The sequence below is a fragment of the Rhinolophus ferrumequinum genome, chromosome 24 (genome assembly GCF_004115265.2).
Source record: "Rhinolophus ferrumequinum isolate MPI-CBG mRhiFer1 chromosome 24, mRhiFer1_v1.p, whole genome shotgun sequence".
Lineage (NCBI taxonomy): Eukaryota > Metazoa > Chordata > Mammalia > Chiroptera > Rhinolophidae > Rhinolophus > Rhinolophus ferrumequinum.
The window spans coordinates 41,219,073-41,285,052 of NC_046307.1; the positions used below are offsets into that span (position 1 = coordinate 41,219,073).

Below are 65,980 nucleotides of genomic sequence, written 5' to 3' on the forward strand. Positions count from 1 at the left end.
GATATAAAAAGAAATGAACTATGGATCCACACAACATGGATGAACCTCAAGAGCATCATGCTAAGTGAAAGAAGCCAGTAACAAAAGACTCTATGATACCATGTACATTAAGTTCTATAACATGCAAACAGATCTATAGTGTCAGAAAGCAGATCACTGATGTCTGGTGCCGAGGTGGAGGGAAGGGTGAATTGCAGAAAGGCATGAGAAAACTTCTGGGGATGATGGAAATGGTCTGTATTTTGATTGTGGTGGTAATTTTCCAGGGATATATACATGTCACAATTTACTGATTTGTACATTTAAGTGTACGCAGTTTACCAGTATAAATTATATCTCGATAAAGTTGATTTTTAAAACTTGAATTACTTGAGGGGTACACTCCAAAACTCTGTAACTTAAAGAGGATGGGGAAAGAACGCACACTGAACCAGACCTGATCATGTGCCAGGTAACTGTCATTTGATTGTCACAAGTCTCCCAACGAAGTCACACAAGCTCATGAATGGCTGAGATGGTGTTTGACCATCTCTGCCCTCCTTTCTCTAAGCTCTCAGAGGACTCCAAGTTCTGGAGTCTAGAACTCACCACAGAAGAACACGTCTCTGGAAAGTAAGCCTGGATCCTTTTTCCATGTTCCATGTTCCATTCTTAAGGCTTTGCCCAGGCTGTCCCAATAGACTCTCGACATGTGTCGGGGGAACTTCCCACAAGTCCCACAAGGTTGAGCCAACCAAGCCCTTAGGACATGAGCAGGTGGGGGTAGGAGCCAGGCCCAGGTTTCCAGGGGTTTCCTGGGGGTATTCGCAGGAATGGAAAGGAGAACCCCTGGAGACTCGTGGGCGGCTGCTGCTCTGAAGGACAGGCATCCTTGACCCCTTTTTCAATCGTACACCCCAAAGTCAAACACCAACAGAGCTTAAGGACTCTGCCATCGACTTTCAAATCCTAATCAGAACTCACCAGCTTCTCTGCACTCCCACTCTCCGGAACCGCTTACTAAGCCTCCTCGCTGGTCTTTCCTTGCCCCCTGCAGCCTATTGTCAACATGGCAGCCAGAATGATGCATCTGTTAAAAGGGAAGACACACCATGTCACTCTTCTGCTCAGAAACCCTCCCCACTGCTTACGTCCTCCTCACGAGAGCCTGCAGGACCCTCCTGGGTAGGCCCCTTGCATCTCTCTGACTTCCCCCCTTGCTCACTCCCTCCGTGCACAGGCAGCCATGTTCCCACCTCAGGGCCTTCGCACTAGCTCTTCCCTCTGCCTAGACTGCTTTCCTCCAGGGGCCTGCATGTGCTCCTCGTGCCCCTTACAATACGTTCCGCTGTCTCTTGCTCCGTGAGCCCTCTCCTAGCACTCCTCCACGCCCTTCTCCACAGCACTTCTCACCGTCTGACATGCCATGTAACTTACTGATTTCTCTCTTTTACTGTCTGTCTCCACCATCAGAATACAAGCCCCGGGAGGGCAGTGATGTCCATGTTTTGTTCATTGTGGTACCTGTAGCACCTAGGACAGTGCTTGGCTCACAGTGGGTACTCAATAAATATTTGTCAAATGAGTGAATGTGCCAATAAACCCTGAGACGCCCTCCCTCTCATAGAAGGAAGTGCATTCTCCCTGCGAGGCTGCCCCACGGAATGGGAAGGGAATCTCCAGGATGGCCCCAGTGGCACAGATAGCACTGTTTTGTCATTAGTGTTATATTCACTTATCATTATGTTCTTCCGACAATTCAACTGTATTCCCAAAAGTTACAAACCATTTTTTTAATAAAATAAGCTTTTAATTTTAGAGTAATTTTGGATTCACAGAAAATTTTCAATGATAGTAGTTTCCATATCCAGCACCCCATATCCAATGTCCCCTATGGCTGACATCTTACATTACTATGGTACATTTGTCAGTTAATGGACTAGTATTGACCCATTATTAACTATATTTCTGTACCTATTAGTAATTCTAATTCAGTGTCTTAGTTGTTACCTAATATCCTTTCTTTGTCCCAGGGTCCCATCCAGGATGGCACATTTAGTTGTCATGTCTCCTTAGGCTCCTCCAATCTGGCAATTTCCTTGGTTGTGATTATCTTGACAGATTTTCTGTGTCTTTTTAAATAGCTCATAATAGATTTATTAAATGTTCTTTAGTATTCCTCTTCCCGTTCCCCGTCCCCTCCCTCTTCCTCATTTCTTTTTATTTTTGCATATCATTCCATTATATGCATGGACCACAATTTCTTTATCCATTTACCTATTGAAGGACATCCTTGTTCCTTCCAGTTTTTGGGCGATTAGGAATAAATCTCCTGTAGATATTCATATACGGTCTTTTGTGTAGACATCACTTTCAATCAGTTGGGTTAACTGTCTAGGCATATGATTGCTGTCTCACGTGGTAAGACACGAGTTAGTTTTGTCAAACCGTCAACCTGTCTCCAAAGTGGTGGCACCTCTGCACGCACACCAGCCGTGACTGAGATTCTGCTGCTCCATGTCCTTGGAGGCAACTGGCAGAAAGGCTGTTTTGGATTCTAGCCCTAAAAGAGCTGATATTTAAAGTTACTTTTTCCTAATGCTAAACGATGTTGAGTATCTTTCCATAAGCTTATCTGTCATCCACATATCGTCTCTTTTTTGAAGATCTAATTGGCTTTATTAAGCGATTCATGATTCGTGAATTGGGCAGCACCCCATCTAGCAACTAGAAGGGAGCACCCCGTGTATCTTCTTTGGTGAGGTGTCTGTCCAGATATTTTGACTATTACATTTTATTTTGTAATTGTTGACTTTTAAGAGATTTTAAACAGTATTTTGGACACAAGTCCTTTATCTGATATATGATTTACAAATATTTTCTCCCGGTGGGTAACTTGTATTTTCATTCTCTTAGCAGTGTTACTCACAAAGTATTTAATTTCAATAAAGTCCAGTTTGTTAAATTTGGGGGCATTACGCTTTTGACATTGTATCTAGAAACTCAAACCCAAGGTTGTGTAGATTTTTTCCCCAACTTTTTCTTCTCGCCAACTCTGAAAAACATGCTGCCCCACCATGGTGCCCTGTCCAGAGCATGTTGTAGGTGTTCCAACTCCTCCATCAGAAGAGGCTTTTCCCCCCTTAAATAATTCACAGAAATATGACTGAAGACCACAAAATGGAGCCTGCTTGCTACGGGCTGAATTGTTTTCTTCAAGTTCATATGTTGAATTCCCAACTCCCCTACCTCAGAATGTGACTGGATTTGGAGATGGGGCCTCTAAAGAGGTGATTAAGTCAAAATGAGGTCCTCAGAGTGGGCCCTGATCCAACATGGCTGGTGTCCTTATAAGAAGAGGAAATTAGGATACATAGAGACACCAGGTGCTTGTACACACAGAAGAAAGACCATGTGAGGACACAGAGAGAAGGTGGCCGTCTGTAAGCCAAGGAGAGAGGCTTCGGGAGAAGCCAACCCTGCAGATACCAGGATCCCAGATTTCCAGCCTCCAGAACTGGGAGAAAACAAACGTATATTGTTTAAGCCACCCCGTCTGTGGTGTTTTCATATGACAGCCCAAGAAAACTAATGCACTACCATAGTAAAATTTTATCTGAATACAGCAAAAAAGACTCTTCATTCAGGATGTGAGAGCTGGGTAAGTGGCTTTGGCCATGGAGAGCAAACGACGGCAGACGGGGTGATTGGGAAAACCCAGACATCAGTTTAAAATTGACTGGCGTCTTCTTCTCTCCATGCCAAGTCTACACTGGCACATCTAGCCACTCTGGACAGAGAAGAGTCCAAACTGGGCATTACTATCTTGTAGTCATGTTGTCTACTCCTACCCAAAGCCTCCTAATATATCTGTACTATGTCCTGAAGATCAAAGGCAGGGGAGTAGGTGACCACCTGCTGGAGGAATGGAGTGGGTGGTCCAGATGATTGTTCATCCCCATGACATGAGAGCTGAAGTTGACCAATGACATAATGGCATTTTCAGAGCAGGTTTGATGATTGGACATGCTATGGCTTTCACCAACAACTCAGATCGTGTATTAGTCAGGGTGATTAATGCTAGCTGCTGTAACAAATGTCTCCGATCTCAGTGGTTTAACATAATAATTTTATTTAGCACCTAATCATGTCTGGTGTGGGTTGCGTGGCTTTCCTGGGCCGGGGGAAGAGCTACCTAGGCAGCTATGTGCCATTTCTGAAGAGATGCTGTTCTGGTGGCTCGCTGGTCCAGAGGAGCCATCAGAACCTGGGAGGCTAGTCCACTGTCATTACTGAGCCGGGACGGGGCTCCTCTCTTCCCAAGGACATGGGATGGATTCTGTGGGACACTGACTCCAGACTCCTCCCACTGCCTCCCGTTGGAGCCTCCCTGGAGAGGCTTCCATGGCTGCACTCTTTCCTGGTTCTCAAGTCAGGGTGACTCCCTCAACTTGGCCTTCTTGCCAGTTCCTCTTTTTCTGCCAGCCTCGTGTCGTTGGGCAGCCTCTGCCTCTTCTCTCTTTACACCTTATTGCTCTTCCTAAGAAATCACATCCATTCTGGGTGACCTTGGAGAATTGTGCTACTGCAGCTTTGTGGCTAAAATTTCCGCCTCTGTCCTTTGAATATACATTTCCTTGAACCTACACCAGGATACAGCTGCCAGGAAGGAATTTTATTAATAGATTTGCCTTTGAGTCTGGGAAAAGAAGGACATCCATCACACAAGTTCCTGCCATGCCCCAAGCACCCCATGTTTTCACTGCTGCACCTTCCTTCATTCTGGGCTTAATCTTAATTTGAGACACACTTGTGACAAATTCCTCCCATCATTCCAGATATAACGACTTATTGATTGCCACGCAGCATTCATGTTCCTTTCTACTATTAATCAGGTCTCCGTCTGGAATTCCTCTCCCCTGAGCATCTTATGTGATTTGGGAGAAATTGATCCCCACCCCTGCAGCTTCAGTACAGGGCCTAGTTGAACTCACACCCTGGCCCCATCATTGGTTCAGGGGTGAGCCGATGACTCAAGCTGGCCAGAGTGAATCTCAGCACTCCCACTTGGAACGCCAGGGTAAACCTCACCTATCTCCCCTCATTCAAAGTGAATGTGGAAGCATGAAGCCCCAACTGTGGCTGGCAGCCATCCCATCACCAGGAGGAAAGCTGGCCTGGGGATAAAGCTGATACTGGGTGGCAGAGTAAGGGACAAAAAGAACCTCTGTCCTTCATGATGCCATTGAGCTGCTGATTCAAACCATTCCTGAAGCCCACCCCATCTCTGGACATTCCAGTGGCAGGAGCCAACAAGTCTCCCTTGTTGTTTAATCCAGTTTGAGTTGGACTTACTATTACTTGCAACATAAAGAACCCTGATGCCCAAAACCTCTTGCACCAGAAATATTTCCCACTTTATTCTTCCGTATTGATCACATTTGTTAACTCTGAGGATCGCATCTATGATTTTAGTGGTCAATATTGATTTTTTAAAAAAAAGATTTTATTGGGGAAGGGGAACAGGACTTTATTGGGGAACAGTGTGTACTTCCAGGACTTTTTTCCAAGTCAAGTTGTTGTCCTTTCAATCTTAGTTGTGGAGGGTGCCATTCAGCTTCAAGTTGTTGTCCTTTCAGTCTTAGTTGTGGAGGGCGCAGCTCAGCTCCAGGTCCAGCTGCCGTTTTCTAGTTGCAGGGGGCGCAGCCCATCATCCCTTGTGGGAGTCGAACCAGCAACCTTGTGGTTGAGAGGATGCACTCCAACCAACTGAGCCACCCGGGAGCTCAGCGGCAGCTCAGCTCAAGGTGCCGTGTTCAATCTTAGTTGCAGGGGCGCTGCCCACCATCCCTTGTGGGAGTTGAACTGGCAGCCTTGTGGTTGAGAGCCCACTGGCCCATGTGGGAATCGAACTGGCAGCCTTCAGAGTTAGGAGCATGGAGCTCCTACCGCCTAAGCCACAGGGCTGGCCCCTGGTCAATATTGATTTAACGTGCTTTACATACATTATCTCATTTAATCCTCACAACAAGCCTTTGAGGTAGATTTTGTTATCCTAACTTTACAGATGAGGAAACCGAGACTCAGAGAGGTTAAGTAACTGGCCTAAAACCATACAACTAGACAAGAGGGATCCTGGACCGGAACCCAGGAAGCCTGATTCCTAAGCTCATATTCTTAACCCCTACATGATTTCCCAAGCAATATTTTCATTCTAAATTCCTTCCTGAAATTACATTCATGTCTGCTCTTCACAGAGCTCAGCATCGGTCCTGATTCACTTGGTGTTGAGAGCGTTAATAAGAAAGTCATGGCTCTGGCACACTAACCAAACAGGGCCATTCATTTCGTCCCCACAACTCTGAGACAGCACTCACAATGCCGTCCCTTGTCTTTCTCTAGCCTCTATCTGTGTACCGTACAAATAGAACAAGTGGAACACAAACTCTATACTTTATATGAAACGGGGGACCATCTTCTGTCCACCAACCCTAATTTCTTCCTGGTCTGCCTTTACTGCAGGTTGTCAGGTGGCTTCTCTTTTCTGAAAAAACGTCTCGGAAGCCATTGTGAGACAGCTCAGCCTGAACCCAATGTCCAGGACTGGATGCTCCTTCTGCTCAGCACTATGAGCCAAAGACGACCAGATTCCGATGGCAAGACTCATTCCTGGTCCCAATTAGGGTAGAAAACTAGAATCTCTGTTGAGAGGCATTAAGATGGTGGCTGGAAATAGGATCTCAAGATTCAGCAAATCAAAATACAAAATGCCCAGGTAAATTTGAATTTCAGATAAAGAGTGTTTAATTTTTAAGTGTAGTATACTTGTACACTCATTTGAGAGCTACCACAGCTGAGGGTGAAGTGCAGAACTGGTCGCCAGAATAACAGAGCATGTGGGCTGAGACAAGCTGAGCAGTGCACCGACTTAAGATCCTTTGAGAAGTGATCAGAAAATGGAAATTCTGCCCTGATAATCCCCCTTTGACCTGGAGGCTTTAAGGAGCAGCAATCAAGGTAGCAAGGTAGCAAGTGGAAATTCAGAATTGTAAGTTGGCCACACCTACATTCTCCTCCAAGCTGGCTAATGGTGACACACTGCGGCCCCACCTACTGGCCAGAGGAATTTGTTTTGGTGATATCCATGATACAGATTTCATTTGGGTATATAATTCATCCTTTTCCTTTCGTTCATTCAACACATTTTTATTGAGCATCTACTATGAGCTAGTCATTAAAATAGTTGCTGCTGCTAAGTAAGCAAACACAGACCCAATCCTTGCCTTCCAACAAAAATACTTTTGTTGCATTTCTTTTTAAAATTTTTGTTTTCTCCACCGTAAAATTTCTCCTGACAAACAAATCACTGATTTTAAACAAGTATCATGTGCTATTTGCCTGTTGCAAGGGGAGCCATGAAGTCCTGTATCCCATTACCAAGTACTGCCTCAGTCATTCCCTTGGGGACAAGAGATCGTGGTATAAAAGCGGGTTAATCCTGTCAACCGACCTGCAGCAGGTAAAAAACTGATACCACAGGTCCAGTTTCAGGGGCTGACAGGAGTGCGTGGGGATGCTCCAAAGAGGGAGTCTTTGCTCCATGTTTCACAGGTGACACAATTCTGTCCATCAAGCTTGAAATAAATTTTTGGTTTTAGGCTTAAACAGTGTGTTTTCTCCTATGCTACATATTTATAAAATACAAACGTCGAGGTTCATGCTTGGAGGTTTTGAAGAAAGAGGGAAACAATAAAATGCCGGAAACAAATGAGTTTCAGGAACCGGTCAACCACTGAGAGATTTATCCTGAGAAAATACTTCCACTGGAAAAAATAAAAGCTATGAATATGTTACTTGCAAAACTATCTATAATATTAAAAAATAGGAAATAATACAAATGTCTAACAATAAGATAATATTAAGTTCATTACATCATAACTGAATAACAACTAAAACTATCTAGAGGAAAATCACTTATGATAAACTAAATAAAAGCAAAATTCAAAAATTATCTATATATTAGGTTCATGTAAATGTAATTGCAGTTTTTGCAATTATTTTTAACCTTTTAAACTGCAATTAGTTTTGCACCAACCTAATGCTATGATTACAAACGTTACAAACCTTTTAAATATAAAATTCACATTTTTCATGTTTATATAAATGTATAATAAAGTAGCAGTTAAGATAGTAAAATATAGTCTTTTTCTCAGCTGTTATTTACATTTTCTATAAAATTAAAAAATGAGTTTAAAAAGAAAAATATGAGGTGGAAGAAGAGCTAAGTGACTATATGTTTCTGTTAAGATTAGGATGTCTTTAGTTACAGAAAATGTAACTCAAAATGGTTTAAAACAGTAAAGGGGCCCTTTGGCTCATCTAACTGTGAAGTCCAGGATTGGGTCAGCTTCAGGCACCGTTTGCTCCAGGCTCTGACTTCTCTGGGCCTTTCCTGGGTCTGTCCTCTCCAGTGTGCAGGCTTCATCCTCAAGCTGGCTTTCCTCACAGCCCCAAGATAAGGGAAGTAAAGCTACAGGCTTCCTCTTTAATATCATTATTCAATAGAGGGGAGAGAAGGCACCTATACTGAATGAACAGGAATCCTAGCTTCACTCCAATTGATTCACTCATGTTCCAGACACTGGCCAAACATTACAGAGGTTGGCTTTGTTTTGAAAAAGTATTGTGATAAGGATACGATTATCCCGATTGGCTGAGACCAATTAACACCCACCCCTAGATCTGGGGGTAGTTCAATCCTACCCAAAGAGCATATAGGGAGGTGGGTGGCTTCCATGTTGGGTAGGGAACCTCAGTGTCCACTGTACTCTGCATGTGCAGGAGACTGTCAAGAAAAGCAGGCATGTGAGTCGGAAGGCAGTGAAAATTTAATAGATACATAGTGCCTTGGCTACTCACTTTAAGTGACTCCTTTCCCTTCTGAAATCATCTCAGCCATCATGGGAAGACATTCCAGATGAATTAGAGATAAAAATATTAATCACCTAGAAGAAAACATTGGAGAAAATATTTGTGTGTATATATTTTTTTTGGTTTGTGTAATGTTGGGGTAAAGAAAACCTTGTTAAATAAGATATGAGAACAAAAGCCACAAAAGAAAAGGCTGATAAATTTGAGTACTTCAGAATTTAAAACCTCTGTTGACAGGAACCATAAAGTTAACAGATGTGTGACATGTAGGAGAAAAATATATGACATTTATAGCAGAGACAAAGGATTAATATTCAGAATATGAGAGAATAATTTCCATTTCTTCCTTTTAGTAATAACTTTCCAAGTGTTAGTTGAACACAAAGCAGCACCGCCAGAGACTACAATTCCCAGCGCCCCCTGTAGCCAGGCATGGCCATGTGACTAAGGTCAGGCCAATGGGATCTGAGCAGGAAAGGCTAAGTACAATTGTCAAGTTCCATTCTTAAAAGCAAGCAGCTTTCATTTCCTCCTCGGCCATTTCTCAGGCGCTGGAAGGAGGTGACCTTGGGATAAGGACAACATCCTAGTGCTGTGGCTCCAAACTGCACAAAGTGCCCTGAGGTGCCACAGCGATCTTATAGGGGTGTTGTGGATATCTTAAAATTTGAGGAAACAAAGCAACATCTGCATTGTACATGAAATGCTGGCTTGAGCTAGTTCACGCTTTCAACATTAGATTGCTAAATTCCTGATGTTGCATCTTTATGAAGATGGACTGAGAAAGCAAGTACCTCTGGAATATTTAGGTGGAGCAGAAAACGAGAATGGTGGTTTCCAATCTGATTTTAAAGTTTGATAAATTATGCAGTATGCAAGGGACACTACACTGGTAGGATATAAATACTTAGGAACTTGTTTACAGCTAATTATTTAGTCGATGGACTTATTAGATACTTCTTTTGGCCTAGGAGCTCTGTGAAAAAATTTCTAAGTCACTTAAGGGTGCTGTGAACAGAAAGTTTGGGAAGCTCTGCTCAAACTAGTAGTGGGGTAATAAGACAGGAAGAATCTGGGTCCCTGTGCCAGCTTGTGGATCTCCTGGAGCAGAACTGCCTGCTGCTCCTGTACTGTCCACCTACCTCTGGACTATTGCACATGGAAGAAATAAGCTCTTTCTTATTAAAGCCATAGTGCTTCGGGGTCTCTCTGTTGTAACAATACAGCAGACATTGTAGGTGCCCTGCTCAGAACCCCACAGCCCTCGGGGGAGGATACTGGAGGACAGTTCCTGGACATGCCGATGGCTTCCTGAGTCTCTGCCTGAGGACGCTCTCTGTCACTGGGGCCGAGCGGATCTACGTGCGGGCAGGCTGGAAGGACGAGAAATCAGAGCTCTGAGTGATTGGGTGAATACCCCATCAGCTTTGCCAGTCAGACAAACAACTTGCAGGCATGTTTTATGGAGCCTCTCAGAGGGTCCCCCCATACCCATCTCTGCTCATAAACATGTTTTCTTGGCTTTCCACTCTTCTCTCACTCCTCCAATCAATCCCTCACCAGGTTTCCTGGGAACGCCTCCAAAAAATAAACTCCTTGTTCCAAATCCCTGTCTTGGGGTTTGCTTTTGGGGGAACCTAAACTAAGAGATACAGCTTAACCTGTACCCTAACAAATACACAAAATACATAAATAAGTACTGCAAAGCAACAAGAAAATGGTAAACAACTCAAACAAAAATGGCAAAGGGTAATTCTAAGCAATTCACAACAGAGGAAAGATAATTGGCCAATAAACACATAAAATGTTTTACATCACTAGAAACAGTCGTTATAATTCAGATGGTCCAGCACAGTAATTAAGAACACTAGTCTGAGTTTGAATGTGGCTCTAATACTTTATAGCTCTGTGACCCTCAAGTAATTATTTAACTTCTCTATGCCTCCGTGTCCTCAGCTACTAAAGTGGTGTAACAATATTTATCTCAAAGAGTTACTATAAAGATTAAATGATAGTTAAATTGTTTTTTTTTTAGGTTTCATACATTTATTCAAAAGGTGATTTAACGACAGAGTGAAGCATTTTTAGCATTACAAAATACAGTAATGAAATCTTTTCTTGAAATCTTTTTTCCCTGCATTTCTGTTTATTACAATTTTTATAATCCTGAAGAGAGTCTCTTTTCTGAGGTTTTTCATGCATTCAGGTATTTTGCATGATGTCTGATGTGATCAGTAATAAAGGTTGCAATGAAGTAGTAGCTATGATCATAACCCTCTTGTAATCTAAAAACAACAGGGGTTTTTTTTTCTGTGCAGGCAGCTATGAAGTTATCAGGTAGTAACTGTCCATCTGAAAGAAACTGGTCATCTTTTCCTTGATCAATTAGTATGTCCAGTTGAGAACCTGAGTAGGACTTCACAAGATGAGTAGCATCATAAGCCTTCCATTTACTTTGATCTGTTCCCAAATATCCACTAAAGGCCTTTTTGCCCCAAGGACAGAGCACTGGATTGCAAATTGGAGCAAATGCTGAGACAGATTTGTATTTTCCAGGATTCTTTAAAGCACAAATCAGAGCTCCATGGCCTCCCATGGAGTGGCCAAAAATAGACATCCTTTGGGGGTCCACTGGAAAATTGGCATTTATGAGTTGGAGAAGCTCCTCCGTTACGTAAGAGTACATTCTGTAGTTAGTTTTCCAAGGTTCTTCAGTGGCATTCACATAAAACCCAGCACCAGTGCCGAAGTCCCAGCTCTCATCTTCTCCTTTAATGTTGCAGCCACGAGGACTTGTATCTGGAGCAATGACAACAAGGCCGTGTTCTGAGGCAGCCTGATGATAACCAGATTTTGATATAAAATTCTGTTCTGTGCAAGTTAAACCAGACAGCCAATATAGTGCAGGGCATTTTCCAGTTTCTGCCTTTGGTGGTAAGTAGATAGCAAATTTCATTTTGCATTTCAGTTCAACGCTGTCATGTTCAAAAACTTTCTGCAATCCCCCAAAGCACTTGTTGCTGGAAATCTGTTTCAACGCCATTTTTTTCCTGTCCAATTGCTGCTTTTTTGTCTGTACCAAAAGGTAGATAATCCTGGTGTGGCTGCGGAGGCGGAGAGAAGAGAAGAAGCCGATAGTTAAAATTTTTAAAGTACTTAGAACAGCACATGGAACACAGTAAGTGATATAGTAATATGTAAGTGTTGACTGAGTAAATAAACAAAAATGCCATTTCACCCATCAGAATGGTAAATATTAAAGGAATAGATCTAGCAAATGTTGGCAAGGGTTTGGAGAAACAGGCTCTCTCAGCCATTTATAGGTGACAATTTAGTAGTATTTGTTAAAATTTAAAAAATGCCTATATTTAATTAGGCATTAAATTCTTTAGCCCAAAAATTCTACTTCTACTAGCAGCCCTAGAAAAATACACCTACTTGTGTGTAATGAAACTCATGCAGGTATTTCCACTGCAGCATTTTCTATAATAACAAAAACTGGAACTAACCTAAATGTCTAGTAATAGAACAGTTACATTAGAGGTTGTAAACTGGTGGCCCTCGGGCTAAATTTGTCCTGCCAGTGTGCTGGGCTTAGTCTGAACAATGTTTTAAAATTTTCAATTAGTTGCCAACATCAAAAAATTAGGATTTTTTTAAAATTAAAAAACCCCACATTTTCAGATACTCTTAAAACACTGGAATTCAAGTTAACAATCCCTTGGTCAATGTAAATAGCTACTTCTGCTTAGAACAAAACACAGCTTCTCTTTGTCACTTTACGGATGTTACCTGCATAGCCCCTGTAGGCACTAAAGCTTGGGACCCTGGCAGATGAGTTATGGCTCAGCTAAGTAATGAAATGCATGCAATGAGGTAAACACAACATAGTAACTATATATGTAGTGATATGGAAAGACCACCAACACATATTGTTGAGTGGGAAAAAAAAAGCAAGATGGAGAACTCTTATGTATAAAATGCCATTTCTGTAAGCAAGTTATAATATATATTTGTACATACACACTAGAATGTAAACTATAAAGTTCAGGGATTTTTCTGTTTTATTGCTGTGCTCCTAGTGTCTAGAATAGTGCCTGACATATATTGGGCACTCAATACATATTTGTTGAATAAATACATATATATAATTACATAAGTTTGAGAGGATACACACTAAATAAGTGATTAATGCTGTTAAGAGACTGGGATTTGGGAGAGGTGGCGATCAACGGAGATTTTTGTTCTGTACAGTTTAACTCTTACAAGGGGAACATAATATTGCATTACTTTCAAATTTTAAAAAGGCAACTCACCACAATATAAAATAGGTGATCAAACCAAGATTCATTTAGTCTCCACTGAAACCATCCAGAAAAAAATGAATGGGGATAAAAATAAAGTTCTGCATTTATGAGCGAATTCAAAACCACCCCCAGCTCAGAATTACCCAGCAGGGCGATGCGTCGGCTCGAGATACCGACGACTCCACCCACTCTGGACGCGAGGAGGCTCCACCTGTAACCAGTCTTCCCTGGTGATGTCACATCTTGATTTTATTTGTTTTCAGTTCTGTGTCAGGTTCATAAAGGCCTTGCATCCAACATATCAGAGGGTGCCCAGCTTGGTTAAGTTTTGTAAAAAGGAAAAAGCTTTTCCTTTTGGGGTAGGCAGCACAGAGAGACAGGAAGAGAGCCCTAAGGCCAGTGTTTGGAGATCAGACATTTCCCCTCAAAGGGAGGACCAGCCTGGCTCAGTTAGACAGGTTTGCAGAGGTACCAAGAATAGACTGGTCTCAGTGGATGCAGGGGCGTTCAGAGCAGAGGAACACCCCACAGGGCACTGACTTCTCAGTGCTATGTTTGAAAGCAGCTCTTTTCACCCCAGGTTCAACTATCATTAAACAGCTTTCCTTCTTATCCTCTTAAGTTTAGCATCAAGCAATTGTCACTGCTCCTGTTACCTAGGGGGCAAAAGTCCCCTTTTCGAGGACCCCAAGCAGGATTCTTTTCTCAATGGGTGTTATGAAGCCAATTATGAGACTAAAAGTGAGCGTTAACAGTGTAAGCTTTATTCAATGGCCAGAGAATGGAGAAGCGGGAGCCTAGCTCTCAAATCTGCTTCTTGTGGCTCTGGATCAAGAAGCTGCCCATACTGGGTGGAGCTGGGTCTAGGCAGATGAGGGGGAGAAACCTTCGTGGTTTTCCGGGAAGGAGGCGCCACCTTCTTGGAATTAGAGTTCCATCTTTTATTCTGTCCTTTTATGGTTTCTTCCAGTCATTGTCACGGTGATTGGCAACTGTTATGGCACTGGCAGGTGTGTCATTTAGTATGGAGATTAGATCATAATGAAGCTTGAGGTCTTCTGGAGGTCACCTCAGGGGTCCTCTTAGTCGTAGCTGGTTTTAACTGGTCCTTTCTTGAGAAGGAACTATTAATTGTAGGCCTTTCTGTTCTCAAAGATATGTATAGTTAGGGTAGGGTAGAAACTTACCCACGGACAGGAGCTTAGCTAGGTGACACAGGCCCACTTGTGGGGTAACAAATTCTCCCTTTTCTTATTTTCACTCCTCATTGCTGAGGGGTGCTGAGGACGAAGGTCCACCTTCTGCAACTTCTTTCAGTTGCATTTGGGCGCCCGTTAGAGATCCCATTAGAAGAGTGAAATTTTTCCCGTGCTAACCCTAACTAGGTTTGACTGTCCCCTGGCTTTACTCCCAGGTGTTCATATCCCTGTGTGACCACCATTTGGAGCTTGATTGATTCAAGTCTTTTAGAGACAAAAGAAAGTAGACAATTTAGGAGGCAGGGCCCAAGGATGAGTAGTAGAAGGATAGTGGCAAGAGGCCCTAAGAGAGGAAAGAATCAAGTGAGGTTAGGACAAGATTTTTGGCAGCATCCCAGATATGTTTGGAGTTGGTACGGGTTTTCCCATTTGGCTTGGTTAGATATTTCACAGATACCAACTTCTGCTTGGCCAATAGTGCTTATCCATGTATCCACGTACAGCAGGAGGAATTGATAACCATGCATACTCCTCCTTGTTCAGACAAAATATATCCTAGGGCTCACCTGTTATCAAGTGCTACGTTAGCCAGTGACTGTACTGTCTTTACCCAAAAATAAGACCTAGTGAGAAAATAAGCCCTAGCATGATTTTTCAGGATGATATCCCCTGAATGTAAGCCCTAATGCGTCTTTCGGAGCAAAAATTAATATAAGCCCCGTAGGCCACTTAGCATGTCTGTGGTCTTCCAAGCTATGGCTTCTAGGCTTCTATAAAGTTGGTGAGACCTCATGATATGTGAGCCCTCCCCATGGGGCTAGGCACCCTATGGTTGCTCCTATTCCTGCCAAGATCAGTCCAATCGCTCTTTTTTGTCTTGGATTGGTTACGGATTGATTATAGACTGTGACCTCGTTGGGGATTAAGTGATGGAGGGTGCATTCTCCCTGGTGCCAGGTATTTTCCAGGCGGGGCAGGCTCGGGCTAGCCTTTTTTCAGTGTCATGGGGGTGACCACATAAGAAAACATACCCAGGTGTGGCACATATGCTTCTGGGTGGCTTTCCCCACTTATTCAGGTCTAGGATCTGCTTGGCCCAGAAAGGCGAGTTTGTCTGGTTTCGGCAGACAAACTCCCAACCTGCCATTGAGAAGAATCAGCCAATCTTGTCTAAAGAACGTTGTTTTTGTGGTTGGAAAGGGATGTATATTTCCACTCCCTGGTAAGGGTCAAACAGGTAGCGCCCGACCAGCACACAGGGAGCTTCCATTCCTTGACTCTTGCAGACACCAATGAGTGTCATTAAAAGAACACGGAGTGGAAAATCGTTTAGGGTATACAGGAGATTGTTCCAGGCATGGGTGTACCCAGTTTGGTGATGGCTGAGGTCCACTGCTTGTGGATAGTGTGCAAGGGGTACACGGACAGCCGTTCTTTGGACAGTCTAGGGAAAGCCTAGCGCAGATCCCTGGCCGGTAAGGTTTATACATGTCCACATCAGGGAAAGGTCTTGGTCCAAATGGACAGTTATGGATGGGCGAGGTGAAGCCCATGGCACAGAAGTCAGATTGAGAACGAGGTTAGTTGGATGCACCAGTCTAGCTACTAGTTAAGAAGGGGCTGTTTGGGGATGTTGATGACATACCTAACGACGTGCCAGGTTTCTCTCTGTGCCTACTGTTTGGGGATGTTAACCAGTCGGTTACCGTCCCAAAAGAGGAGAGCAAAACTGAGACTGGGTGACGGGACAGAGGAAAAGAGGAGGAGCCCTATGATCTCCATGTGTGTCTCAGCGGGTCACTGTATGATAGCAACCTATGTGATTCTCCCTTTCAGGTACAGTCCAAGAAAGTATTAACATCTCAGGATGGGAGCCCACTAGTGAGACATGAGGGTGTTTCTCACCTTGGTTAGTGTTTCTATGGGACAGTACCTTGAGGTCTGACATAGCTCACAGGCTGGTTCTGGGCCAGTCGCCTGTCTTACCCTGGTATGATGGCTCCAAGGCGTTATTCCCTGTAACTTAAAGGCAGACTTCGTACTTAGAATTACTAACTAAGGCCCTTTCTATTTGGGCTCTCGCTGGTTTGCGGGCCTATTTCCCCTCCAGGTTTTCAGATAAATCCAATCTCCAGATTGGAAGAGATGAAAAATTAGACCGGAGGGTGAAGGTAGTTGTTGGTCTCCAAAGGTCTTGAGGGCTTTGGCTACTTCTCCGACGTGGGTGGCAAATTTTAGCTTGTCTAGGTCGTGGAGGTCTTCTTGACAAGTAGGCCCAGATGGGATAGGTCGGCCATACATTAATTCACATGGACTTCACGTTTCCCCTTCGGGGCTACCTGTAGTTTTTGTTTTGTTTTGTTTTTTTAAGGAGGGCACAGCTCATAGTGGCCCATGCAGGGATTGAACTGGCAACCTTGGTGTTATCAGCGCCACGCTGTAACCACCTGAGCTAACCAGCCACCCCTACCTGTAGTCTTAACAGGGCTATGGAGAGAAGGGAGATCCAGGGGAGATAGGTTTCTCGGCATAGCTTAGCTAAGGTTTTCTTGAATGTCTGATTGGTCCATTCTACTTTTTCTGAGGATTAGGGTCTCCAAGCGGTGTGGAGGTGCCATTTGATGCCTAAGACTTTCGAGGTGTTCTTAGTAATGGCTGATATAAAGGCTGGCCGATTATCGCTGTGGATTGATCACGGTGACCCAAATCTTGAGATGATTTCTTTTAAGAGAGTCTTTGAAACCTGTAGGGTGGTTTTGGTTCAGGTGGCAAACGCCTCTACCTATCCGGAAAATGTGTCAGTAAGTACTAGTAGGTATCTAAAATTTCCTCCAGCCTTTGGCATTACAGTAAAATCAATCAGTCAATCTTCTCCACGTTGCATGTCCCGATATTGGGTTGGGTGGACGTGTTTTCCAGGGGCCCCAGTGGGATGGGTATTAGGGTTGTTCAAATAGCAGGTAGGTCAGGTTTCAACCATTTCCCAAACTATGTAGGTCTCAGAAATTATGAGTCACCATTGTTTTGCATAGCCAGTTGTAGAGTGCTTCCTGGCCAAAACCAGTGTGCTTCCCTAATAGCCTGTAGAGCTATGTCTCTGGGGAAAAGAAACTGCCTATAGGGACTTACTAGCCATCCTGGGTGATCAGAGCTCCTAGTATAGCCCCATTTAAGAGTCTTTTCTTGTTTTCTTGGGGAGTAGATGGGAGTATATGAGCTGGGATCCAGAGGTGATGGCAATAACGATAATTGGAGAGGAGTTCCCTCGGTGGCTGCTGCCAGGCCACTAAACCTGCCCTGTGGTTTCCTCGTACATGCTCAGCATCTGCCCTTCGGTGTCCTCGGCAGTGCATCACAGCTGCCTGTCCAGGCATTCTGACAGCTTCTAACAGGCGCAGGATTTCGGTGGTTTTTTAATCTGTTTATTTCCACAGATTAATATGCCTCCTTCTTTCCATATAGCCGCATGTACAATGGAATAAACCCATTTAGAATCAGTATATATATTGAGGATTTTATCTTTTCCCAGTTCTAGGGCTCTGGCTAAAGCAGTTAGTTCAGCTCTTTGGGCGGAACTTCCTGGTGGTAGTACTCTAGCGCCTATGGTCTCAAAGAGGAGATGACAGCATATCCTGCCTTTCTTCCCCCCCCCCCCATGAAGTTGTTCCCATGTGTAACGCAGGTAAACTCTACATTATCAAAAGGCTTGCTTTTGAGCTCTGGCCTACTGGTGTATATTTCCTCTAGTACCTCTAGGCAGTTATGGGTTATGCTGCCTTGTTCTGTGGGAAGGAGGGTGGCAGCGTTCAGAGTACTACAGACCTGGAGGGTCACATTTACGTTTTCAAAAAGCATAACTTGTAACTGAAGGGTTCTTCCTGGAGACAGCCATTCCACCTCCCTTTCTTTTATGAGAGACTGAGTGTGATGGGGGGTGGTCCAGATAGTTAGGGGTTGTCAGAAAGTTAATATTTCTGTCTCTTTAAGGAGGAGGCAATAGCGGCTACTGACTTAAGGCAAGGAGGCCACCCCTTTGTTGCTGAGTCTAGTTGTTTAGAGAAATATGCTATTACCCTAGTGAGGGGACCAAGCGTTTGGGTTAGGACTCCTAGGGCTATTCCCTTCCTCTCTGTGCATAGAAGTAGAAGGGCTTGCTCAAATCTGGTACGGCCAGCGCTGAGGAGGGAGAACTAGGGAGGCATTGGGACAAGGGGCAGGGGAAAGAGCCAGGGGAGTGGGTGGGACTGCGACGGGTCAGGGTTGGACACTGGCAATTCGGGTGGCAGGGCTGTTGCCTTTGGAGGAGGGAGCAAGTTTAGGGGGTTCTCAGTAAATTCTAGAACTGGAAACAATGCCTTCGGTTCTGTTAAAGTAGGCCCTTTGGCCTGTAGACTCCATTTCTTCTGTGGGCCCTTGTTCTGATAGAGGGCCATTGAAAACTGGACACAGGGAATTTTCCCCCATTTTTTTTTAGTTTTTGTCAAAATAAATCTAACTGGAGTATTGTACTGTAATTGTGGGAGCCATTAACCGGCCAACTTTTCTTCGTCCTCCAATTTATATTGGGGCTAGGCTGTATTACAGAAAAAGATTAGTTGTTTTTTGTTAACGGATGGTACCCAAATGATTTTCTATTCCACAGAATGTACCCCCAACGGGGAGCCCTCCCGGATCGAGGTCTGGTTGCCCACACCGTAGATCTGTGATTGCAGGTCAGTTTTCAGTTCCGTAAGGGGTTGAAACAATAGTTAAGAGGAACACAGACCCCACAACTTTTTGCCCACATAGAGAATTTCTCAGCTAAATCCTGGCTCCAGCTGGCAAGCTGGTGGTATGGTTGGCCTCTGTGATACAAGGCACAGACGTGACAGGAACACTGGCAGATCAGATATGGGCCTGACCCGGCCGTTCTGGTGAAACCCCGGCCGTTCTGGTCTAACTGCTAGACCTTGTGGGAAAAGCGGCAGTGGGAGTCTAGCTAGAGTAGCCTCAATTTGAGAGGGTGTCTGAAAGGAATAAGAGACCAAAAACCTGAGGACAATTGGCTAAGACATTTCTTTACAGTAAAAAGAAGGCCCAGGGTTTCCTAGATCATAAATCGAAATGGACCAAAATACGAAACATCTTCCAGGGTAAAGGAAGGTTACAACGTCAAGTCGAGGAGGAGAGAAAAAGACTGAGAAAATGTGAGATCCGGTCCGTGCAAGCCGGGGAAGAGGAAGGAGAGAAGCAAATTACTTGATGATCAACCAGAACTGGTGGAGGCCAAGATGGATTCCAAGAGGATGGGTCAAAGAGAAGCAGAAGAGGATGAAGAACAGTAAGAAAATAGACATTTATAACAGAAACAAGATATCCCTTAGATTTGGTGTCTTTCCTGGGTGTTGCCTGAAAATCCTGTGATCCTGGGTATCGTGGTTCCTCTCTCACCATTTCCGGAGCCCCGCCTGAAGTGAGCTCCCTACTCGGGATGGAACCAGTGACCTCATGCCAGGCGTCCCTGAGCATGACCCAGGTTTCCTCGACCTACTTAGTCCAGGGGGTCTTCTCCTCGGTGCCTACTTCCAGCGTCACCGTGCTTGGCTGTTAGAGGTGCCCAATTTTGTTTTTGGTGTCTCCTGCACCTCCCCGCCTCCACTCCTGCACTCGACAGCCAAGGATCAAGGCCGTGTTAGCAGGACGAATGAGGGTTCCCAAGGGGCAGGATGTTCAGAGCTGTCCCGAAACAGCAGGAGCAAAGATAATGGAACGGTTCGGACATACGTATCCCAAGGGTGTGGTTGGCAGAGAGCAAAGCAAACGGTCCACCACGAAGACAGTGTATGAACCTCTAAGTGTGCCTGCCCTGGGCCGCCTGGGGCCCCTGCGTGGCTGGGAGCCGGGCCCTGACTGGGTTCTACAAGGCAGCTGGGAGGTTCGGTCCGCTTCACAACATAGGCGTCCTCGCCGCACCAGGCCCAGGACGGTCTTTTTTGTTCGAGTCCTCTCTAAAGTTCGACCTTCCAGCAGTCAGGCTCTACCACAGTCCTGAGGGGCCCAGACACAAAACGAACAACCCCCTGAGGGGCCAGAACAGGAACTGTAGGCCACACTCCCCCAAGGCCACCTGAACTTCCGCCGGAAGTCGGCATGGCTGCCAGCGTCGCGTGGTGACGTCACGGGTCCGCCGGAAGTCTGGGGGCGCGCCCTTGGAGGCGCTGGGTCCGCGCTGCTGGCGGTTGGTCGCTCCTGGAGGTAAGGCGGCCTCCGCTGGGCTTTCAGGTATTCCCGCTGGCTCAGGAGTGTCCGTCTCCCTGTCTATCCGGCCCTTCCCCCTCGTGTGTGGGCCGTAACCCACCTCCACCCGCCCAGGGTCCGGGCATCCCCAGTGTTCCCTTGGAGCCTTCTGCACTCCGCCCCCCACCCTGAGTTCCGGCTCCCGGGGAAAGCTCCGGCCAGACCCACCCGCCGAGACCCTAGGGTTGAGGGTAGCTTCCGGGAGGCCCTTCTGTCGAGTCCCCAGCGTGGGCACCTCCGGGATTGGTACAGACACCAGTGACCGAGGCTCCCAGCTTATTTTTTTCTAATTAGCTTTTTCTGCCTAAATCTTATAACCCCTTTCACTCTGCGGGGTCTCATCATCCCCCGACTTCCAAATTCTTTTTCACTATGTTTTCCGCTCCTGACTCCTATTATGTGAGTGCTCTTATGTGAGTTGAATTGATCTGTCTTTGCAGCCAGATTCAGCCTCCTGGAGGAACCATGTCTCCTGCAACTTTGGGTGTCACCTGTTGCGCGAGGCGCATGCAACTGCGCCAGAGATGAAGTTTGAATTCTCGTGAATGTTGGGAGGAGGAATGCCAGAACTCCAGGCGGAAAATTATCCAAGCATGAGAAATATGTAGGCTGGGGAACCTGAATCACCTCGTGAGAATTGCTGCTCTTTGGCTCCTCTGTTTTATCTCCTGAATAGTTTCTAGTTTGGTTATCTCATCTGTAAGCCTGGCCAGAATCGCTTGCTAAGTCGCTTGCTGTACCAATTTTTTAATACAGGCCTGTATTAATACATCACTTCATAGGACGGAATGCCTGATCCTGGGCCCTTGGTTGCCTTTAGGGGATGCTTGTTCTAATAGCATTGTCAACAGTTACTTTTGCCCACATTTCTGTATCAATGTCTGTGATTATTTATATTTAAGGAAGTAAAAAAAAAAAAAACGATCTGTTGCCTGGGGGACGCAAGATGGACGCATTTTGCATATTTTTCCCCACTTTATTTTGGACTTAACAAATAGGAAATGCTCCAGAGCATACCACGGTGGTTTGATTAGGGAGCTTTTGAAGAAGAGAGAGAGCTCAGGACCTTCTGGGAGGTCCAACTGAAGAGGCAGTGTGTGCTTGAGGGCTGATGAATTCTGTTTTGGGAGCCATTTAGGGAGCTGATGTCTGAGACTGTGTCCTGTATTGATGTTAATACTGTGTGAACAGCATTAACAGCATTTCTGTTCCTTTGTAGCCCCAGGATGGACTTCCTAGTTCTCTTCTTGTTCTACCTGGCTTTGGTGCTGATTGGTAGTGTTATGATCTGCATCTGTTCCAAAACCCATTACCTGAAAGGCCTGGTCAGCGGAGGTGCACAGGTAACAATGAGACCACTGGATTTTGAATACCACCTGTCTAAAAGGGCTCAGCAGTTTCCTGACAGAATGAAAAAGAGATGCCATTTTTATTCATTTGTTCACTTGTTTCATTTATGGTAGTTGGGGTATATTTGAAAGTCTCTCCCTCTCTCTCTCCCTGGGGTTTTGTTGTTGTTGTTGAAGCTAATCTGATGATGATGCTTTGAGAGAAGATAGCATTCTCAAGGTTAGCTATTTTTCTCTGGATTTGAAGCGTATAATTGGGCATAGATATGAGCGGTGCCTGTCTGGCGGGGCCTGATGGGTGAACTGGGGGATATATGAGCAGAAAGCTAAGCATTGGGCTGCCAACCCTCCATCAGGGATCAAAGTGAGCAAAATTGGGATGGGCAGCCCTTGGGAAGGAATTGACTTGGGAGGGACCTGGGCTAATGGCCAGTGATTTGGAGGTGGACCTTGGAAATGAAGATGGAACTCAAGGCAGGGAAAGGCACGTCGTTTGCAGTGGCATTACTTAATCCACCCCTTCTGCTCACCTCTCTGCCTGAAAACCCTGACATGATTCCTTCTTTGGGACCAGAAATGGAATTGGCAGCAAAGGAAAGTCAGCTGAGGGAAGCCCTCCTCTCTGTTCTGTCTTAAATTTCTTCTCTGCCCATATGCAGAATCACAACTTAATATCACCAGCACTGCCAACTGAACATGAAGCTTCTGATTTGCTAGGGGGGAGGGGGGAATGAGAAATGAAATTGAACCTTTCTTTTTTTTTGTTTCAGATATTTTCCTATATAATTCCAGAATGCCTTCAGAGAGCTGTGCTAGGATTGCTTCATTACCTCTTTCATACAAGGTATTTATGTTTCAGAGTTAAATATTATCTCCTTGTTAATTGTTGCTGTCCTATAGCTTCAGGAAGCGCCTTGTTGTTTTCAGCATGGTATGGGGAAGGATGCTGCAAAGGATCGAGAGTCCTGGGTTTGAACCTCTACTCATAGATAATCTGCCTTTTCTCTCTGGGGTTTGGACATGTCTACTTTTAAACAGAGGTATTTAAAGAGCAGGAAAATATTGGCATGCATTTCTGTAAAAAGAAATATATTCTGCTACTGAGATCTCAATTATCATCTCTGGTATTGAGATGAAAACAGATAACATTTATTGAGTACTTACTATGTGCTAGGCACTAGGTGAAATGTTTCACGTGTGATTCTTACTATTATCTCAAGCCCAAAGGAAGTAGTTGGCCCTTGGCTAACTTTCCTGAGTATTGCATGATTTCTTCATAGAGAAACCCCCATGATGAACAAGCCATGTTCCTATTTCCTTTTAGAAACCACACCTTCATTATCCTGCACCTCATCTTGCAAGGGATGGTTTATACTGAATACACCTGGGAAATATTTGGCTATTGTCAAGAGCTGGAGTTCTCCTCGTATTACCTTTTTCTGCCCTATGTGCTGCTGATTATAAACCTTTTTTTTTTCACCCTAAGCTGTGTAACTGATCCTGGTAAGTTGAGGCTCTTGGTGTAGATTGGTGACCACTGAACTGTCAGTCTTACCGCTAGTGCTACAAATAGTGACCCTCTAAGGACTTTGCAAAAGATTTGATATATTGTGTTTGCATGATCTTTCAATTTTGAGTGTTTTCTAAGTTTATTTTTTTCTTTGACCCATCAGTTATTTAGAACTGTTTAAATTTTTCCATACAAATTTTTTAGTTTAATTTTCTGATACTTTCACTTAATTGTGTTACATATAGACCTTATGGTTGTGTAGGATATTATTTCTTTGGGAAATTATGTTGATATTTGCATTATGCCTGGGCATGTATGCTTGAAAAGAATGTGTTCCTGGGTACAGAGAACCGTACAAGTGCATTAGATCAAATTTGTTAATAGTGTTCAAATCTTTTATATTCATAGTAATTTTTTGTTTGTTTGATCAGTCAGTTACTAAGAGGTGTGTTACCTCATTGTGATGGTAGATTTGAAAGATTTCTCCTTATAGTTAGTTTTTGCTTCACATTTTGAAATTAATGTGTGTGAGTATGTATATTATATGTATGTTATTATTAGTTGCATTCAGGTTTAGAATTAGTATTATTTCTTCCTTGAATCTTTTTACAAATTATAATGAGCCTCTGTCACTAGTAATGCTCATTGGTCTCAAGTCTCTTTTGTCTGATATTGATATTATTATACTTTCTTTTGATTGATATTTGCTTGTTTTTTCCTGCCATTCTTTTACTTTTAACCTTTCCTGTCCTTGAAGCACTACAAAATGTCCATCAACTGATGAATAGATAAATAAAATGTGGTATACCTATTTAGTGGACTATTATTCAGCAACAAGAAGGAATGAAGTACCGACACGCTACAACATAGAAGAGCTTTGAAAACATTGTGTTCAATGAAAGAAGCCAGATACAAAAATACAAATATTTGTATAAAGTATTCACAAAAGACAAATCCATAGAGACAACATATTGATTAGTGGTTGCCAGGGGCTGGGGGATTAGAGAGAAATGGGGAGTGACTGCTAAGGGATTTCTTTTTAGGGTGATGAAAATGTTCTAAAATTGATTGTGGTGAAGGTGGCACAACTCTGTGAATACACTAAAAACCAGCGACTTGTACATTTTAAATGGGTAAATTGCTTTTATGCATTGAAATTTAATAAAGCTGTTAAAAATTCTAAAATGAATTATTTAAAATAAAATAAATTTTTATTTATTTTATTTAAATAAATAAAAAACTAAAGTTTTTTTTATTTAAAAAAACTAAATCTAGCAGTTTTAGTTGTGCTGTGTCAGGACAGGTTTTGTGAATATCCGGTCCACTGTATTGCCCAAAACTGACATGTGTTCTTACTCTTTTCAGGCACCATAACAAAAGCCAACGAATTATTGTTTCTTCAAGTTTATGAATTCGATGAAGTGATGTTCCCAAAGAACGTGAGGTGCCCCACTTGTGATTTAAGGAAACCAGCGCGATCCAAGCACTGTGGTAAGTGTGGTCCCGGCTGCCCCTGTCCCACCCTTTCACAATAGACACGTGGCCTTCATCTGTGAGGGAACATTGCGTAAGTCGGAAAGCTGGGCCATTTGACCCCCAGACATGGGACAGCCATTGCTTGGAGAGGTTTCTTTCAGATGTGTGGTGGTGAGGTCTTGGGCTCTTGTACAGTGGGCAGCCCTCCATCCTGGGAAGCCTGTCCTCTGCCATGTGGCAGGGCGTGCTGCTCAAGAGATGTTTGTGCAGGATATTGTGCTTGCAGATTTCATTCCTAGCAGCACCTGTTCTCGGGAGTTGCCAGGACTCTAGTGCTGTCTGACAAAAACACAGTGTAGGCCACATACATGATTTTACATTTTTTCATAGCCACATTACAAAAGGAAAAAGAAATCGGTGCAATTAATTTTAATCATACATTTTATTCAACCTAACATATCTAAAATACTATTTTAACATGTAATCGATATTTTTAAAAAATCATTCATGGATTAGTTTATATTCTGTTTTTCGTAGTAAGTCTTTGAAATCTGATGTGTATTTTACATTTATAACACATCTCAATCTCGACACTAAATTTTCATTGGAAATACTTGATCATGAAATTTGCAGATGGAAGAGCAGATTCACATACCCAAGCTAGTCCAAACATTCTTAAAACATTTTTCAGTCACTGAAGACGTAGCAGAAAGTCATTTTCCTTTAATACCCACACCAACATTGACGTAATGGTTCATTTTTGTCAGAAGTATTGATGTGACTTTAAAGCCAAAGCTTTAGTTTTGAAACTATTTGTCTAAGTAAATTCACTAATTCTTGTGTCACCTCAGTATTATTCACATTGACCTCAAAAGGAGCATTGCACAAATTGAAAAACAACTGTAAGTTTATCTGTGTCAGCAAAGTATTCTTTCCAGTTTTTCTTGTAGCCATGTTTCAGATGCTCAGTACCTACATGGGGCTAGGCTGGTGGCTACTGTTTGGACACTGCAGTTCTAAAAGCTTGGTGACAGCAGCTGCCATTTCCCCAGCTCATACTTTCCGTGGTCGGTTTGTAAAAATGTCAGTAGGTGTGCATGGTGTCAGTGTCTCATCAAGGACCAATCCAGGGCGGTGACTTCCCCCGTTTCTGTGCAGGTGTGTGTAACCGGTGTGTGCACCGTTTTGACCATCACTGTGTTTGGGTGAACAACTGCATCGGGGCCTGGAACGCCAGGTACTTCCTCATCTACCTCTTGACGTTGACGGCCTCAGCTGCCACCATGGCCATTGTGAGCATTGTGTTTCTGGTTCGGTTGGTGCTGTTGTCAGACTTGTACCTGGAGACTTACGTGGATGACCTTGGACACTTCCAGGTTATTGACACCGTCTTCCTTATTCAGGTAATTAATTATTCAGGTAATTATGTTGTGGGCTGTATGTTTCAAACTTGGGAAAAGGACATTTGTTTGCCCAGTAAAAACATGAAGCCATTCCTTTTTTTAAAAAATTGATATATAATCTTTTTAAATTGATAAACAATTCACATACCATAAAATTCGCCCTTTTAAAGTAACAATACAGTGATGTTAGTGTATTCGCAGAGTTATGGAACCATTACCACTAATTTCAAAATATTTCATCACCCCAAAAAGAAATCCATACCTATTAGCAGTCATTCCCATTCCCTTCTCTCCCCAACTATGAGAACCACTCATCTGCTTTCTGTCTCTATGGATTTGCCTTTTCTGGGCACTTCATGTAATTGGAATCATACAACATGTGGCCTTTGGTATCTGGCCTCTTTCACTGAGCATCATGTTTTCAGGGTTCAGCCAGTACTTCATTCCTTGTTATGGCTGAAAAATAGTCCATTGTTTGGATGGACCACATTTTATTCCAATTGTCAGTTGATGGACATTTGGGTGTTTGCGGTTTTTGGTTATTTTTGAATAATGCTGCCATGAGCATTTGTATACAAGTTTTTCTGTGGACATAGGTTTTTATTTATCTTGAGTTATATGTATATAGGAGTGGAATTGCTGGGTCATATGGTAACTCTATTTGTAATCATTTGAGGAACTGCCAGACTTTTCCAAAGCAGGTGCACCGTTTTACATTCCCACCAGCAGTGTATGAGGGTTCCAATTTCTCCACATCCTTGCCAACACTTGTTGTTATCTCTTTTTTATTATAGTCTCCTAGTTCTTTTATGTCCTCGAAGCAGAGTCCTTTATAATTATGCATTTGAATATGTCTTAATGCCCTTTTCTTTTTTTTTATGAAATGGACATTTAGTAGCCTAGTTGCCCATTAGAATAGCTCATGTTCTGGATTTGTCTGTTTCCTAATTGTGTCATCTAGTATGTCTCTATTTCCTTATATTAATGTAAAACTGAAGGTTAGTTGTAGAGCCTTGATTAGATTCATTTTTCTTGGCAAAAATGCTTCCTAGGTAGAGATGTGTATTTCCTAATGCATCCCATCAGGCAGAACCTAGGGTCTGTGAAGCCTGGGTTGATTCATTGGTTAAGGTGGTGGCCACTATCTGTCTCCATTGGCGAAATGCATTTCCCCCTCGGCCATGGGTGATCCGTGTGTATGGTTTTGGTTTTGTATTTGGGAGTTTCTTTAGGATAGATTGAACAATATATGAATCCTGAGTCAGATTATCAACATTTATAAGTCTTTTGACATTAACGTATATCGTCACATTGCTTTTTAAAACCATGTTCTTCAAGCAGCAAGTAAGTGACCGTTTTACTGCGTCAGAGGAAGTGCCTGTGGTGGGAGGCACCTCTAGTTTGACGAGAAAACATGGTGTGCCCTTTTAAAGTTGCATTTCTTTCATTACTTTGATTACTTGTTTGTCAGTCATTTGTGTACCTTCTTTTGTGGATGATGTCTTTTTATTAGTTTGGTGCAAAAGTAATTGCGATTTTTGCATTTTTTTTTTTTTAACCTTTTAAACCGCAATTACTTTTGCACCAACCTAATAACTGTTTATCTGTTTGACATTAGAATAACTTTTAATTTGAGGTCTTTATGTAATAATAGTTCCTTCTTGTATTTGTTTTCTATTTGTGTATTTCCTTTGTATAAAAAAGTTTAAACATTCTTCCTCATCAGATCTGTTTTCTTTGTAATTTGAGTTAGAACATATCCCGCATCAAGAGTTTTGATAAATGTTTGCTTTTTTCCATTTCAAAAATAATGGGACTCTTTCAAAATTCTTTATTTTGTTTATTATAAAAAATAACTTACAATAATTCAAGCAGTCCAGAAGTTTAAAACGAAAAGGGGAAATGGGTGAGGAATAAGTCAAGGTGGTCAAAAGGTACAAACTCTCAGTTGACAGATGAATAAATCCTGGGGATTCTTATGTAGAGCATGGTGACTATAGTTGATAACACTGTTTTGTATACTTGAAAGTTGCTAAGAGACTAGCTCTTAAAAGTTCTCACTGCAAAAAAGAAAAATTGTAACTATGAGGTGCTGGATATGTTAACTAACCTTATTGTGGTAATCATTTCGATGCATACATACGAAATCTTTATGTTTTGCATTAGTTGTACACCTTCAACTTTCAAAATGTTATACGTCAATTATTTCTCAAAACTGGGGGGAGCGGAAGAAAATTTAAAACATCTTGAAAATAAAATGAAATGAAAACTTATACCCCTCTTCTCCCTTCCCAACACTTTCACTCCCTAGAGGCAACCACTTTTGTATTTTGATGTGTATACCTATGTTTGTTTATATTCCCACATACCTTCTAGGGTCAGTTTTGTGTTTACAGAAAGAGGGTCTGTTGTGATCCTTGCATCTTGTCTTGTTCGTTGGACAATATATTACCAGCATCTTTTCCAAATTAGTACATAGAAATTAACCCATTTTAACGGCTCTTTATTTTTCCACAGTATGACTTTCCCAGAGGTTTACTCTTCCTCGTGGATGGACATTTAACTTGTTTCTTTTGGAAAGAGGGGCTGTACATGTACCCCTGTAGTCATTTCATTTTGAGAGTGGTCTCTTCTTTCCATCTTGACTTCATTTTGATGTGTGAACTAAGATCTACATTTATGTCTTTGTTCATTTTATAAATAGCTAACTGCCATAGCACCATCCCGAATATCCTTTCCCTTTTCCTTCAGTGTGCACACTTCATTTATTCCATATTAAACTCTTGTACACACTAGCATTTCTTCCCGGGTCAGTGCTGTGTATGGTTTGATTTGTATTCAGGGGGCCAGATGTGCACGGAAGTGGGTGAGCTGGGGAGGCAGCTCTGATGATCTTGTGGACAAGACCAGGGCTGGTGGGTGCTGACCCTTACTTGTGTCATACATAGCCCAGCGCCTAACGTGCTGCTTCTTCTTTGCCCCCAGTACCTGTTCCTGACCTTCCCAAGGATTGTCTTCCTGGTGGGCTTTGTGCTGGTGCTGAGCTTCCTCCTGGGCGGCTACCTGTGCTTTGCTGTATACCTGGCTGCCACCAACCAGACCACTAACGAGTGGTACAGAGGTGACCGGGCCTGGTGCCAGCATTGCCCCCATGTGGCCCGGCTCCCATCAGCAGAGCCTCAGGTCTACCGGAACATTCACTCCCACGGGCTTTGGAGCAACCTTAGAGAGATCTTTCTACCTGCTGCTGTACATTATGAGAAAAAGAAGAAATAAGAATGGGAAGAGGGTTACTGCCTTTTAAATATAGTATATGTTTATTTATACATATGGATACTTTCTAAGCATTCGTCTTTTTGTTTTTTTTGGGTTTTTTCCCGGTTTCTGCTGTGTATTTATTAATCAGCTTTTAGTGGTTCAGGAAAGGAAAACTAGTGTGTACTGAGTGCATAACAGAAATCCCCCTGGCTCATCATCTGTTCACTTGGCCTGTTGGAACGGAGCTTCTCTGAAGTCCTGGTGCCAAGACGATCAGATATGGCTTCTCAGAGGTTCCAGTTGACCTGGGTTTCCCACTCTACCCTCTAGGCTCCCGGACAGGATGGGCCTTATGGCACTGTCCCCTGATGTGCAGGAGGGGTAAGGGACTTGGAGTTGTGCCTGGCTGTGCCACTTTGATGCCCTTCCCATCTCTCCCAAGGAAAGGCTTTGGTTTTTTTTTTTTTTTTTTTTTCTGTTTATACCCAGCGTCTTCACCCAGGCCTGCCCTCTGGCCTGCATGGGTCTTTTACATGAGTCACATTTCTGTACTTGTGGCCTCACGCCTGCCCTCCAGTGGCCTCTTGTGGCCATATTCAAGTCTTTTCTGCCCTATTTTTAAAATCCCAAACTGACCCCTCAGTTAATTCAGTACAGAGAGATGAACGCAGGAAAAGAGATTCCTAGAAAGTGGAGAATGTTTAGGAGCAGGACACTTAAGATTCCCATGGCCCTCCCAGGCCACTCTGAAGGGGGTTGGGGAATAGGAACTCTGAGGACAGGATCTTGCAGTCGGGTAGGGAGGCATCATTTGTCATTAGAGCAACCTCGTGAGTTCAGACTAGATACAATCTTTTAAGATGGATCGGTGAGGCCTGAGCCTGCGCCCTGCACCACCACCCCAGTCCTTACCGGTAGGAAAGCACGGTGAAATGAAACCTGTAGGCTCTGACCCCCGGGCAAAGGGAGCAGAGCGAGCCTGGGCCTGCCTTGCGAGGTTGCGGGGGAGCGCGAGACCCAATGAGCCCTCACTGGTGGCTGTGGCACCCCAGCCCGGCGGTTCGGACCCGCGAGACCCCGTGGTCGGAAGGCGGTCTCGTGGCCCGGGGGCGTGGCCTGCGGCGGCGGGTTGTACCTGCGGCCGTGGCGGCGCCCTTCCGCGTCCGCGGGCCGAGCCGCCAGGTGGCGCCCTCCCGAGAGCGGGCCCTCGACGCGGACTGCCTGACCCCTGCGGGCCGCCGTCGCCGCGCTCGGCATTCCGCCGCCGTTCGGCTCCGCGGCGTCGGGCTCCCGCGGCTCTTCGTGGTGCGGCAGTCGCACACCTGGGGTCCCCTCAGGCTGGCGGCGGAGATGGCCCCCTGAGCAGACCTGAGCGGTTAGTGACGGGCGGGCGGGCGCCGCGGCCCAGGCCTGGCTCAGCGGGCGGAGGCTGGGTCGCGCGGCCTCTTTGTCTCCAGGGCGGCGGGCGCGTCCGCGGGGCTCGGGGCGGAAGTCTCGACGCGCTCCCGGTGCCCCGGGCTGCAGTGGCCGCACCATGAGCGACATCCGCCACTCGCTGCTGCGCCGCGATGCGCTGAGCGCCGCCAAGGAGGTGCTGTACCATCTGGACATCTACTTCAGCAGCCAGCTGCAGAGTGCGCCGCTGCCCATCGTGGACAAGGGCCCCGTGGAGCTGCTGGAGGAGTTCGTGTTCCAGGTGCCCAAGGAGCGCGGCGCGCAGCCCAAGGTGCGGCGGGCAGACCGTAGGGCGGGGTGACCGCGGTCGGATCTGCACACTCCTGCTCTTTTTATCCCCGTCTGGGTGACAAGTGTTGGGTAAACCACAAACGCCCTTCCTGTCGTGGGCTCCGCTCTCGCCCTTGGCCTTGCTCCTTCAGCAGCCTCCTTCTCTGGCGTCCTGAGCGTTGCTCAGCTGTATGCCTGTTTTGCCCGGCGTGTGACAGCCATGTCTCAATGGTGTTGAAGGAAGAGACTTTGAAGGCTTGTTACCGAGAGTCTCTAACCTCTGTCGGTCTTTCTGAGTCCCCCGGGATGATGCATAATGCTATATAATGACTTTTCCTGCGAGTATCAGTGGAGAACTACTTTCTGGCACCTGAGCTTTAGAGGGGTGAAATGTACCCTGGGGAAACAATATATTTTCTGTTTTCTTACTGTATGAATTAATGTGCATGTTAAAACCGAGTTTCTCATCGCTTCTCCTGGATTTGTTTTATAGAGATTGAATTCACTTCAGGAGCTCCAACTTCTTGAAATCATGTGCAATTATTTCCAGGAGCAAACCAAGGACTCTGTCCGGCAGATTATTTTCTCATCCCTTTTCAGCCCCCAAGGGAACAAAGCCGATGACAGTCGGATGAGCTTGTTGGGAAAACTGGTCTCCATGGCGGTGGCTGTGTGTCGAATTCCAGTGTTGGAGTGTGCAGCCTCCTGGCTCCAGGTACTTCTCTAGAAATAGCCTTTTCGGGAGTCTCTGAAGAGGAGCTTAGTGTCAGGAATTTTCAAGTAATTGAGTTTCTTGAGAGGCCTTTTTGCTAATACACCAGAACCATATTTATATACAGGTAGTAACCATTCTTTAAAAAACAGTACTTCATAATGGTAAATGAATTGAGAAAAAGAAAGCCGCCTTCTTCAGAACCAGTGAAAAATCATCTTTCTTATTTGAAAATCGTCGGTAGGATTTCGAAAACAACTATGCAGCCTGAGATAGGAAGGTTTTTTTGTTTGTTTGTTTGTTTTAAGATCATTATGTGTCAGATTGTTTGCCTGTTACAGTTAGGTCAGTAAGCGTGTGAGTTGTTCCAGGGTGACATTACAAAGTGGATGGCTGTTGTCATGGATGTGGACATAGGAGCCTTCTAGAGTGTTTTTAAACGTCAAAGAAAAAAATGTATATTTACAGTAGATACCATGTTAGATGGTATTTTGGAAGATTCATTTTGTTTTGCTTCTTTTTTTTCACTCAAAGTCTTTGAAAATTTGATAGTTCATTTGGAGTAATTATTAACTCAACATTTTGATTAATATGATCCTCAGCTACGCCAACAGAATTGACCACATTCAGTTTCACAAACCTGCTTCATTCCCAAGTTCTTGAAACCATTCAGGTTGTTTTCAATGTATTTAAATGTTTTTCTTGTAATCTTGTTTATCCTTAAATTTTGGCTTTCAAAAAGAAATTGTTCTTTGTAGTACACAGGCAAATTTCAGAATCTGCTTTAATTCTCACCAGTATGATTTCTGGGGCATCTGAATCAATCATGTTTTATTTAACTTCGAGATTACCTCTATCCCTTGACAGCCTAGTGAAATCAAGTTTAGCCTCTTGTAATTCATCATATCATTTTTCTTTTATCTCTTATGATATGGTTGTGCTGGCATTTTGGCAAAATGAAAGCAGATGTGAACAAAAGGACAGGGGCTCAAGGTTTTTGGGTCAGGATTTGCCACACTGGGGCGGGGGGCTGCAGCTTCCTCCAGAAGAAAGGTAGAGGTGGCTGGTGTGGTGTTGTGGGCAGAGTTCAGCCTGAATGAACAATCTCGCCTGCTGTCTCCTTGCAGTTTCCCCTGTAGGCCACGTTGGGGCCCTGGAATTATAGCATCCTGAGCTGCTGTTGAACGTGGCAGTAACAGATCAGCATCTGAGGGGGAAGGAAAAAGGCAGGGGAGGGTGGTGATGGGGACTGAAAGTGTTATGGAAACCTGTAAGAGCATGGAACTCTGCTCTCTCTGTAAGAGCATGGACGAAGTACTGCTCTACACCATGTGATAGTTCACAGACTCGCCTAAATCTAAAGTGTCAGCAGCTGTTAATTTTCACCTTTGGCGTCTCACCTACAGGGTTGCAGAAGTTATTTCCTCACCCAAGTCAGAAATGAACTTTCCTACTAAGTAAACTTCAAAGCAAGGGTCGTCAGGCCTTTTATGTAAAGGGCAATATTTTAGGCTTCCCAGGTCACACAGTCTCTGTCACAGCTCCTCAGCTCTGCCCTTGTAATGCAAGAGGCAAACATGAGCAGGGCTGTGCTTCAGTAAAACTTCATTTACAGAAACAGCTGGCGGGATGGATGTGGTCTGTGGGCTTTAGTTTGCCAAGCCCTGCTTCAAAGGAAGCTGTTAAGATCTTCACCCCTCCTGGAAGTGTTCTGCCAGTTGTGGTGGTCGTCACCAGGTATATGAGCTTGCTAGTGTACTAGCTCATGACACCTGTAGTCAGTGGACTGTGGTTTCTTTCTAGCGGACGCCTGTGGTCTACTGTGTGAGGTTAGCCAGAGCCCTGGTGGATGACTACTGCTGTTTGGTACCAGGATCCGTGCAGACGCTGAAGCAGATATTCAGCGCCAGCCCTCGCTTCTGCTGCCAGTTCATAACTGCCGTCACTGCGCTTTATGACCTGTCATCAGGTAAGTTTTAAATAGGTTGTTGCCATTAAAGAAGCTTCGGCTGATGGCCAGTTTTTTCCCCAGTGAACACCCAGGTGAAATGTCCAGTGAATGTTTTGGCCTTTTTTTCTCTGAAAGATATGTTTTATTCTGAAAGCTAAACGAATGGGCCTCCTGGAATTTGCTAACAGGGAACTTTCCTTAGTGATTCTCAGTTGCCTGATCCAGAATGATCCAAGCAGCAGACAGCCCAACAAGATAGGGCCTGGTGTCCGGAAGCAATGCACTTTCTCCCTAGACATCACTTGCTTTTTTATCCCCCACTCTTTTATTTTGAAAATTTTTCAAACTTCAGAAAAGGTAAAAGGATATTACAACAAACACTCATATCTCTCTCACCTAGATTCACCAATTGTTAAAAATTTACAATATATTCTTTCTCTTCCCTCTTCTCTATTTTCTCTCCCACCTACACACACACACACACACACACACACACACACACTCATACACACACACACACACACTCACTCATTCACAAATATTTTTTTCCCAAACTGTTGAGAGTTTGCTGCCAATGTCATGTGCCAAGTACTTGAGCGTGAGTCTCCTGAGAACAAGAATCATGATAGCACGTCCTGGTCTGACAGCGTGCAGCAGCCTTTTCCCGTGTCAGGCCAGCGTAGCCTCCCACCTGTACCTGATTATGTTTGATGCTCCTTTGACTTCTCATTGTTTTTTCTTGCTGTTAGACTTTTTAGTTCTCTAGAGAAAGTTAGTGTGGACACAGCGTGAACATTCAAGTGCCCGTCGTATTCACGTGCTGATTCCATACTTTCCTCCCGTTGGGGTTGCTGCTCGGATGGGAGGAGTCTTATGAGCGGTACCTGGCACCTAGAGGGTTTTTCCCTGGCATTCTGAGCTTCCTAAGAGCTGTGACTAGTTGGGAACAGTATTTGGGCCTTTGGTTTTCCTGTAGGAAAGATTCAGCTAACCCAAGTTCACAACATCTTAGCAACCCTGTCACTCATCTGTTATTCCAGGCCAGCAAGGACAGAAATGGGCCTTAACATTGGGAATGAGTTAATTAACATGGAAAAGTAAATGCTGTTCAGAGAATACCACTGACATTCTAGAATGGATGTGAGACGTGGTGTTTTTCTCTTTAGCCAGTTTACCAGTTTGATGTGTCAGTGGTTTCTTTTTAAACTGCTTTATTGAGGTGTGACTGACATACAAAAAGGTTGCACGTTTAATGTCTACAATCTGACGAATTTGGAGATACGGCAACCAGCAGGCACACAGCAGTGACACCATTCTGGAGTCCGCTATCAGAATGGTGATTGATGCTTTTCTTGGGCGCTCCTGTAACAGGAGAGCATTCCTGGGGAGTCTGTGCCTTCAAAAACCACAAAAAGGAAGCACTCACCAAACCAAATGGAACTTCCTCTTGTCTGAATGGTGCAGAGAACTTAGGTCCATGAGTAAGAAAGCCGTAGGGATTATTCACTCTCAAGTGCACACACTCACGCGTACACATCAGAGCACACATGCACACACTGCCTTCAGGTTCTTGGAGTCCCCTCAGCTTAGATTTGGGGGTAGGGTAAGTTTGAGGAGTGGGTGTGATGCTGGCATTTCCCAGACAGTAACGTCTCGGGGAACGAAGGACCAGACATAGGGTTGCCCACTGTGCATCTTGCCAAGTAGGAAGCATACACAACTGCTTCCTGCTGCCCGGGGATGGGGACAGTGGTTTAACACCAAAACAATGGACAGGCATGCTCTCAGGGAAAGGCCAGTGTGACCTCAGAAAGAGCAGTCAGGAAGCTTACTGTGACACGTGTCTCTCACACCCCTCACTCTCCTCCTTCATGCTGGTGTTGGACCTCAGCAACCTGGCTGCGGCTCTGTCATGAGCTGAGAGGTGCGCAGACCCAGAGACAGGATGCTGGTGAGCCACTCCCGTGCACAGCCACCTACAGGCATTGCACGCCAATCCCGGGATGGGCAGTGTATCCTCATGGGTCAAAGCCACGCCACCCGGGGACACAGCGGGGCCCACCACATACTTTTGATGAGTCCTAGGGAAATTACTTAACGTCACGGTGCCTCAATTTCCCCTGGGGTTGTTTGAGGAGTACATGTATTAATCTGTGTAAAGGAATTAGACCAGTGCCTAGAACACAGTAAGCCCAAAATAAATGTCAACATTTGTTTTTATCACTGTTCTCTGTCTAGGCCGTGGAGCGTGCCAGTTCCTAGGGGTCACAAGAGGTCAGGCTGTTGCTTAGACAAGGGCCCCAGGTTTGGTGCTGGGATGGCCTTTGGCAGCCGACAGATCACTGAAGGCCACTGTAGCTGTCGTGTGCCCTGGAGGAAACACCAGACACAGGGATGAAGCCTAGTCACCAGGGAAGGAATGAAATGTGGTGGGAGTTTTAGACATAAAAAGTGTGGAATTTTATTTAAATGACACATGGGATGAACATTCTGCGAGGCATAATGGAGTTCTAGGGAGCTGTTGAGTTCACAGATACTCCTTGAGCCCTACCTGGGCCTGACCGTTCTGTCACCGGGGTGAAACACAGACGAAGACGAGAGTCAGCCTCATGGAGGGCATGTTCCAGGGCAGGAGACAGAAAACAGATGAGCACAGGAGTGGGCGTTCTGAGCGGCAGGTGGCAAGGACTGTGAACTTAGGGGTGTGTCTCCCCTCCGTCTGCTTGTCACGGGGCTGAAAACCCTCCTGCCTTAACGTGTCTTTGCAGATGATGTCATCCCGCCCCTGGACTTGCTTGAAATGATTGTCACCTGGATTTTTGAGGACCCAAGGTTGATTCTCATCACTTTTTTAAATACTCCGATCGCAGCAAATCTCCCAATCGGATTTTTAGAGCTCACCCCACTCACTGGATTGATCCGCTGGTGCGTGAAGGCCCCTCTGGCTTATAAAAGGAGAAAGAAGCCCTCCTTGTCCAACGGCCACGTCACCGCCAAAGTTGCACAGGACTCGGGAGTGATGGACAGAGACTCCCACCTGTTGTACTCCAAACTCCACCTCAGCATCCTGCAGGTGCTCATGATGCTCCAGGTGCACCTGACCGAGAAGAATCTCTACGGACGCCTGGGGCTCGTCCTGTTTGACCACATGGTCCCGCTGGTGGAGGAGATCAACAGATTGGCCGATGAACTGAACCCCCTCAACGCCTCCCAGGAGATCGAGCTCTCCCTGGACCGGCTCGCACAGGCTTTGCAGGTGGCCATGGCCTCTGGTGCCCTGCTGTGTACAAGAGGTGGGTGATTTCCTGCCCCGGCCTTCCTGGGGCGGGGACACCACCACCTGTCAGAAAGAAAATAGGGGCTCCTGGGCAAGTACTGTTTCCTGCCTCTTTTAGGACTTCTTTCCTCTTCGTGAACATGGGGAAGCAAGAGGGCATCACAGGACACACCAGGCAGAGCGCCATGACTACATGTTGGTGTGTCTCCTGGCTGTTTTGCCGAGTGTGGATAATCACCTATAGCTCCCCTCTTAGGGAATCTTTTCTTATTTTTCTGCAGTCCTTTTTTATTGAGGCATAATTTCCATAAAGTAAAATGCACAGGTTTAAGTGCAGAAGACATTCCCCTCACCTGTTTGGAGGCTTCCTTCATTCTCTTCCATTTCAATGCTGGGACTCTCCCAGGAGAATGAGCCGGTGCTAATGACACACCTGTGTGTGCTTTTTATCTGTTGGCTCCCAGCAGCTGCCTGTGGCCCCAAGCTGTGGTCAATGGTGATGGGTTTCCCTCTTCTCATGCTCTGAAGGCCTCATGAGTCTGATCTGCTTCCCAAGAGCCCTGCCTGTGGGCCTTTCCCAGCCATCCGACAAATTGTAATAGAGTTGCCCCCTTTTTAAGTGATGTAGTCTATTTGGGGCCTAGTTTGTTAAAGCAAAAATTGAAGAAAAAGAATACAGTTTCTAACAGTGCTAGGAAAGTGTGGTATCAGTCACTCTTACTATCTCACTAGCATGCTCGAAAACATCATGAACCTTTCACGTTATCTCCAGCCTGTTCCTAATTATGTATCTGCTTGATTTCAGAGGACCTGAGAACCCTGTGCTCCAGGCTGCCCCATAATAAGTAAGTGTCCCCTCAAGACGTCTGTTGGGTGGAGGGTACAGGTGGGGTGCAAGGCAGGGTGGTCCCCTTGTCCTGGCTGCCTTGCTCTGCAGTCTAAAGCTGTATATAAAGAATCCCTTAAGGACCTGATGATAAGTAGGGGACAGATGGCAAAACCGACATGAGAGGAAAGCCACGTAGACAGGAAATGAAAGATAAAAGGGTGGTCATCTTGGCCTGAGTCAAGGAAAGAAACCAGAATAAATTCAGAGTGTCGTTTACCGTTTACTAAGCCCTCGTGCATAGTTTTTGTGGTGACATTGGTGCAGGCGCAGTAGCCGTGACACTGGCAATTGCACAGCCCGGTGGGACGTACTGCAGAGTCCCCGCGCTAGGGCACAGCACGTCCGTCAGGCCAGCACCTTGACTCGGGTGCCACTGACCGGCTTCTGAGCACGGCTCTGTCTGGTTTCCTGTGGCGCTTGGGCAGTCTCTAGTCTCTGCCTGTCTCTGAGCCTCCGTTGTCCCCCTTGTAAAATGAGCGCTCTGGTTCACTTCCTTCCCGGGGTTGTACTGAGGATTAAACGGTGACGTTTGTACATTTCTTAGCGTGGTCTGCGGCACATAGGACGATCTTAAATGGTGGTTATTGTCATAATTTGGGGGAAGCAGTGATAACAGTGGTGAAAAGCAGGAACTGTCATCACACAGCTTCTGGGAAGAATTCCAGCTTCGCTGGTTTCTGTCCGTGTGACCTTGGGCAAGTTCCTTACCTCCACTCCCTCCATCTTCCCTGTAAAATCAAGAAAATAGCAGTACCTGCCTCTCCTCGCCGCCTCCCCCGCATGCTGCCATAGGGGTTCTGGGAGGGTTAGATGAGTAAAAACAACAGAAAGCACTTAGAACATTAGTCGTTATGCAGTATCTAAGAAGTGTTAGCTGCTGTCACTTTTGCTGTTATTTCCATGATTTAGGATTTCTGCTTAATCTCGTTAATTTAACTGACTCTAAGAAGCAAAAAGCTTGGTGGACAAAAATGGTTCATGCAAATGCAGCCTTAGTAGCAAAACCCTGGAAGCAACCTGAGGTTCCACAGGGGATACTTAGTAAGTTTGTTGTGTTAGGTGGGAAGACAGGAACATTGTATCCTCTCCGCTCAGAGTAGTCATTGTGGCAGCTGGCAGCCAGTTTATAGTTGAAGGCAGAAGGCAGAGCTCCCGTGGGCATGGCCGTGTGCCCATGACAGGGTTTACATGGGCAGAAATGAAACTGCCCAATTAAGTTGGTAGGATGATCATGGTCACACTAGTCTTTAACAGGTGGTGGAGCTCCCAGGCTGGCGTTAGCCGGCCGTGTGTGCCAGGGCCAGTGAGCATGGACACGGGTGGCAGGCTGATACAGAAATATGCATAATTTGAGGCCAAAGGACTGGGCAGATATTAGTTCACAGGCTGCCAGTGAGATAGCTGCAGCCAGAGGACCCGTGTCCTCGTGCGTGGTTGGGGGTCTCTGTGTCCAGCTCTGCGGGGAACGGTGTCTGGGTAAATAGGAAAATGGAAGGTTGGACAAAATGATCCTGTTTGAGATTATTTCTGTCGGTGGAGTGGACAGCTTGTCCCAAGGGCCAACTTTCCCTCAGGAGCCCACACTGGTCTTCTCCTTTTGTCTGGGCTGCAAGAAAATTCCCCGGCATCTGAGGACATTGTCAGTGTCAGTTGGCACCTCTTGCAATAATCCCTTTGTAACATTTCCCTTCTCTGGGCACAGCTTTTATTTAATGTTTAATGTTTTTAGGGCATTAAAATAATAATCTTGGTGTAATAACTGGCAGTCCCCATTGAACCCCCGTGGGACTTAACAGCCTCCCCGGGGCCCCGCGCTCCAGGAGCCGGTGGCTGCCTCTCCTGACGCACCTGTCCCGGAACCCAGCCTCCAGATCAGCCTGGCACTGAGGTGGGGAAGGAGGGACGACACACAGTCACTTGGAATATTTCTTTGATTTCTGATCGTCTCTTATGTGTTGACTGTCTTTCCAACTAGACCGGAAACTTCCTGAGACCCCCTCTGTCTCTGGCAGGGCGTGCAGGTTCAAACAAACATATGACGTGAATTTTGCCTCTAGAATATTCCCTCCTTCAATTTATGTACTTATTTGCTTATTTTGATTGAATTTCTTACCCAGAGTTACAGGAAAGTAGTAACATAAATGAAACGTTGCTCAGAAGAGCTGCTGACCACTATGGGCACCACTGTTCTTCATGCCCTCAGTCTGCTGCCTGAGCCCCTCCCGGGGGCACCAGGCTTTGTACGTGGGGGTTGGGAGGGGGTGAGGGTCAGTCTACAAAGGACCCAGCCCCCTCTCAGAGCCCTAGGTAGCTGGCTGACAGTAGTCAGTGGCCGGGGGTGGGGGTGACTGTCACTGGACCAAGCAAGACAGTGGCAGGGACGGTCCAGTCCTGTGGGATAAGGAAGCTGAGGGGCAAATGATGGTCATGAACAGGACCTGGCAGCCGAGATACGGTGATATGGAGACACGGGTGTAAGACACTGGGGACACGGCCCTGAGGGGGTGAGGCTGGGCGAGCAGGGAGCCGGGGAGAGGCAGGGCTGGGAGGAGGCCGCTGTGCTGAAGTGGGGAGGGCCTGAGAAGATTTCCCATTGGGGCATAACTGGGGGAGTGGCGTGTTTCATGCCCGCAGCCCCTGTGGGCAGCTGAGGCCCGGCAAGCTAGAGGTGGAGAGAGTCAGGAGGCTCGGCCGATCGTGCTGGTAAGGAGAGTGGAGTTAGAAAGAATGAGACTAACGAGACGAAACTCTTCGAGGAGTTTCAGACGGGACCATGGCATTGCAAATGACATTGAATTCAGGAGGGCAGAGGATTTCTGTGAGATTGAGTCTACTGATGTCCCAAACCAGAGAGGAGAACGCAGGCTGGAGAAGGTGCACAGCCCCCGGGCTTGGGGGTGTCGTGGGGGATACAAGGGGGTTGGGGCAAGAAGGATGTGTACGCCGTTGTGTGTGGAGACCCCGAGTGTGATGAGCAGGGGCATGGGTGTGGGGGGAGGGGACGTGCCCAGAGCCGGGAGCCTGGCATCAGGAGTGACGGAGCAAGTGGCAGGAGGGTCTGATGCTCCTCCGGTAGGAGTGGGAGGGGTGTGGGCCCCTGGCGGTGGGTCAAGCTGGGCCAGGCCTCTGCAGGCCTCTGGGTATCAGGAATGCCAGCTTTCGTGTGGCTTTGCTGAGGATTCAGTTAGGACTCGGTCATTAAGGATGACAGAAACTGGCCTGCTGGCCTGCTTGCTGTAGGGCCTGTCACGACCCTCTTAAGTGTAGACAATCGAGGCTGAAACGGATGCTGACCGGCAGAGGTCCCCATGGCACAGGCACTGAGGCTGCGTCAGGGCCCCTTCCCTGCATTCCTGCTGCCCTTCCTGTGGGCACCTGGGTTTCCTCAGTTCCCTCTCTCCCAGTTGTCACATTGTTGCTCTCAGGCCCCTGGCTTTCCCACTGCCGGCCCCTCCGCTCTCCTCTGCCCTGGTCCCCTCCTCCTGCTCTTCCCCGGCCACGGCCACCCTCTACCCTCCCTGTGCTCACTTGCTCGTCTGCAAACCTGCGTGTTCTATGCCTGCATTGGTGCCTCTCCTGGCAATTGTGTGAGGGCCACGCATGTCCAGGTCTTCTCTCCTGGCTCCCCCGTGGCCCCAAGTCCAGGGGACAGGGCCAGCCGCGATGCCGCGTGTCAGATGGACGTCATCCTCCAAATCTGCGCGTCCTAATGCTTCTCCTTGTGTTTGCAGCCTGCTCCAGCTGGTGATCTCGGGCCCCGTGCAGCAGTCGCCACACGCCGCACTCCCCCCTGGGTTCTACCCTCACATCCACACGCCCCCGCTGGGCTACGGGGCCGTGCCAGCCCATCCCGCTGCCCATCCCGCCCTGCCCACACATCCCGGGCACACCTTCCTCTCAGGCATGACGTTTCCGTTCAGGCCCATCCGCTAGGCGGGCCCATGTACCACTGAGAGGCAGGCAGTGTGCTTTCTGCGCCTGGGTCGGAGGGAGCCTTCCAGAGGGGGTGACCACCCCTAGAAGACGACCTGTGGGAGGCAGCCAGGCGGCCCCTCCTCACCGGCAGGACTGTCTTCGTGCGGAAGTCCTGCGGCGTTGCCTTCCAGGTGCCTCCCACCTGGTCACAGGTGTTAGAGTCCAGATTGGACAGATAAAAGTAAGTGTCCAGCCCTCTGCGGAGTGATGCGGGCGTCTTTAAAAGATGCCAGTTCTGTGAGCCTGTTGTGTCAGGTGTCATTTCAGACACACACGCTCTGAGCCTGTGCTGTCGAAGACCCGGATGTGAGAAGCAGCATTACAAGTCCTGGTCTGGCTGCTTTCCTTGTGGATGGGATGTGTTCCTGCCTTAAACACAGGCTACTCTGATAGCTCCAGGAGCTGGAAGCTGAAACCTTGTGATCGCAAGCCTACACACAGCACTTGGTACCGTTCAAGGAAACCTGTGAGGATCATCCCCGCCACTGAGGAAAGGAACTTCTCTCCTTTATTGGACTATCTAAATTTTCCTTTCATATCTTCAAATAAATTTTTTTCTTAATAGTTTTATAGACTTTATGGAATGTATTTTAAGAACTTACTAAATGTGAACTGCAGTGGTTTCCTCCCCAGTCTGCCACCATCAAGAAGAGAAAATTGGATACAATTTTGGCCACTCCTTTTGACAGAAACGTGGCCAGCAAGGACCCCATCCTGTGCAGGGTGTTGGGGGTCTGCTGGCACGTCAGGGTGCTCCCAGTCCATGTGCTTCAGGTACAGTTCTTCCTTCCCTCAGGTACAAAGCACAGCCGTCGGGAATTTATTTTCTAGTACGCGATTGGAAGGTATGAGCTTTGGAGTTATCATTCATTAGTTTTGGAAGGAAGATAGCTCTCAGTAACCATGGATCTCTTAGGCTGAAAGTGAGAAATAAGATGGTTACAGCAAACCGTGAGCCTCAAAGGACTGAGATTAACTCATAGGGATGAAACGCAACCTTGTGGTTTGTTTACCCTTCTGTTGCTGGCTGAAGGCCATGACCTGGAAGATGAGACCAAACCAGATTGCCAATAAATTCCTGGGTGTGTGTGTGTGTGTGTGTGTGTGTGCGCTTGTGCCTGCGCGTGCATGTGCGTGTTCGTGTCTTCCCGTCTTTCTTCTTTAAGTCTGGAGTTTAAGGCATCCCTCCAGATAAGGATGCAGGTACACTGGAAGGAAGGGCTAGCCTTAGTTGGCCAGGCCCTTGAGCACTTGCCTTTGTCAGGGCTGCGGGCTACTCAGCCAGCTTCCCACAGCCACAGCTGCCATGTAGGGACGGGCCTACACGTGAAGCCTATCTGTAATCTGTTTTCAGATTGCTTTTGAGAGCCGTGAACTAGAAAGGAAATGTCCTTTTCTTTGAGTTTGCTTTCATTATCCCTATTGATGTATAAATCTGCTGATGTCAGATTAGGAACTGACGTAAAATGCCTGCTCCCATCTCTTGATGAGATGCATCCATGAAGCTAATGAGATGAGCTCTTGGCTGGCTCTTGGTATGTGACTCTGGTACCCAGTGTTTCTGAAAAGGATGGAAGAGCAGCCCTTTTCCATCACTTCACTTCCGTGGTTAGAGAGGGTCTCTGAGCACGGCGCTATTTCAGAAGGCAGCCTCCACCAGATAGTTCCAGGAAATAGAGCCACTAGAGCCACAGACTTTCTTTGGTGGCATTTTTAGCAGTTTGTGTGCAATTAAGTCAGTCTATTAAAAATGTCCCTCCTGATAAGTGAATGTGTGCCAGACACTTCCTAAATGTTACGAGAAAATATTTTCAGAGTATAAAGCAAAGTGTATGTACAGAATGTATTAAAAACTACAGATTAATCAAAAGATGTTCCAATAAAAAAATGGGTGAAGGACATAAACAGAAATTTCATAGAAGGGAAAAGACAAATGGTCAATAAACATGAAACAATTCTAAAACTGGTAAAAGGGAAATAGAAATGAAAATGAGCTGCCATTTTTGCACTTACCCGTCCGATTGGCAGACTGGAAAATATAGCTGAAGGTGTGAGGAAACTGATCGCACTGCACTGTGGGCGAGGAAAGTCATTTAGACGCTGTAGAAATGAAAAGGTAAAACGACTGTGACCCAGCAACTACAGAAACCCAAAGGGATGTTGAAGGTGCTCACGGCAGGATTGTTAAGTACAGTCATCCTGTGTCTGTGGGGATTGGTTCCAGGACCCCCCAAGCCCAAGGATGCTCAGGTCCCTTATAGAAAAGGCATAAACCCTAGGATCTGAGGGTTTCACATCTGCGGATTCACCCAATGGAGGATCGAAAACAGTATTTTCGATCCACACTTGGGAATCCTCGAAAGCGGAGGGACAATTCACATACCCACTTCACTCATTGAAAGTGTGTAGTTCACTTTCTGTGTATTTACTGAGTTGTCCAGCCATCACCACTGTCTGTTTCAGAACATCTCATCATCCCACAAAGAAACCCCACGGCCGTTAACGGTCACTCCCTCTCCCCCAAGCCCCTGGCAACCGCTGGTCTTTCTCTCTGAATTTGCCTGTTCTGGGCATTTCATATAGATAGAATCAGATGCTATGCCCTCTTTTGTGACTGGCCTATTTCACTGAGCTTCCTGTTCAAGGTTCATACTGTAGCAGGGGCCACTACTTTGTTATTTTTTATGGGCAAATAATATTCCACTGTGTGGATGGACCACATTTAATTTATCTCTTCTTTAGTAGATGTACATTTGAACCCCTTTGGCTCTGATGAGCCTTGCTGATATAAACATTTGTGCACAAGGCTTTCTGTGGACATGTTTTCGATTCTCTTGGACACACACACACACACACACAATCTATATGGAAACACTGGGTGCAGTATTTTTTTAATAAGAAAATCCAGAAACAGCTTGACTAGCCATCAGTAGAGGATTGGCCAATTATATGTTGTAAACTCAGACATCGCCAGAGACCAGGGCATTCATGTCAATGGGTGAAGCTTCCAGAATTAGACCTCGGGGACCTGGGCACCCTGCCAAACCAGAGGGCACCTGGCGCTGACCTGAGATTGCCATGCCTGGGTACTTGGACCAAGAGGAATGTTGCCAGGGCTTCTGAGTTTTCAAGAGAAAATGGAAGTATATTTTTTTGCTGTATTTTCTTAATTTAAAACCTCATTTGGAAACGATGGTGTTACAAGTTGAGATGGTGGTGGAGAATTGGTAATGATTCGAAGAGGCTTGTTAGGTGCTGTTTGTGTAAATTCATCAAGTGGTACACTGCTGTGTACTTTTCCATATGCAACTATACCTTAATGAAACATGCCCCCCAAAGAAACAATCCCAACACTGCTTGGGCTAACCTTATCATGTTCCTTAACCAGATTTGACCTAGGGGCTTCCTGTTTTTGCCCCTTGGACATGGGAAGATCCTCCAGAAATATTGCTAAGTGAAAACTTGCATAGTATTATGAAGCGTGTAGTGATGTATGTTAAAAAAAACCAGGATGGCACTACAACGTTCCCACAGGTATACGGATGTGTGTATACACGTGATAAAAAGGATGTACACCAATCTGAAAAGAGTGGAGACCTCTGGCGAGGGTACTGGAAATGGGGTAATGGCCAAAAGAGAACTTGCCTTGCTGTATAGTGTTCAAGTATCGGTTTTGTTTTTAAATTTTTAAAGTCCATTCTGAGTCATAATGAAAGGCTACAGGACTTGAATTACCCCTTGGCTGCTGTAAATAAGAGAAGCCCCCTTTGGGCATATAGACTAGCCACTATTGCATGTGTTTTACTTTTTTATAAAGGTGTACTCATGTGTTACTTGTTTAATTAAAAGTTAGCTTTTTAAAAGTGCATTTTAGAACTTCTATTTCTGGTAGCAATGGGCCAGATTTTTCAGAGCCATCCTGCTGCTTTAACTGAAAATGCTGGATAAAACACAAGACTATCCTGAAGTATCGAAGAACCAACAGGTGTAAAAAACTTCCAGGTCAGATGCTGGGGAAGCAGCGACCTGGAGGCAGGTGAGGTGCACAAAGGTACTTTTGCCCTGAGGGCCCTAGGGATTCAGGGTCAAGGTGGGGGTCCACTAAGAGGTCCTCTCTCCATTTTGCTGGAGCCCCAAGGGCTACACCCTCAGTAAGAACAGAAGACAGTGCCGGAAGGTCCTCCAGCACTGTGCAGAGCATGGGAAAAACGAAAGTCATTCCTGAGAAGTGAGGTCCGGGCAGGTCCTCATCGGGTGACAGCACGAGTACTGCAGGGCACCTCCTGCTGGGACTTCAGTTCGTGGGGGTCCCTAGACTTGTAGTCCTCCCCGGTGCCTGGAGGAGCAAATGCACACCCTCTGGAGGGAAAGCATTTGTCCCAGGCCTCAGAATTCCCACAGACGATTGTTCAAAATAGCGACCAGTACACAGTGAAAAATGCATAAGGTGACATGAGTGGGGATGAGCAGAGGCGACTGACAGCAGAAACAGGTTCAGAAGTTGCAGAATGGTGCAACCCCTTTGGAGAGAAATGTGGCAGCACTTAGCAAAATTACCAATACATTTGCCCTTTCCCTAGGACCTACTTCTAGATCCAATGGCAAAAATACAAAATAACATACGCATGAGGATTTGCAGCATTGTGGATAGTAGCAAAAGATCAAAATTTTCCCATAAGTCTATCACCCTGTTTTATCCACACGGTAGAGTACTAAGCTACTGTTAAAAAAGATCTATATCATGCTGTGGAGTGATTGCTAGGATTTATTAAGTAAAAAGAAAAAAGGAAGACCCAGAAAAGTGTTTATGGTGTGCTACCTTTTGCATAAGAAAGGAGGTGGGGTAAATATGAGTAGAAATGAAGGATAAAGGAAAAACTAATAAAACAATGGCCCGGGGGGAGGGAGGAGGAGCAGGGTGAAGTGACCAGAATGGAAACAAGACTGCCAAACGTACCTTGTTTTCTACTTTTGACTTTGGGACCATGTGAATGTTAGTTAAGTCAGAAACAAAGCAAACTGATACGAAATTATAATAACTTGGTATCTGAGTTGCTAGTGTAACTACACAGAAATCTACTAGCTACTTTAAAATGCACTATTTTAGTTAAACCTAGGTGTCCTCTTCAACTTAGATGTTCAACATCACCAAGAATTTTTAAAACTAAAGAAGTAAAGCAATTTTGCCTCCCACATTGGCAGAAAAAAGTGTTGTTAGCAAGTGTGTGTTGCAGAATTACTGGCCATCTCTTACCCGCCAGCCATCTCCTTCTTGATCAAGAACCTCCTTTGGGGCAAACACTTGACAGGCACCTGCTCTGGGGAGCCGGGTTCATCATAATTCATAGGAGTGAATTATGATTGGTCCAAACCAGCATGTCCTTCCACTCCTGTGGTCAGAATTTGGTTCCGTAATGGGCAGGAGGTGTGATTCTGGCCAGGGTGGGGGTAAGTCTGAAGATGGCTTCCTAGAAAGATGTCTAGCTCCAAAAGGACCAGAAGCAGGGAGACGTGGTATTGGACATTGTCGTGGAGGATATGGCTTCTCTTTTCTGAGGCTGAGCATCTGGCAGTCCTCTTGGGAAGCTGGTCATTGATATGTCCTTAGGTCTTTAACCAAGCCCAGAACTCCCTACCATTGCAGCTCTTGTTAGGTGAGATAATACTGTTTTCCTCTTTTAAGCCAGTTTTAATTGGGTGTTTCTGAAATTTGGCACTAAAAGTCTCCCTGAAACAGCAGAGTGTTCGGGAAACAGGCACTTTTATTCTTGGGTGGTGGTGATTTAAATTAGTACAACTGCATCAGGCCAGTAGCTAGCAAAATTTAAAAATATATATCCTTCGACCAGCAAGTGTGGTAGGGCCAGATCTCAAAGAAGAGCTCTCAGTTACGTTAAGTTTTAGGTACAAGTATGTTTGCAGTAGCAAAAAGATGAGAAAGCTTAGGTGGCCATCAGTAAGGCCCAGGCTAAATAAACTAAGGTATATCCTTGCAGTTGGAGGCTGGGGAGAGTTTTTTCCAATTAAGTAGATATTTGTCCTATGTGGAAAGATGTCCAACATATTTAAAGAGAAAGCTGATGTGAGTCCATGTGTATATTATGATCTCAGCTGTGTAAAGAAAGGATAAACCACAGTATATTCTAGTTATGATGGATCTGTATTGTTTCTGCCCACCCAAAATCCAGTCCTTCTTTTCTTTTTAGTGAGTTAATATTTTAACACTTCAAGTAAAGTATACAAGCCTTACAACTTTTATCCTCCCCCTTGTATGTTACTGTTGTCATATTATTACATCTCATGCACAGAAAACCTCACTAATGTTATAATTTTTACCTTCAACATTAAACATATTTTAAAGAACTTGTGAGGAGAAAAATTGTCTATGACATGTATTCATATATTTATAATTTCTGTTGCTCTTTCTTCATTCCTGAAGTTCCAAACTGCATCTTTCAGATGGGATGTCAATAGCTACTGTCCACAAAGAAAATCAAGTCATAGCAAAGAAAATCCACAAAGAAAATCAAGTCATAGCATCGTAAGTGTGCAATTTAGAAGTGTGGCAAGAATTATGAGAAGAAATGGGAGTGGACTCCCGAAGTGCTAAAGCTGTGTAGAACTAACTACTGGACTTATTCCACTAGGTACGTGTTACCATGAAAAACCTTAAAGGGGGCCGGCCCGGTGGCTCAGGTGGTTAGAGCTCCGTGCTCCTAACTCCGAAGGCTGCCGGTTCGATTCCCACATGGGCCAGTGGGCTCTCAACCACAGGGTTGCTGGTTCAACTCCTCAAGTCCCGCAAGGGATGGTGGGCTGTGCCCCCTGCAACTGGAAAACGGCAACTGTTTCTGGAGCTGAGCTGCGCCCTCCACAACTAAGACTGAAAGGACAACTTGAAGCTGAATGGCACCCTCCACAATTAAGATTGAAAGGACTACAACTTGACTTGGAAAAAAGGCCTGGAAGTACACACTGTTTCCCAATAAAGTCCTGTTCCCCTTCCCCAATAAAAATCCTTAAAAAAAAAAAAGAAGAAAGAAAATTAAAGGGAAAAGGAGGAGGAGAAGGAGAGAGGCTGGCTGTTGTTGGAGTTAGTTGTTCAGGTATGGGCAGGAGAAATACTCTTAGGGGAAAAACAGTAGATTTGGGAAGACACCTTATCCCAGGTCCTTACCCCAGGTTTGCATCATGGAAAGGCAAGTGATGAGCCTGGTGAAGGAAGGAGAGCCTGGAAAGGAGTCAGAGAGGAGGCTGATGGAGAGGGAGAGGGAGGGGGAACAGAGACTATTCTCTCTTGGCAGCCACCAGAGAAGTGTCTGATGCTGCCTAGAGTGGAATAAAGACAGATTTAGTGACACGGAGGTCACTGGTGACATTAAAGGGAGTTGTCTGTGTGGAGTGATTGGGCGGAGGTCAGGTTGGAGAGGGGGAAAGATAGGCAGATGAGGATATGGACAGAACTACGATGGGGCCTCTTTCCAGGAAGTGTGGCCACAAGGGCAGGAGAGAGAGGGGCTTGCAGGTTTAAAATGGGAGAGCCCTGAGGATTAGCAAATGCAGGCCGGGGGAGAGGTGAAAGACTCAAGGAGGGGTGGATTCTCTGGGTCCTGTGGGCATGGGGTCTCCCAGGAGGCAGGAGGAGGCGCGAGCCTCCCAGGGAGGGGAAGGTACATAGCTGCCATGTGAGGGAGGCAGGTGCTCACGTATCCTTAAGCTCCTGGCTAGCAGGGTGCTGTCCCCATTCCACAGAGGGAAGGTAATCATTCGCCTCAAGATACCTGGATGAAAGAAGCCCCTGTGAACCCAGATTAGTCTGCCTCCAAAACTAGGTTCTTGCGGCTGCACTTGTTCTCCTGCCCCCCTCCCCATGAGGCAGATGTGGCCCTCTGCCCTGCGGAACACCTAGTGTGGGGGTGAAGACACCACAGAGTGCAAAGCCCCAAGCTCCAGTGCCTGTGGGCCAGGAAGTGAAAAAGTGGAACAAGGGGGCCACATGTGGGCATGGAAACAATAAGGAGGGGAGGGCGCTGTGACCACATGAGGGCTCTTCCCCCCTCACCCCCCAGTGGGGCATTCCCACATTCCACTCCAGGAACAGCTCTCCATGCCAGATTTTTGGGTTTTTCAAAAGAATCTGAGTACCCGATTTAAAGTGAACTCCGGATTAGAGAGGTCAGCTTGAGGCAGTACCGCAAAGTGATGGGATACTGGGGTGGTCAGGTAAGGCCTCCCTGAGGAGGACACCCCGACGCAGACGGGAACCAGCTTGGCGCATCCAGGGCGAGGGGCCTGGGGAGGACAGAGGGAGAGGGCGGCGGAGGGGGCCTGACCACCGGTCTTGTGCACAGAGGAAGGCTGCAGAAGCTCCGGAAAGGGATGAGCTCAGCTCTCCAGTTAAGAGGGTGGCCTCTGGCCCCATCTGGTCCTTTAGCGCTCCAGCCCACTGCCCGGGCTGGCACAAACTCCCTGCCCTGCAGGCCTGCCCTCGCCAGCCCAGGGTCCAGGAGGAGGGGTCCGTGGCGTGGAGCAGGGAGGCTCCTTCAGAGCCTGCGCAGCCCAGGATGGGGCCACCCTATTAACTGAGTGTCATCTAATTGAGAGCTAATTGACCACAATTTGTACCGGGGCCATGGGCGCCCTGAGGCTGGGAGCCTCCCCCTACATCGGTGCAGCAATGGTCACCGAGCCCAGCGCAGACGCGCTCACCCGGCGATGCGACAGAGTGCGTTGCTCTCCGCACAGCAGGGTCTCCTCCTCGCCGCCCCCCTCCTGCCCCCCACTCCGGCGAGCAGCCGGGCCGGGAAGGGTTAAGCCCACCGAGCTCACGGCTGCCTAGAGCGGCGGCGGCGGCTGCAGCGGCGGGGCCCGGGCCCTGGCGCGGGGGCGCGCGGGCGGCGGGAGGGGGACAGGATGCGGATGCCAGGGGGACTTCCTGTGCCGGCCCCCGCCGCCCCCACCCCGGCCCGGCCGCTGCCCGCACGGACGCAGGCCGGCCGGACGCACGCTCGGGCGGGCGGGCGAGCGAACGGGGACCGCCACCCGGCCGTGCCGCCCGCCCCCCGCCCGCGGCCCGCGGGCTCCAGGCACCTGTGGCCACCAGCGGACCCCGGCCGGACCCGGGTTGCCGCAGGCTGAGCCCAAACCGGTGTTTCCCGGGCCCCTGCCAACCTCAGCCCGGGCCACCCCGCCTGGTCCGTCCCGAAGCCCAAGGCGCCCGCGATAGCCCTGTCAGGCCAGCTCTGAATCCGGCGCTGGATCCGGGCTCTGCCTCCTTCTCGCCCCCACCTCCCCAGCCCCGACGTAGGAGGCCGGCACCAACTTCTGCTCTTGAATTCAGCTCTGTCCCCTCTTTTGGCCCAGGGTGACCTCGGCAGCCCTGACAGCACAGACCCTCTCGAGTGCCCAGAAAGGCGTCCGGGTGGCCAAGCGCCAACCCGGCTCTTTCTGGATGGAGGCGCCTCAGGAAGAAGCTGGCTGAGGGCTTTGGCCTTCACCTTCCAGCCGCTGCTGACCACACCTCCCCTAGGGCAGAGGCCGCCGAGAGGAGCGGGAAATGCTGTACCAGGTGAGGCCCAGTGCTAGGAGAGTTGGGCCAACCCAAGATGCTTCTCTAAGGAGGTTTTGGACTGGGTTCTGAAAGGCTAGAGGACCCTGGAGTCATCCTGTTAGGAAAGGAGGGAGGACTGGATGTGTGGCCACCTTTGCAGGGGTCAGGGGGGACCCAGGGAGAGGCGGGGAAGGTCCAGACCTCAGGAGCACCTGGGCTCAGGGCCAGGCGGGCAGCTGGCCGTTTCCATGGGTTGTAGGACTCTGGAAGCCTGTCTCCCCACGGAGCTGAGCTGGCACCTGGACACACGTGGCCTGGAACCTGTGGCCTGGGAAAGCTGGGCAAACACTCAGTCTGGGAGGTAGGAGACCAGGGAGTGAACAGACTTGTCAGTGCTTTGAACGGGCAGGGGAACATGAGATGGACAAGTCTCTCTCTTTTCTGCAAACTTCCCAGGTGTCCCTTCTGGGACTCAGCTGCCCATCCTAGTGACGGTCTGATTTCCCACTGTCGTCTCAGTGAAGAGCAGCTGCAGGGCTGGCCCTAGACATGGGGCTGACTGAGGGCCCTGCCAAAAGTCAGGAGGGAAAGGACCCTGTCTGCTGGGGAATGAGCCTGGGAGCTGAGCCTCCAGGCTGCCCTCCCTCCTCACTTTCCCAGCTGTGCACTGCCCTATCCTTTCCAGCAGGTGTGGAGCTGCCTGCTCCAGGGCCCAAGGCAGATTTGGGGGTTCTCTGGCAGCCAGTGTCTTGGGCTGGGGGCTTAGCACTACTGCCCATCTGAACAGCTTCCTTCCTTCCTCTCAGCAAAGTCAGCTCACTGGGATCTTGGTCTGACCGTCAGGATGGAACTGGGGCCAGCAACCGAGACCTTCGTGCTGGAGCTTCGGTGTCTTGAAGATGGGGGCCCAGGGCCTGACACCCTCTCAGGTAAGGGGCTGGGGGGGGGCTCTGACCTCATAAACCAGGAGCTAGTTCTCAGGCCCCCAGCAAGGATCCTTTGACACAGCCTCAGGACTGCCAGGGCTGAGAGAGGGGGCTGACAGAGGGGCCCGAAGAGTGGCAGGTGGCTTGCTGTCTGGAAGGTACCCTCCTGGCAGTTTTGCGTATGGATGGCAGGTTGCACCCGCTCACACCAGCACAGGAGTTTGTGAGGCAGCCCTGCAGGCTATGGTCTAGCGGGGGAGGGGCTCCCCGGTGGTGCAGGTGTTCTTAGCCTATGCCCCTGACCCCAGATAGGTGCTGGCTGGGACCTGCTGCTGTTTCCCCACTTGTCAGGTGGCCTCCACCTTCCTCCCACCTGTCTCTGGCTCCAGACTCAAGTTCCCAGATTGAATTCAGGGACTGAGGGGCTCTCTCCCTCTGCGCCTCGTGCCTCAGTCATTGCTCTGTGGCCTCTGGCTTTGTCCACTTTTCCTTGACTTCCGCTCCCAGCAGTCTTTCTCCCCTTTTGCTCAGAGGCACATGTAACCCTTCAGAAACTTCCAGAACTCCCTCCCCCTCTAGGACCCACGCTGGGCAAACTTTCTATTGTGGTTGCGTTTCTGGGAGCCAATTCTGTGCTGTGCTTTGATTATGTGGAGTGAAGGGTGGTGCAGGGTTGAACAGAGCATGAAAAGGACTGAGGGAATTGGAGGGGTCAGACAGAGATGTGTGGACTAAATGAGGACTCTTCTGGCTTAAATGCTTAACTGACAAACATCGTGTGAAGGTACACACATCAGATGAAACTTAACTATATGTTTATCAAACCATCATTGTTAGAAATGGTGACACTGCTGCCACAAGAAGTCCAGAATGGCCATACGGCCCAACACTGAGGATTCACACAGGCGGGATGTGGCCCTGCCGCTCCCAGAGGTGGCGGAAGAAGGGTGTCTGCAACTTTGGATCTGCTGGGGGCACAGATGTCCATGGCAGTCTCCACTCACCACCGGTATTCTCCCAGCTGGTGTGAGTGTAGATGAAGAATGCATTCACCTATCCCTTAGCCCAAGCAACGTTTATTAAGAATAGTTTTCTAACAGGAAATTATTTACATGTAGAGATCCTTTGGTTTTTAAAAAAATCAATATAGTAGGAAAGTGGCCAGAAAGCAAAATTTTATAAATCAAACCTCTGCTTTCCATTACAAAACTGAAAACATGGTGCTGTAGGAAGGAGACGTTGAAATCAGGCTTGGGAATGGAGAACACGTCTCAGAGTTTCTGCTAATCCAGTAGCAACGCTTAAAAGGAGACCTCGCGTGGCGATATGGTGGAGATGAAACGAAGCCACGGAGTGGCTCCTGCTTTCCAGGGTTTACTGTGTGCCTGCACAATGCTGGGACCGTACCTTGACCCCTTCCAGTGCTCCCAGTGTCCCTTGGCAAATGGGGAGGCTCAGGTTCCAAGAGGTGAAGTAATTGGCCAGTCACCCTGTTGACTTGGGGCTGTGAGTTAGTCCTTTCCATTCTAGAATAACAATCTCAAACACTTCCTGTCTTTAGGCTATTTCTGGTGGAGCTAGTTGCATCCTTGGCATTTCCAAACTGTTTGTTAGTTTGCAAACGAATTCCTAACCCACAGGGAGATGGATTTTTTCAGGCATCTACCAGGTTCTAGGGGATGTGCCAGGGCCCTTTCTGCCTCACTCATGAAGCTGGCAGTGGGTACCATTAAGCTGTTTTATAGACAAGCAGGGCTGTGAGCCTGCAGCAGGATGCACAGCTGCTAACTGGTAGAATTAGGACCAGAAGAGAGTCCTCTGAACTGAGGGCTTCCCACTGGAAACCTGTGTACTCTCTGACATTCGGGGGACTTTTAGGAACCGTTTGTGGTAACACTTCCAGGCAGCTTTACAGAAATTCATTACTCTTTACAGAGAAAGCGAGTTTCATTTTTCAGGTGTGACCGTAACTGAGGTCAGAGTGCAGCATGGGCTTGTGGCTTGGCTGGTTGGTTCACTGATTTCCACTGGATGGGGATTAGGCACAAAGGGCTTCTCAGGGAATGGTATTGGGGAGCCCACGTTGGTGTCACTGCCAAGCTCTCAACATGGAGCCTCTGTAGGGGTTGGCCCAGAGGAGGGGCCAGGGAGCTGGGGGTCCAGAGTGACATGACCAGCAGTCATTCGGCAACATTTCTAAGCCAACCCCACACCTCTGGGTATTTCAGTCTTTGCCGTGTTGCGATTGTCCTTGATCCACTGCTTTTGGGTCCCTGCTGAGAGCTCAATTGTGTATCCTAGAGTGGCTGTACATGGGGCAGGGTAAGTACGGAGGTCCTAGGGGTCTGGACCAGACAGTTGCCTGTAGATCTCTCTCTCCTGGCTTCCTGCCATTTCTACTACAGGTGGCAGCGGTGGGAGTGAGAGTCAGGAGGAAGAAGAGGCTCAGGAGAGGAGCAGCCCACTACGGCCAGCAATCTCAGCCCTGATGGGGGCCAGTGAGACCGCTGAGGAAGCCCAGCTGGGACAGCAGGGGTTGAAACAGTTAGAACAGCAGCGGGGGCTACAAGGGCAGCAAGCACAAAACCAGCTATCAGGACATCAGCCCGAATCGCAGCAGCAGCAGCAGCAGCAGGATATGCAAGAACAGCTGCCTCAACAACAGCAGGAACTACAGGAAAAACCCCAACCCCTGCAACATGAGCAACTGAAGCCACATCTGTTGCTGGTGCCACAGCACGGACAGTCACAAGAGCAGCAAGTGCAAGAGCAAGAGCTGCTGCAGCAACAGCAGGAACTACAGGAAAAAGCTCAACCCCTGCAACATGAGCAACTGAAGCAACAGCAGGGACAGTTCCAACCACAGCAGCTGCTACAACAACAGCAGCAGTTGCAACAGCAGAAACCGTTGTTACAGCAGCAGCAGCAGGAGCAGCAGAAGCAAGAACAATTACAGCAGCAGGAACAGCTGCAGCAGCAAAAACCTTTATTACAGCAGGAACACTTGCAGCAGCAGCAATTACAGCAGCAGGAACAATTACAGCAGCAGCTGTTGCTGCAGCAGCAGCAACAGTTACAGCAGCAGCAGCTTTTGCAGCAGCAGCAACAGTTACAGCAGCAGCAGCTGTTGCAGCAGCAGCAGCTGTTGCAGCAGCAACAGTTACAGCAGCAGCAGCAGCAGCTGCAGCCCCATCCACTGGAGCCAGAGGAGGAGGAAGAGGTGGAGTTGGAGCTCATGCCAGTGGACCTGGGGCCGGAGCAGGAACTGGAGCAGCAGCGGCAGGAGCTGGAGCGGCAGCAGGAGCTGGAGAGACAACAGGAACAGCGGCAGCTGCAGCTCAAACTGCAGGAGCAGCTACAGCAGCTGGAGCAGCAGCTGGAGCAGCAGCAGCAACAGCTGGAGCAGCAGCAGCTGGAGGAGCAGCAGGAGGTGCAGCTAGAGCTGACCCCAGTGGAGCTAGGGGCCCAGCAGCAGGAGGTGCAGCTGGAGCTGACCCCCGTGCAGCCGGAGCTGCAGCTGGAGCTGGTGCCCGCAGCGGGGGGCGGCGGGGCTTCCGGACCTGGGGCCGCGGTCGTGGTGGCCCCCCCGGGCTACGTGGTGCTGCAGGAGCTCATGGTGCTGCCAGCCGTGGCCACGCCGGCGGTGGTGCCCATCTCGGGCCCTGCGGGCAGCGCAGCCCTGACGCCGGCCCGGCAGAGGCGGCGGCGGCGCGCCCGGGACCGGCCGACCATCTGTGGGGAGTGCGGCAAGGGCTTCAGCCGCAGCACGGACCTGGTGCGGCACCAGGCCACGCACACGGGCGAGCGGCCGCACCGCTGCGGGGAGTGCGGCAAGGGCTTCTCGCAGCACTCGAACTTGGTGACGCACCAGCGCATCCACACGGGCGAGAAGCCCTACGCCTGCTCTTACTGCGCCAAGCGCTTCAGCGAGAGCTCGGCGCTCGTACAGCACCAGCGCACGCACACGGGCGAGCGGCCCTACGCCTGCGGTGACTGCGGCAAGCGCTTCAGCGTCTCGTCCAACCTGCTGCGCCACCGGCGCACGCACTCAGGCGAGCGGCCCTACGTCTGCGAGGACTGCGGCGAGCGCTTCCGGCACAAGGTGCAGATCCGCCGTCACGAGCGCCAGCTGCACGGCGCCGGCCGCTCCCGGGGGCTGGGTCTGCTCCGCGGATCGCGTGCCACCACGGGTGGGCCACCGCGCACCGATCAGGCAGCCGGCGACAAGGTTCTGTGACAGGGAAGGGACTGAGGTCGGGAAGGCGGCCAGCTCCTCCCAACGACACTGCGCCTGCTGAACCGGTCCCGCTCAGTGACCTGGGACATCCTCGAAAGTCGCTGGGCAAAGTCCGTCTTTCTTCCAGATCACCGGCCGAGTAGGACAGCCATCCTCAGAAACACCCCTGGAGAGGAAAGCCGGTGTGGCTGAAACAGCACAGATGTTGCACATCAGAACAAACAGCACATGGTACAGGTTTGTTAATCAGGTACCGACTGGGGACAAGTCTGCCAAAGCGCCTCACCCCCCCGGGGGATATTGGGCCTAGTAGAAATGAGAGTCACAGGAGAAAACTTCCAAAGACAGATGGGACAGTTGCTGACATTGGACACGGATCAAACACCAACCAGGGAATCAAATATTCCTGGTAAAACGCACACAAAAAGGATTTGATCCTGGTGAAAATTATTTCAAGGAAAAAAATGGGAGAATAGGCAACTTATCTGCACTATGTAAAAAACTGATCAAGGCATTAACTTGTCTTCAATGCATTTGCCCTGAAAATACTTCCTTGAATGAAAATTCATCAGGGCGGATATAATCCTGATTAAAATGTTTGTGTTCATAAACACAGGGTCAGAATGTCCACTGGGTCAGTGTGCAAATGCCAGGCAGTCCTGCTCTGGGCCAAAGGTTAAACCTTCCCTCCAGGGCCACCCAGGGTCCCAACAAGCGTGGGAGGCAGGCCCTAGGCCTCTGCTGCCATGATCCCGTGCCTGCAGGGGTCCCCTCCTGCTCTGGTGACCAGCAGCCTGTGGCTAAAGCAGAGGGCATTCTGGGAGAACTGTCCAGGTTCCAAGGCAGTGGTCACTGCTGGAAAGAACTCTGTGATACCCCCTTTTCCCTGAGATCCTCCAGCTTTTGGCTTCTTAGGTGCTTGCCCAGCGACAGGCTATGGGATTGGGACCTTGACACCCAGGGGCAGGCAGGGTTCCCCTGAGCTGGGCTGTACAGGGAGCCTGGCCTGAGCAGACCCTGCCTCATCACTAGGGGTCAGAGGGAGAAGGTTGGGTATGAGGATCGGACACATCAGAAATGCTCTTTACATTCACAAAATCATCTGGGGATCTCCGAGGCCTGTGGGAAGGCAGGAAGGTGGAGGAGCTGCCCACCATCTCGGCCCCCCACGCGCTTCCTGCTCCTGACTTCCCACGTGCGTGCGTGGCTTAGGTCCTGGCCCTCCCTTTCCTCCCTGCTTCTCCTTAACTAACACAGCCTGCTACATTTCACAAATGTGTTGGTAAGTGAGAAACAAAAAATGAGAAATAAACTTACACGAAGAAATACATTGTCTTGTCTGCTTTCACCACTGCACTTTGTGAGGCTTCATTTCTAGGGAACGTTTTCTCGGTTGCTCTAGAAGCAAGGAACTTGTATTCAGGTCCGTACCCAGTGCTCCTCACCGGACCCTTCCTTCGAGCCTGAGACCCTTGGCTGGGCTGGAGACGGGCCTGTTCAGTAAAACCCTCCTGGGAGGGCTGGGGACCACAGGTAGATGCCTGAAGAGGCCAGTTTTGGCATCTCCTAAGGACAGGCTTTGAATCAATCTAGTCCAACGGTACAGTGGAATGCTGGGATAGTGGCAAGTGTGCCATTGTCGATGGTCACTTGGAGGGGAGTCGTGAGGCCTGAGGCCCCTTCTAGCCCTGAGTGTCCTTGGTCCTAAGACTCAACCCGCTGGACACTCTCAGATCCCTTTTTACCATTCTTGTGTTCCTCTATCGTCCAGCTTTTGCTTCCAACAGTCCACACCCTCAACTCTTCTTTTCTGGATGCCCCTGGGGCTGCTGAAGCCCGTTGATCCACTTGTGCAGAAAGCTGGATGTACCTGAGAATTGCCCCCTCCAGGGTGGTCCTTATCCCATGAGAGACAGGTGTGGGAGGAGGCTGCAAGCCAAGCTCTCCCGATTCCAGCCATGAGCTTGGAGGCATGACTCACACCCTAGCATTTGCTATGGGACCCCATCGAGGCCCCTTTGCAGGAATTTGCTTGAGACTGCACCCTTACTTTGCTTCCTCGCCTCTCCTGTGCACTTCCTGTACTCTGACGCCCCTGGGAGCATGGCCTTCCTAAGCCACTCCCGCACGAATCCTAGCTTCAAGGTCGGCTCAGGAGCCTGTCCTGAGACTGATGGTGTTGACAGTGGTCCTAGGAAGTGGAGTCTAAGTGGGGGGATTCTGGACTTGGATCGCCTACCCATTGGAGCAACAGGGTCCCCCTTGTGGGTGGTGACTCCTGGCTGCTGCCCTGATGGACAGGACAAGATACCAAGTGGGAGGGGACGCCCAGGCTCCTGGGGTATCACGAATACGTGAGATACGTGGGAGAAATGGTTATTGTAAGAACTGTGACTCTGCTGAGCACAGTTAATGCCATGATGAGGGGAAATGGGAGGTTCAGGTCCATCGCCACCAGCTTAAGGCGCAGAGGGACAGTCAGGAAGCCTTGTGCAGCATTTAGACTCATTTCCTCCCGCCAAAGGCCGACTCCCGCAGACCAGGCACAGGGCCTGAGGCGAGCGCAGCGGCCAGGACTGGGGATATCCAGGCAATGTACTTGAGAACACTGAGCCCCCACATTTCCCCAACCTCTGAGCCCACAGAAGCGGCCCAATTTCCCTTGCTAAAAATATCAGCTGTGCCTTCGCCCCGCCCCCCTCCACTTTGTCCAAAGACCGTGCAGAGAAGTCTCCCTGAGGCAAGATGTCTTTCAGGGCAATACTTGCCCTCCTTAAGATCTGCTCAGCCTCTCTTCCTGGCCGCTGGGACCTCTGACCAGGGTCTAGGCACAGCCAGCCTGGCTGGGATCAGCTGGCTCTGCTAAAGCAGGGTAGGGATTTTGGCCAAAGGCGCTGCAGGTCTCAGGGCCAGTGAGTCCCAGGCTTGGCTTCCTCTGTCAGGAGTGGGGGGATCCCATTTGCAGAGACACATGACACCTTCTCACCCAAGACCTGGAAGGGAAATCAGAGAGAGTGACAAGGGTGAAAGGAGGGGAGACAGGGACAGCAGCAAATGACAGAGGCCTGGGGCAGGAGAGACGAAGGTTGATGCCAAAACCCCAGGACCTGAAGGCTGGGGGCTGGGCAGGGCCAGAGAGGCCTCCCCATTCCTGACCTCCCCCCTCCTCACCATCACAGCAGCGGCTCCTCAAGGTAAGACACACGCTGCTAGTGGACACCAGGCAGTTTTAGGTAGGACACAGATGCAAGATCAAATAACGTGGGGTCACATAGAATCATTGCCATTGTTACATGGGTCACATAAAGTTATTGGCATTTGAATTATGTTTTCATCTTTTCCCCCCTAATATTTCCAGGTTTTATTGTCACGTGAATCCCAGGATTTTGCAGGATCTTGCATCATCCTCCGATCCTCAGAAGTTCTCTGCCTGTGGAATCAGCTCTGGAATTCTGCAGGCATCTTTCTGACCCAGACGCATGGCCACCTGGCCAGCACTGTCTGCTTGGGGTTCAGCAGGAGCCACAGAGGAATTTGCCTGGTGGTCCTGACCTCCTCCTGACTCGCTGACAAGCTCTTTGAGAGGTGCAGAATGGTGTGTCCACGCCCAACACCATCCACACGGTGCCTTCACACGAATTTTAAAATGTGTCCCCTTCCCAGTGCACACTTCAGGGCTTTGCAGGGGCTCCACCCCACCTCCTCCCTGCAGTTCAGCCCCATCAAGTGGTTCTTCGACTTGCAAAGTCAGCCGTTGCCACCTTCACTCCTGCTTCCTCACTCCTTGCATTGTGGGGGAACTCTGCTTTTTTGTGCTTGCCTCACACTTCTGCCCTTCTGTGCAGGCAGCCAGTCAGGCCTGACTAATCCCTGTGTGTTGGAAGATGCAGAAGAAACACATGGAGAAAAGAGCATTAAGAAAGGAGTTTTAGTGCTCGCTTCGGCAGCACTTACACTAAAAGAAAGGAGTTTTACTTGGGAAGTTTTGTAAAGGAGTCCTGACTTCAAAAGGCTGGCTCATCAAGTGCAAAAAAAATGCAATGGGAATTTTATTAAAAACCCACAGAGTTACCAAGAATAGAATTAGTTTTAAATATTCATATAATGATCATGTCTGCAAGGTTTTGCAAAAAGGTGGGGATAAGATTGTTTGTGAGGGGTCAGGAAAGGGCTTATGGTTATATCTATTTTAGGGACTAGTGCTAGACAGAGGAACCCAGGTGTGAAGTTGCTCCAGCCCTCTGTGATGTGTTAGTCACCATAATGGCAGTAGGGCACAGTGTCCTTTTGCTTCTCGGCAACTAGGTAAATATCTCTTTGGGCTGACTGACCCCTCCCTCCCTGGGTTATGTTTGTGCCATATCTGGGGCTGGCTGGCTAAGCTCCGAATTCTCTGGTAAAATAGAGACTCTCCAGGGAATGAGAGACAGTCAAATCTATAAAACACTCATATGATGGGCCCACCCTCCTAAGGACGCCTCTGGCCTGCGGACAGTGACACCTTGGTTTGCATAAACTATTGTTTAGGACTTACTGTTCCTCACTGCTAAACCCAGTCTAGACAGATTTCCCAAATTCACCTGGAGGAATAGTTATTTTTTAAAGAAGTTATTTTCTTTCTTCCTTTCTTTTTTGTTTTTAATTGGGGAAAATTGGGGAACAGTGTGTTTTTCCAGTATGGCAAATCGTTTTTTTCAGTCTAGTTGTGGGAGGCACAGCTCAGCTCCAAGTCAAGTCGTTTTTCAATCTAGTTGTGGAGGGTGCATCTCACTGGCCCATATGGGACTCGAACCAGTGACCTTGTTGTTAAGAGCTTGCGCTGTAACCAATTGAGCCATCTGGCCGCCTCAAGAAGGTATTTTCTTAACATAAAAATAAGATGTAAGAAATCAAATGTTCTCCAAAAAAATCATACTTTTGAATTAACACAATTTCCATGACACTGTTATAAACCTATGAACAGTTTGGGGGCACATGAAAATGTATTCATGAAGTAGAGTTCCCCGGCAGCGTCCTCTGCCTAGTTTCCGCTCTGCCCTCTGTGATGCATGTGGGCAGTGAGAAGGCTGCCAGCCGACCCAGCAGTTTCCAGGAAGCTTACTCTGTGTGCCAGCTTCCCTGTGGCTCACCAACAGAGACATAGGGACGTGGGAGGTATGGGGCCTCTAGGTGCGTGTGTGATTCTGTGAGGCCCATCTCTGTTGGAGCATGCGTGCTTTGGGCTAGCCCCACCTCTACACAGACCCACCTGCAGGTGAGCTTCAGGAGCTGGTCCGCTGGCTGGACAAAGCTCAAGCCCATTCGGCTCTCAACTGTCTCCTCCTATAGGAAGCCCTCCTGGGCTGTGACACCGGGGGCTGACACAGAGGGGTGATGACTGATGTCCTCACCCAGCCCCATGTGCTCAGCAGGGGGAGAGAGCCCAAGTGCCACCATTAAGAGAACCAGAGCTAGACTATAGTTAAAGCAGTAAAAACAGATTTTATTCAGGACCTAATGCAATAAGAGAAAAGAGACCTCAGAATAGAGCTGGACCCAATTCTGAATACGGCAAAGACAAGTGGGGATTTATGGGCAATGAGTAAGGTGGTATATAGGGGGTGATTGGGGAGTCAGTGGATGGAAAATTACTAAGAGAACGGAAACATCGGTGGTTTGGGGGATTCTGGGTAAGCAGACCTGACAGGAATCTTGCTGAAGGCAGGCCAGGGTGATGAGACACCACCTGGGGGACTTTGGTCAGATATGGAAGGGGATCAGATATCCAGGGTAGGGATTCTGGTTAACCTGACTTGACAGGAGTTTTGCTAAAACTGAGTGATGATGCAAAGACAGATGCGAAAGCACAGAAGTTGAGATGAGGCTCAGACTCAAAGTTTAGTCAAGGAGAGAATCTGTCACCACTACCCTCCATTCCTCCTCTATCTGCAGTTCACACCCCACTCCCACTTGGTCCTTTCCACCTCATTGCAGGTGACTGGACTTGCCCCTCACTCTCCCTGTTTGGTGGACACTTCTGTTATCTCTGTCTGCGCCTCCTTTCTGCCCTCTGGCAGTCCTGGCCTTGCCCTGCTCTGCCCAGCCCCAGCATAACCACTCTCTGCCAGCCTGCCCTGCCCTGCTGGGCAGGAGGCTAGGATGGACTTGGGGCCTGGGCAGGCTGGGGCAACTGAGGGAGGGGCTGGGGCAGGGAGGGGCTCCCTCTGGAAGGGTGATGGGCAGAGGCCTTCACAACAGTGTCAAGGTTCACGGAACCAGGGTGTGTTCCCAAGTGATCTGATCCCCCCCAAACAGCAATTCCTGTGTCCACAGCTTAACTCCGTCATCTTCTGCTATGAACTGAATGTTTGTGTCCCCCTCAAGTTCATATGTTGAAATCTTAACCCCCACTCTCATGGTGTTAGGAGGTGGGGCCTTTGGGAGGTGATTAGGTCGCGGGTAGAACCCTCAAGAATGAGATTAACGCCCTAATAAAAGAGACCCCAGGATGCTCTGTAACCCTTTCCACTGTAGAAGGACACAGTGAGAAGGTGCCAGCTATGAACTAGGAAGCGGTCCTCACCAGACACTGAAACTGCCTACGCTTTCAGACTTCCCAGCCTTAGAACTGCGAGAAGTAAATGTCTGCTGTTTAAGCCCCCAGTCAATGGTATGTTTGTTATAGCAGCCCCAATGAACTGATACTTTGTCATCCTGAAGCCTTGTCACTTTCCACCGGGGGTACCTCAACAGCCTTTGGACAGCTCCCTGATACCCACCTGGACCCGTCATCTTGGTAAGCCATGACCCGCCCTTGCCTGATGTCTTTGGTGGCTTCTTGCTGCCATGGGGCCCCCAGTGAGGTATGGGGCTCCGGCCATGAGATGCCCAGCCCCTCAGACTTGCCCCAAGCTTCCCACCTCCAGGCTCCTGCATAGGCCAGGTCTCCCCTGCCCCACTGCACGCCTGTCTCTAGCTGCCTATCAGACTTGGGTGAAATGTCACCTGTCCCATGAAGGCATAGGGACCTCCTCACCTCTGCTTCCCTCAGCTCCTGGCCCAGGGCTCAGTCTGTACCCCACAGTCGGGACTTCCCTTCCTCTGGGCATGGAGGCCCTGCGTCCCTCACCGCTGTTCCTCCCAGACCAGACCAGGTGGCACAGTGCAGGAGAAGCTCAAGCTGAGGCTAGCCTTGTGGCTGAGAGGGGCTGCTGTTCCCCCTGCCCAGCCTTCCTTTGCCAGCCCCTTTGCAGCAGCCTTGAGAGAAAGAGCTGCTGACGAACAGGTCAGTCACTGGTTGGGCCGAGTGACAACAACCAGTTTGGCTCTGTTTTTCTTGTTCTTGATGCTTCCTCCTGTCTTGGGGTGCATAGGCTGGGCATACTCTGCCAACCACCTCTCTGCCCTCTCCTTCTGGCTCGCAGCAGCTGGGTGGAGGGTGAGCAGCCCCGTATAGGCCCATATGCCTTCCCTCCCTCCCCTGGCCGCTTCATGTTGGCAGAGGCCTCAAGGGGGACTGGGTCCCTTCTGGTGATGATCCTGTGTTGGTGGCCCATTGGCTGCCCCTCGAAGCAGCACGTGATTGGCAGAACTTTGGCACATCTAGATTCCAGCTCATCACGTCAAAAAATGGCACAAAGCCCCTCTCAATTCCCATTGTTCATAACCTATAATACCAACCCCTTGTTCACATTGCTAATTGTCCTCAAAGGGCTCTTTGTTACTGCCAGGCAGGATTGTCATTTTGAGTCCTGAGAAACCCCACAGTCAATTCAGCCGGCCCTAAATGACTCCAATCCGGGTCCAGTGGAGAGCAGACCTGTAAGGAACAGGCTCAGACGGGGTCACAAGACTGGCAAATTTTAGTTTTTTGACTCTAAAATAAACACAGATCCTAAGGCTTTTATCAAGTGGTTTAGGTTTCATTCTCACAGAATAATGGGCGGTCTACCTGAGCACCTTGCTCCTGAAGTCGCAGGTGTGGAGCAGGGGAGGGATAAGCCTAACTGACCTGGGACACGCTGAACATGGCGGACTGTGGCTTTTGTGTGGCTGCGTCACAGTGTCCAGGCTGGGAGAGCTTTGGGGAGTCTGCCTGTCACAGCACAGGAAGAAGGAGAGGCTCGTGGGGAGGAGAACCTCAGAGAAGGAGGAAACAGAGAGGCCGAGGGGCAGCAGCCTCTCTGCTCAGCTTCTGGAGACTCAGGCAGGGACCAGACCTCATGGAGGGCAGGGACTGTTGAGTGAGGAGAGTCTGGTGGACTCCACGCCTTTGGAAATCTGGTCTTGGGTTAGGTATCAGGTGGAGACAGGCCGAGAGGAGATGCTGGGGTGACGCAGAGTCCCTGCCTGACAAGATGGAGGGTTCTCAGGCAGGAACGGAGCTGCTGAGTTTTTGTTTTATCTGCCCTCTCCTCCGTTTGTTCTTTACCTGGCTTTGGGCCCTGACTGCAACGGCATCCCCTGGGCTGCCTGGCCCTCCACATTACGAGTGGGTGGGATGGGATGGGGGAGGGCCAGGTTGAGGTATTCTCATCCCTCCCTCACAATCACAGCTCCCACCGGTGGCCCCATCTCCACCCCGCCATTCTGGGCCCAACATTCTTCCCTGTCCCAGCCAGTCTCTGGGGCCCCAGTTCCTTCACCTGGCCTACACTGTTCTTTTTAGTTATTCTACACCCGGATCCTCTCATTGCGACCACCTGGGGTGAAGGGTTCCAAGGTTCCAAAGCATAGAGACCCACAGGACCAGACAGATGGTGCCACCTGGGAGTGGGCCTGGAGAGAGGTGGGGGGATGGTAGACACTGAGGATGGCAGAGCCCAGTTTCATCCACAGGGGCTGGTGACTTTGCAGGCCCCCAACTCGTGCCCTGTAAACGGTGGGCTCTGCAATGGCAGAACTTCGGATTTTTAAAATCTTTTAACAAGACACCTTCAATTTTTAAGTGTTATTCATTTTAAAACATTTTTAAAACACCAGGAGCCAAACACAGTCATTGTGAGGAGTGAGATTCAGCTGGAGGACAGGCAGTGAGCTGGCGCTGTGGGTTCCGGCAGGTAAGGCTTCGA

At 48.1% G+C, this 65,980-nt stretch overlaps 4 protein-coding genes across 9 annotated transcripts; 3 read left to right on the forward strand and 1 right to left on the reverse strand.

The window, feature by feature from the left end:
- Nucleotides 1-10,945: 10,945 nt before the first annotated feature.
- Nucleotides 10,946-20,521, reverse strand: LOC117016441 (S-formylglutathione hydrolase). Of its 3 annotated transcripts, none has more exons than XM_033095684.1 (2): nucleotides 19,794-20,521; nucleotides 10,946-12,014 (listed from the first exon to the last, which is right to left on the reverse strand). In XM_033095684.1, the coding sequence occupies exons 1-2, from the start codon at nucleotides 19,922-19,924 to the stop codon at nucleotides 11,105-11,107; spliced, it is 1,041 nt and encodes a 346-aa protein (XP_032951575.1). In that variant the 5' UTR covers nucleotides 19,925-20,521; the 3' UTR covers nucleotides 10,946-11,104. The 3 variants fall into 3 exon arrangements, with proteins under 3 accessions (XP_032951575.1, XP_032951577.1, XP_032951576.1); XM_033095686.1 differs by lacking the exon at nucleotides 19,794-20,521 and adding an exon at nucleotides 13,361-13,525; XM_033095685.1 differs by lacking the exon at nucleotides 19,794-20,521 and adding an exon at nucleotides 13,227-13,242.
- Nucleotides 20,522-20,572: 51 nt separating this feature from the next.
- Nucleotides 20,573-29,774, forward strand: ZDHHC4 (zinc finger DHHC-type palmitoyltransferase 4). 3 transcript variants are annotated; one of them, XM_033095682.1, is made up of 8 exons: nucleotides 20,573-20,650; nucleotides 21,133-21,322; nucleotides 21,912-22,035; nucleotides 22,812-22,885; nucleotides 23,366-23,544; nucleotides 24,917-25,042; nucleotides 26,186-26,430; nucleotides 29,416-29,774. In XM_033095682.1, the coding sequence occupies exons 3-8, from the start codon at nucleotides 21,919-21,921 to the stop codon at nucleotides 29,704-29,706; spliced, it is 1,032 nt and encodes a 343-aa protein (XP_032951573.1). In that variant the 5' UTR covers nucleotides 20,573-20,650; nucleotides 21,133-21,322; nucleotides 21,912-21,918; the 3' UTR covers nucleotides 29,707-29,774. The 3 variants fall into 3 exon arrangements, with proteins under 3 accessions (XP_032951573.1, XP_032951571.1, XP_032951572.1); XM_033095680.1 differs by having other exon boundaries at nucleotides 21,133-21,296; XM_033095681.1 differs by having other exon boundaries at nucleotides 20,585-20,677; nucleotides 21,133-21,296.
- A 1,169-nt stretch (nucleotides 29,775-30,943) lies between these two features.
- Nucleotides 30,944-42,784, forward strand: INTS15 (integrator complex subunit 15). Its single transcript, XM_033095677.1, has 6 exons — nucleotides 30,944-31,414; nucleotides 31,907-32,128; nucleotides 33,929-34,094; nucleotides 36,845-37,369; nucleotides 38,159-38,198; nucleotides 41,974-42,784. Exons 1-6 carry the CDS (start codon nucleotides 31,223-31,225, stop codon nucleotides 42,173-42,175), a joined length of 1,347 nt encoding a protein of 448 aa, XP_032951568.1. The 5' UTR covers nucleotides 30,944-31,222; the 3' UTR covers nucleotides 42,176-42,784.
- Nucleotides 42,785-51,470: 8,686 nt separating this feature from the next.
- On the forward strand, nucleotides 51,471-58,248 carry ZNF853 (zinc finger protein 853). 2 transcript variants are annotated; one of them, XM_033095672.1, is made up of 4 exons: nucleotides 51,688-51,785; nucleotides 52,027-52,128; nucleotides 52,574-52,696; nucleotides 55,099-58,248. In XM_033095672.1, exons 3-4 carry the CDS (start codon nucleotides 52,612-52,614, stop codon nucleotides 56,928-56,930), a joined length of 1,917 nt encoding a protein of 638 aa, XP_032951563.1. In that variant the 5' UTR covers nucleotides 51,688-51,785; nucleotides 52,027-52,128; nucleotides 52,574-52,611; the 3' UTR covers nucleotides 56,931-58,248. The 2 variants fall into 2 exon arrangements, with proteins under 2 accessions (XP_032951564.1, XP_032951563.1); XM_033095673.1 differs by lacking the exon at nucleotides 52,027-52,128 and having other exon boundaries at nucleotides 51,471-51,785.
- Nucleotides 58,249-65,980: the final 7,732 nt, after the last annotated feature.

What these genes read in the sequence shown, in the direction of transcription:
- LOC117016441 (XM_033095684.1), bottom strand. Translation starts at nt 19,924, where the DNA reads ATGCTCAGGGACGCCTGGCATGAGGTCACTGGTTCCATCCCGAGTAGG. An exon ending in GATTTTCAGGCAACACCCAG is followed by an intron (nt 12,015 to 19,793) that starts GAAAGACACCAA and finishes CCGCCTCCGCAG; the next exon opens with CCACACCAGGATTATCTACC.
- ZDHHC4 (XM_033095680.1), top strand. Translation starts at nt 21,238, where the DNA reads ATGTTGGGAGGAGGAATGCCAGAACTCCAGGCGGAAAATTATCCAAGC. An exon ending in TATCCAAGCATGAGAAATAT is followed by an intron (nt 21,297 to 21,911) that starts GTAGGCTGGGGA and finishes GTTCCTTTGTAG; the next exon opens with CCCCAGGATGGACTTCCTAG. An exon ending in TGGTCAGCGGAGGTGCACAG is followed by an intron (nt 22,036 to 22,811) that starts GTAACAATGAGA and finishes TTTTTGTTTCAG; the next exon opens with ATATTTTCCTATATAATTCC.
- INTS15 (XM_033095677.1), top strand. Translation starts at nt 31,223, where the DNA reads ATGAGCGACATCCGCCACTCGCTGCTGCGCCGCGATGCGCTGAGCGCC. An exon ending in GTGCAGCCTCCTGGCTCCAG is followed by an intron (nt 32,129 to 33,928) that starts GTACTTCTCTAG and finishes GTTTCTTTCTAG; the next exon opens with CGGACGCCTGTGGTCTACTG. An exon ending in TGCCCTGCTGTGTACAAGAG is followed by an intron (nt 37,370 to 38,158) that starts GTGGGTGATTTC and finishes GCTTGATTTCAG; the next exon opens with AGGACCTGAGAACCCTGTGC.
- ZNF853 (XM_033095673.1), top strand. Translation starts at nt 52,612, where the DNA reads ATGGAACTGGGGCCAGCAACCGAGACCTTCGTGCTGGAGCTTCGGTGT. An exon ending in AGGGCCTGACACCCTCTCAG is followed by an intron (nt 52,697 to 55,098) that starts GTAAGGGGCTGG and finishes TTTCTACTACAG; the next exon opens with GTGGCAGCGGTGGGAGTGAG.